Source organism: Ambystoma mexicanum, chromosome 11 (genome assembly GCF_040938575.1).
Source record: "Ambystoma mexicanum isolate Mex_15411 chromosome 11, UKY_AmexF1_1, whole genome shotgun sequence".
In the NCBI taxonomy this organism is placed as follows: domain Eukaryota; kingdom Metazoa; phylum Chordata; class Amphibia; order Caudata; family Ambystomatidae; genus Ambystoma; species Ambystoma mexicanum.
Window position 1 is genome coordinate 1,237,204,831 of NC_090934.1, and position 72,089 is coordinate 1,237,276,919.

The following is a 72,089-nucleotide window of genomic DNA, read 5'->3' on the forward strand; positions in this document are numbered from 1 at the left end:
TCCGTACAATGGCCCCCTTCCTCTCTAGATCCAATATCTCTTTGTCTAACAAAGCTTTGTCTTCCTTGCTGAACTTTATGGGTCTCTGGTATTCTGTTTGTACTGGTGCTTGCCAGAATTCTAGCAGGAAGCCCTATACCGTTTGTTCGACCCATGCATTCGCTGATAACTCTTGCCACATTTCTCAGAATAGTGTGGTCCTCCCCCCTATCTCTCGGGTCCCTGACTGTGTTGGTCGATTCAGCATTTCTGTGATCAGTCTCACCTGTGTTTGCCTGTTGGTCTCTGTTGCTGCCTCTTCAGCCTCTGCCTCTACCCCCTTCCTCTCGACTGAAAGAAGTGGTTGGGTTTGCACTCTTCCTAATTCCTCCAGTCATTTCTGCTATTATAGTTGGACCTGTATGAGGAATATCGGCTGGCCAAGCGGCCCCTTCCTCTGCCAGCCCTTCCAAAACCCTTGAGTTCAAACACCCTCTTTACTGATGCCTCTGCTTTGTCTATAGTGGCATAAGTAATAGCCAACTTTGCCATTTCTTTAATGAAAGCATCCCAGAACAGTTTGCCTTTACTACTAGACGTTGACTCTGAGGTGGCCAGCTCGCTCATTTTGGGGTCTATTTTGCCGAGGATAGACCTCTGTCTTTCTGTTTTCAGAGCATTGTTGGCATTGCCGAGTAGACATATTTCCCTCTGGGCACATCCAGCTAGGATCTCAGGGTCCACTTTTTTTCTGGCTGTTTTGTCTCTTCCGCTATCTCCCAGATCTTAGTCAGGGGACCTAAGACATCAAGTATCTTATCCTGACATGACCGCCAGGATCTATCTCTGCCCTCCTTGATGTCCCTGCCTTAGCACCCTATGAAGGACAACATTTTCTCATTGATTTCAGGCGTTTCCTCCATACCCTTGTACTTGGGGCCTAGGGCATTCCACCCTGAGTTTGCTTCTGGCCTCCTTCGATAGAGGATTTCAAATCCTCTTCTTCATATAATTGGCAATCTTGGCGGAAGCTCCCACTCCGCCGGCCTGGGATGGATGCGAGAATCCAGGTGGAACACCTCGTCCATATCTACCTCCTCTGTTTGCCTTTTTCTTTTCTTGGCAGCTGTGTGCTTATTATGAGGGCTCAGGGATGATAAATCTGGCTCCTCAGAGCTTTCAGACGTCTCGTCCTCATCCACTTCTTCCAAACTGGACTCCTCATCTGTATATCCTTTGACTCTCCTTACCCAGGACCTCACTCTTTCGCGCCACCTCTCTTTATATGTGGTGTGCCGGGGGGGGGACGGTCTGGCTGCTGTGGGCCTTTCGGGATTTCTTTCTTCCCCCTGCCCCTCATGATATCTCTCTGGGGCTCCTCCCCTCAGGGCTTCTATCCCTTGAGAGAAAGTGAGTAGGTCCTCCAACAAGCTCCTTCCCTGGGACAATGCTCCCATTCCTGTGCCCAGTGCTTTCTGTACTGCTTGCCCTTTGCTGGATGCTGTCCATTTTCTGCTAGTATGGGGCTCTTCAATGTCTTCGCTGGAGCTGTGCATTTTAAATATTGGTGGGTCTTTACAGGGTTCTTGGGCCTGTACCCGTCAAGAGAAGCTTCTGTGCGTCTGGGTGTGCTTACTGCTTTGCAGGTTTACTTGGGTCTGTGCCTGTCTACAGTGTGCAGCACTTGCCTCTAATATTACTGCTGCCTTTCCCTGCCTGTATTGCAGGTTAATGTTCAGGTTTGACAGAATAGGTGGCAAATATTTCAAAGCCAGTAGGTAGCGCTGTGCTGCTTCTCAGTGAGAGAGAAGCTCACCTCACAGTGTTAGTAATGGCCCCTCACCATGCCTCACAGTAGCTTGTGCATGTCGGGTTGGTTTTATCAGTTTTTCTGACTACCAAATGTGTTTCTCTGCTTTTAACTTCTACGAATTTGCCGGGTGGCTGTGATGCAGAAAATGGCATGGAGCGGGCGCTGAATGAACATTGCCGCGCCTTGTGTCTCTGTGAGAGCACCCCCTCAAGGCTTGATTAATATGTCGCCAGTCCCCTGCCGAGGTCTGTCGCAACTGATACCTCCAGGCACACGTATATGGTCTGTCAATGGTTTGCGCTGCACACTGTTTGCTCCTATGCGTCCGCATTCTAAACTCATAAATCCATTGTCATCACATTCACACGCCTGATAACACAAAGTAAATTTAAGGTACTTAACTGCTGCCTCAGCTCTGTTTATTTGATTATTTAGCAGGAACGGAATCAAAGGCGGCAGGGTCTTGAGATAAACAGGTGGAAGATCTGATATGTTTCAGCGTCGACCGGTTGGGGCGCACACCTTAACTTTTCGAGACAGACCAAGAAAGAGGAAGGACAAGAGAAGGGGGTGAAGGTTATACACTAGCAGAGAGAGGATTGGCCAGAGATGTCACACGTTCAAGTTTTCATATCAAAAACTGGGCTACAAAAAAAGACTATTTATTGGGAGATGTAGTTTTATTGTATTCATTTTTTGTAGATACTGTAATGTTTATAATGCTGCTCGAGTTTGAAGTAAAGGAAGAAAGCATAATTCGAGCCTCCTGTCTTGACATAGAATCGAAATACAGCACAGGCTAGTCCATGTTTGAGGAAAATATATCAGTGGTATCAGGAAAAAAATGAAATGATGGGCTGCCTCTATGTAGGCATTCCAAGATGTGTAAAAAAGAAGAAACCCTGTTCAGAGACAGAATTAAAAGATGGAACAAAAAGTTTCATCACAGTATTAGATAAAGGGATGTCCGTTAAATGAAGAAAACCCGGGTCTGATGCTTGATCGTAAGTGTTAAACATAGAAGTACGGTGGCCTGCACTCCGAGTAAATAAGTGAGCATCATTGTATTGTGAAAACAGTAATAGACAGTTGTAATTAAAATGTAAATATTAGTAATGCTAATGCGCATAGATGTTAAAATGTAATGTTGGCAATAAGTACACAATGTTGGATTATTTGGTATTCATATATAGATATTACACGGCCTGCAGTAGCAGGCGTGTAGTTATGGTTAAGTTGCTAAATCCATAGGACGACCACTTTTTCGGCAGCTTATAACTTCGCTCCCCTGGGAGAATCATCACCAAACATTGCCAAAAAAGTATATGGGAGGCTCTGAATCTGTGTGAGGTTTCGTGCATGGGGGGCAAAGTTATAGGGAGGATCCCAAAAGTTATTTTGTTCCATAGACTGAATGGGGGAAAATTTTGCGCACAGCTACAGGTAGAACGGCTGGATGAATTTTCACCAAATTTGCGGCAGGAGCTTGGGTCAGAAAGCGTGCTTTTGTGTGTTTGGTGGAAATCCGAACAGTACTTTTGTTGGAAAGAACTGAAATGTACGTCTCAAAAAATGAGTGATATCCGGGTCCGCTCAGCGGACCCATTTTCCTGTTCGCTCCGCGTACCGAAGTCTCATTGACTTCCAGTATGCTGTGATGTCGGCGAACATTGGACGCGGCCAGTGGTTGGCTGGAGGGAAGCGTGCTGTGCATACACGTTTTTGGGAAATGCCGCCATGGTGTATCGGAGGATAGTGTTGTGGTGTGTGTGCCAAGGCTCTAAGCCATTGTGTGCATGGCTGGGCCTCTTATACATAGCAGTGTGCCCACTAAATAAAATGAGTCATATCTGGCTCCACTCCGTCGTCCCATTTCCCTGTTTGCTGCGCGGTCAAAATGTTGATTGCCACGCAGTGTGCAGTGACATGATGTGTGTCAAAAGTTTTCCATTTCGGTGGCATGTTGTATTGGAGGACAATGCAGTGGCGAAAGGGCCTGAAAAACAAAGTTTACAGCATCTGGTGTTGGGAAGAAGGGATGGAAAGGGTGGGGGAGTGAGAAGTGGTTCATGTGATATAGGTCATTAGAAGAAGACGGTGGTGTGTCAGCGATATCTGTGCATACTACGGCAATTCGCGGTTACCTCTGCAGGCAACAATCCTGTGTGGTCATTGCAGGCAGCCTTCGTTATGGCATTCCAGCTGCAGTGGCGATGTCTTTCTGTGATGAGTGGTGGCAGGCAAATTTATAGAAGGGGAGTGCATTCCACAAGACATGAACATTTAAACATAGCAGGCCTCATTACGAGTTTGGTGATAGCCATGGACCTATTAGCTCCATGGCTGCCGCCAAACCGGGCTCCTTTACCGGGTTCCCAGAATGGGGAATTACCGGGCCATTCCAAGTTCGGAGGGGCCGGTAATTCCTCCCTCTGGGAACCCGGGCCCGGACCTTCCCCATTCCCATCTGAGCCCCCATAGGGCTCAATGGGAATGGGAGACGGAGCTAACAATGGGCCGATTACGACCGGCCCATTGTTAGCTCCCTCTTCCCCTCACGGGACCCGGTAACGACGCCTGGTTTTACCAGGCGTCCTTACCGGGTCCCGCGGGGGGACCTCGTAATGAGGTGGAATGGTGTTAACGGGCCAGCCACCATTAGCGGAGCCCGTTAACCCATTCCGCCTCACTTGTAATGAGGCCCAGCATGTACTATGGTGTGCTGTGTATGGTAAGTCCGTAGCCACTTCAATGCATAGCTGCAGCCCTTGCACAGAAAAGTATGTCCACTGGTTGAAAAGGTATGTCCACTGGTTGAAAGCGTGTGCCACATTGTCGCTTTGTGTGTGTGGTTTGGCTGCATTGCACACAATGTTGGTTGCATGGGTGTGGTTATTGGTAGAATATCCTACAGTTGTCGGTGTATGGGTGGAAATGCTGCAGTGACCAGTCGTGTAGTGTGTCCACTGGGTGCACTAATGGAATAGTTTACATACGGAAGAGGTTACGGTACAACTGGTTCTTATATGTGCTTGAGTAGTGTGCATTGCGCAGATTAGTAAGTGTTGCAGTGCACGACGCACCATTGCTTCTATGCACGTACTAGAGTGTTGGGAGCAGGACCAATGTTCTCATCGCAAGAGATTAAAAAAAATATATGCAAGCACGTGCATAACAAAAACAGGACTAAAAAACATGCTTTCTGAGACAGCCTACAGACCCAAACCCCTACCCTGTTTTACTCTGCCCCCCTCTCTCCCGAGCACGAAAACTAAGGGGATTACGCTGTACTTTCACGATTACACGTGCCACATCCAGCCATTTTCAGGATCGGAGCCATGGAAACGAAACTGTGGAGCGAAAGACACTGCTCTATAAGGTTTGTGGTTCTGGTGTGTACTCAAACACTATGGCAGAAAGTGTCTTTGTACAAAGACGTGCAGAAGGCTATGGTGGAAGTGTGGAAGGTAAGGGGCAGGCATCCTGGGTGTATGCATGAACTGTATGTATTTGTTTGAAGTTTGTAACATGCATGCAGTGCTGCTTTTGAGCAATATTTTTTGATAAGTGTGAAGTAAGTCGGGTACTGCGGAAAACAAAAAAAAACTTTGCAGTGTACACGGTAAGTGGCAGGCATCCTACTGTTATGAATGCATTGTCTGTATGATGTGCAATTGTATGCTATGGCATTCGTAATGCACCTACACACACTTTTAGCAAAGCGCAAGGAGGCAAGGGAGGGGGAAAAGAGGGGAGACAGAGACAACGACCCTACTAGGCCAGGTGTGACTTAGATCACCAAAGTGCATGGGTGGAGGGAGGGGAAGGTACAGTACATGGGGAGATGAACAAATGACAATAAGTAAAAATACGGGCCGATTGTGGCAAGTGCACGGATAAGTGCACACATCAGGTGGTGGAGGAACTGTTGGGGACACAGAAAACAGTCCCCAAGTGCGGGGTTTGCTAGAAAGGCAGTGCAGGGGTTCACCTGGCGGGGGGAGGTGACATGGGCCCGACTTCACAGAGTCGCCAAGTAACTAGTGCAGATTCAGTTTATGCCAGGCAGTCAGCCGGGGAGAGGAGCAGAAACTGCAGACGCTAAGAGAAAGGCTTTGAGGTGCTTCCGGAACTGGCAATGGTTCTCCTAACATTTCAGGGAGGCAGGGAGGCTGTTGCAGAGGGAGGTTCCAGAAGCGACTGACCCTAAGGGAGTTGGAGGCGGATGAGGGAAGAGCTCGTGCACAGAGATATATAGGAAGTCAGAGTTGAAGGTATTGAGGCCCCAGGGCCCAGAAGGCATTCTGCATAATGCAGAGTCTTTTCACTTTATTCCTCGCAGCCACTGGGAGCTATTGGAGGCATTTCAGTGCAGGAGAGATAGCATCCCAAGTCATGCACTCCTCTTCTGGATGCGTTCCAGAGGGCGGAGAGTAGAAGCGGGCAGATTTTATAAAAAACCTTTTGCAATAGTGCAGCCTAGACAGAAGTACAGCTGTGCAGACAGTGATCTTTAGGACCGTTGCTTTCGGTTGGTACGATACATGCAATGCTGCTTTTGGTAGCATATTTTAATGATTTATGTAGGAGGGGGGTTAGTGGGGAAATCATTTTGTAGCATTGTTGGGAGGAAAGCAGAGAGTTCCTGTTTCAATATTACGATGTATGATATGGGTAAATGAAAACGTTGCAAGCACTTACCACTGAAGTGGCACTTGATGGTAGGGGATGGGAAAAAAAAACAGTATGCCTTTAAAGAACGTAATGGCCGCTCAGTGCAGATACCATGCGCAGAGGCACTTGTAACACAGTTCTAAACATACTGCAGAAAAGGGTTTCGTACCTCCATTTTGTGCTAATGGGTGCTCATGTGGATGAATGTGGATGCACAAATCTTGCAATCTTTTTCTGAAATTTCTACTGGACAGGCTGATTTTCTAATGGTACCTACCAAGTGTTGTGCAGAACTCACAGTGTTAGATGCCAACGTCTTGGATGGCATTGGTGGAATCGTGTGTGCTTATTTACCCGTACCCAATGAGGTAGTGGTGGACAAAAAGTAGTGGAAAGGGAAGAAGGAATGCTCCTGCTTTACTGGGGTGCGGCCTTCGCGGTACTTTGGGAAACACACGTGCCACAATGTGCGCTTCTCACCATGCTGCCCAATGGACATGGCACTGTGGGGATTATCCAATCAAGTACTGTCGGTGTGGTTCACAGGAAGGGGCAGTCCAACTGTTGTACATTATACGTAGTGAGTATGGCTGACATGGCGAAATGCGTTGTGTTGACTGTAGGTGGTCCCTTTGTCATATACCAGCACAAGTATGCCCTGGAAAAACACTTTGACAGCAATTTCGGTTTGGAAGGAGTGGACGCATTGTGGAACGCTGTCTATGAGTGCAGTTGCGGCCATATACATGCACTTTGCCTAGGCCTGGCCTCTTTTGCTACTGTCGATGTTATCGTCATCCACTACGGCGGCATGCATATGGGTTACATGGCTTGCTTAGATTTGTTCCATCGACTGAGGAGATTGCTGAATGAAGTGAAGAGGCTTTTTCCCACTGCCAAGGTGCTTTTCTCATCCATAACACCACAAAGAGTATGGGGCAATGCTCATGGATGTTGTTCCGAGCCAGATGTAGGAAGGTGTCTGGATCAACAGCAGCATTTATACTTTTTTGTCCGCTCGTGGAATGTTCTTCTGCAACAATTACCTCATTAGTTGTAGAAATGCAGAGTTTTTCCAAGAAAATTGGTACTTTGTTGTCGCCCATTGGCAATGGAGTTTTGTTTGCCTGTCTACAGGATGCTGTGAAGAGTTTACCGTAATAATGTGCACACAAGAACACACAAAATCAAATAAAACCAAAAAAAATGTGTTTCTCTAGAAGCAACTAAAAATAAAAACTCTTTTCAGAGCCGCCCCTTACAACAAGCTCCCCCTAATCTGTTTGCAAGTTATTCCCCCATGTCCGCACGCAGCACGAAAGCCACATCTGGGAAGTTTCAGGATGGCGGCTATGGAAATGGGACTGTGGAGCCAGAGGGATTGCGCAACAATGTTTCTGGCCGTGGTGTGTACGCAGAGGACTGTTGTACAGACCTGATGCTGTTACATGGAGAGCTCTTCAATTACATTGGTGGAAGCGTCTGCACATTATTAACCGTACGCAATGACGGCGTGCTGCAAAGAATATACAGGAAAGGGAAGAAGGAATGTTTGTGCTTCATTGGGACACGGCCCTCGCTGTCCTTTGGGAAACGCACGTGCGCATACTCCCGTTTTCAGCATGCTACCCATGACATTGGGACAATGGGGACCTGCACGTGTGGGTCACAGCAAGGGCTTTTCATAATTTTCTCCATTACTGTGCGTACTCAGCCGGACTGATATATGGTTGCTATTAGTTGCAGACACACTGTAGCACAGCAGATTTGGCGCACCATCACTTACATGGCAAACCTATGTGGCCTGCTACTCTGTTCTGAAAAGCTGCAAACAGATTGCAGAACAGCTCTGGGGTGTGCCCTTTTATAGGGTTGCTGTCGAGAATTTCACCCAGAAAACAGGCCTACATTGTTCAAAAACATACATACATGTGCAACGGCACATTGTGGTGCGTTTGTAAGCATGCATTTCTGAAAAACACTCCGTACATTGCTCATCCCTGTACTTTGCCAGTGTTCAAAGGTCCGGCTCGTGTTCCCGCAATAGGGGCCCACGCATAGCGTGGGTGCGGTCGCATGGTGACGTTGCCACTGTCCTCCTTTGGGACGCCTGTCTGCTGGATAAGTTTTGGACAGAATACGTTGTGCACATGTGCATGGGTGTCCTATGCACACCGTTGCCACTGCTCTACTATTAGTGTGCCACACGGGCGCCGACCATTTTGGGAGACGCTGGGCCTCATTACAACTCTGGCAGTAGCCGTTCCCTTATTAAGGGCACAGCTGCCATCGGAGTTGCATTTTTTCCAGCACCCGCGAATGGGCAAGAACCCGAGTCATGCCGAGCTCGTGGACCCGGTAATTGCCCATTTGCGGGTGCCGGAATCAAGGGCCTCCCGATCCCCATTCTGCTCCATAGGGCTGAATGGGGATGGGGAGGTTGGATGCACCGGCACATATAGAGTTGTGCCGGTGCATCCGACGTGCTCTGCTCGCGGGTGCCGTTACACCCGCCAGGAAAAACCTGGCGGGTTTAAGGGCACTCGCGAGCAGAGCACATAGTATGGCGGTCCGGGAACTACGGTACCGGTATGCTTACCGGTACTGTAGTTCCCGGACCGCCATGCTTATAATGAGGCCCGCTAGCTATTTATAGGGTACAGCAGGTGGTATGTTTATTTGTATAGCTACCTGTAGGACGTGGGTGGCCGCCTCAACTTAATTAACATTCCTTTGCATATGCTGCACAGTGCCGATTTTACCAGGACACAGAGGAACACATACACATGCGTGTACTTGCACAACGAACAAACGTCCGCTCCCCCACGCATTGATAGGTGGTGGACAACATGCATACATGCCGAGCCTGCTGGTGTCATACAGATGCTTCCATTGTCATTGTGGATAGGCCGGGCAACTGCGGTGTCCGTAGGACACTTACCTTTTTCTTAATGACGGTCATTGCAACGAGGACTGTGTGCCACTGAGTCAGAACGGCATTTTAGGAAAAAAAACAATACCTGACAAATACTCAGCAACATTTTCATTATCAACGTTTACTTGTGCACATTCATACACACCATTAGGAAAGGGAAGAGGTAGCAGAAGTGGATACTTATTGTGTGGAAATGGGGATTTGCACAACTTGGTTGTGATGGGAGGAAGAGATTGATGTAACACCGTAACGTCTCCCATCACACGAAATTTGAGGGGATGGCAGGCTCTGACTTGGGGATGGAGTACTTGTGAAGGTGTGCCAGTGCTGTTTCATTTTGTCCAAAATATATCGTTGTACGCAATCTTTAAGGCGTCACATTTGTTCATTAATTTGTCCACTTTGGCTTCCAGCCTGTCCATTTTCCTATGCACCGAGTTTCTTTCCTTTCCTATGCCGGTATGCTGTTGTGGAAGGGTTGCCGATTGTACTGCCTTGCTGTCCTTTCCAATATGTTGTCTTACCGAAATTCGCTTAAACATTCTTCACACTAAGGAAATCCTGACTAGAAGGAAACAGAGATGACCGAAACAATTAAACATCTTCTGTTAAACTATACAAGGTTGACAACACCATGGTCCATCCACTTAGACCATCTGTTCAGAAACTCGCACTGTTACGATGAAGAAGAATGGTGGAGTCAGCTGATGAGTGGGGACAAGACGACGTGGATTATTGCGGTGGTGGGGTTCTTCAAAAGCATCAGCTTACTTAATGGATGACTAAAGTCCACGGATGTAGAGACACAAGCTTACTTGGGAAACTTTTTTTAAAAAGGAGTGAAGGACTTGATTTGATCAACTAACAACTTGACTCACTCCAGGAACAAGTCTTGAATCAATTGAATCAAGTAATAACATTTTTTTTTTAAAAGAATGTGTTTGGTGTACATGCAGCAATATATATTACATAATTTATGGTTCACACTACTGTGAGTACCAATGGGGTTACCATATTAAGTCATTGTGCCATGAGGGAAATGTTCTTCCTACCACTCTAAGGTGCTTGCCATTGCTGCGTTACGACAAAGACACGTTATGCTTCTGTAATATTGTTTCTCCAGCATGGGGTCTGGCATGGATTCACATGCTCATGAATATTCCCCGTCGTCAGGCCGGGAATCCTCGGTATAGAAATAAATCAGTATCAGTTTAGTTTCTGATCTGTCTTTCTTAGTAGTAACCAATCACTGGTCTCTGGGTCATACTGCCACCAGCCAATGACTGCCCTCTCCCTAATCCCCGCCTCTGGCAGCCATCCTCACATTTTTACCGCATGTTCAAGTGTTGGGAGTCCTCGTGCTGTAGCTCTCGAGCTTTTGCTGCGTTTTCGCGCTTTTTCAGGACATTTTTCTCATTTTTCGGTTAAATAGCGCCTCAAGCTCCACCGTTTCTACATCCGATCAACGGGGATCCGTTTCGGAGTTTTCTACGCCCCTCAAGGGTGAAGATTTCGTCGAGTTACGCTTTTGGAGGATTCCAGAAGTTCCGAGGCCTACCCCGGACATGGCCCAGGAGAAAGGAAGCTCGACGCCCGGGAAGCTGTTCAGGACCTGCCCTGGATGCCAGCTTCAGAATGTTTTCAAGGAGGACGAGCATTCGTTATGCCTCTACTGTCTCCATGAGGACAAGACGCACACGTAGATGGACTGTGCGTTTTGTGTGAACATGTCTGAGCGTACCATGAAGGATCGCCACCTCCGTCTCGCCAACTGGCTGGAAGGGAAGAGCCCGTCAGGTGAGAAGAAGAAAAAGAAGTCCGAGCGGTCTTCTAAGTCCTGTGAGGGCGCCCCCGGCGACGGGGGCCCAACAAAAGGCCAAGTACCGCGAGTACGCGGGCACCGGGAGCGCCGAACGGTCGGGCTCCTTGGCTGCCAGACAGGGCACATCCTCCCCGGCGCCATCAACCACGAGCCAACGCTCTGGCTCGGGTAAGAGGAAGTCCGAGAACCCGGCGAAGCTTCTGGAGAGGCCCCGGTCGATCTCGAAGATTCCGGCAGAGGGGGAGGGAGGCTCGGACCCTCCCCCCAAGGTGAAGGCCCCAGGCGTACAGAAGGTGACGATGGCCTTAATTCACCCTGCTAAGACCTCGATTGAGGATGTCGCAGCGGCCCAGGCTCAGCCTGTGGAGGCTACGCCAGTGGATGAGACCTCAGGACCCAGAGTCTCTCTGCCACCGCGGAGGGAGTCATCTTTCAGGCCCATTGAGAAGACCCCCACGAAGTCCTCATTGGAAAAGGTGGGGGAGGGGCAGGTGGCCATCGTGGATAAGGACACAACCTCTGAAGAAGAGCTCATCGAGGTCGTGGAAGAGGCCCAGCCCATCGGGAGGGATCCCAACGAGGGCGACGACGAGAGCGACGGTGTCGCTGACGAGGTTCCTCAAGAGCCCTCGCGCCGCAGGACGCTTCGGCGGCCATTTTGTCAGCGATTCAGTCCTTATGCTCGGAGATAAGGACAAGGTTGCCCCTCCCCCCGACGGAGGTACCTGAGCCAGACCCGACGGGGGAACCGGAGCCAGGACCTTCGGAAAGTCCACCGCATAAGAGGAGGAGGACGCATCCTACGCCACCTCTCCCACCTCTGCGGCCTGCTCTGCCTTGCCCCCGGTCTACTACCCACGGGGATGATACAGGCATCCCCGCCCGACAAGTTTGGATCCTTTCATGCCATGATTTCCAGGGCATCCGAGCTCTTCCAGCTCTGCCCAGAAGAGAAGAAGAAGGAAGGGTTCCTTTACCAACGGCGCAAGGCTAAAAGGAAGACGGTCCTCGCCGTACCACTTCTTGATGACATCTGGGATGAGGGGCTCACCCTCCTCAAGAACCCTGCCACGGCGCCGGCAAAGAGGGACAGGTACGAGAAGAAGTACCGGGTCCCCGACGCTGCCCCCTTATGCCTTCGGGGGCAACCTACCCCGGATTTGGTCGTTTCGGCGGCGGCAAAGAAGAAAGCTGGGGGGTCATCGGCCTCGACATCAACTTCCCCGCCGGACGGCGAGGGCAGGAAGCTGGACACGATGGGACGACGGGTCATCTCATCCGCAGCGACGACTATCAAGGCGGCCAACGCCCTGGCTATCGTAGCCTGCTACGACAGGGAGTTGTGGTTCAAAATCGCCCCGCTGTTGGACTTCCTTCCGGACGCCAAAAGGGCTGCCATCACGGTGGCAACGGACATCGCCGACACCGATTTCCGTCAGTTGGGCAACGGCGTTTGCCTGAGACGACGAGGATGGCTCAAGGTGACGGATTTCCGTCAGGACATATAAACCAAGGTTTTGGACATGCCCTTCAACGGGAACAACCTGTTTGGGAAGGCGGTTGATGAGTCCCTTCAGGCCATCAAGACAGACACGGAGACTGCCCGGGCACTGGGAGTGCTCCAACAACGACGGCCGTCCTTTCGGAGCTCCGGAGGCAGACAAGGTGCCTCCAAGGGATCCGGCAGTGGCTCCTCCACGTACCGCCAAGCGGCAAGATCTTCGTCCCAGGAAGCCTACAGGGGACGCGGCAAGTCAGGTGGTGTCTGCCGTCGTCGACAGGGAGGTCAAGGAGGTAAGGCGGCCTCCAAACAAGATTGAACCGACCGTGGGGTCGGGCCCCCGCCGAAGCACCCCGGTGGGAGGCCGGCTGGCGAGGTTCTTACGAACCACCGGATCGCCTGATGGAACGTCTCATTGAGCGGGATTCATGTCATGAATGACATTTGTGATGTCATCTTTGATGTCATGGGTGTTAGTCCTTGCAGTGCACTGTGGTAGCGTGAGTTATGGTTGATTAGCTTACCATAACTGCCGAATTTCAGGGTATTTTCTGTTTTACCTGTAACCATAACGTCCCTGTAACAACATTTATCCATTGAATTGCATAGGTTTTTACTAGTGCAACTTAGCCATAACGTCCCTTTAACGTTTTGTCATATATGTATATATATATATATATATAAATATACATATATGCCGTTGCAGTGTAAATCAAAAGTGACAAATTATGTTACTAACAAATTAATTCCAACTTCAACTAATTCCAAGCGATGAGGAGTATCTTGATTGAGAAGGTGAACATAGTATTTAACATGAAATCGAGAGACACCATGAACATGTTTAGATGTTTTGTGTAGTTCTAATGAATAGCCATCTATACACATAGAGAAGAAAGTGTTAATGTCATTAAACTGACATTATTTGCTTTTATATATGCTTTTCTGTATGTAAGCTGAACATGTTATACATGATCTCTATCTATGGATCATGGACAGTTATTATGCTTTAGGGTTCATGAGCCTACATAGAACCCAGCTAGATTAGACAGCCAAACGGTCTTATTCTTATGTGATGTATTCTTGTGGGACAATCAATGAATCAATTGTACTGAAAACATAAATATATGTCATTAAGAAGTCAGATATGGTTGTTACAAATACAGACCATTCTAAGGATAATTATTGAAGTATGTTATCTGGGGTCTGAGGTCACACGTCATGCAAGTGATAAAGCACATTCTGTTATTCACAAGAAACAATGTAGATGGAATTCTTCGTTCATCCCTTTCGGGTGTACTGTGTCTGAAAGGTGGATCCAATACATATCTATTTGCAACAGCCTTTTATTTTTGTCTCCTCGTGCAGAAGTATCTACAACTTCTACAATTATAAACCTGATTTGGCTACGTTCTTTGAAGTGCCTAGCAACTGGGAATTTCAAGTTGTTGGTAGGAATATTGAACATGTGTTCAAGCCACCTTTCTCTAGCAGATCTGCTTGTTTGGGCCACATATAGGAGACCACAAGGACATTTGATTGCATATATCACTCCAGTGCTATTTGTAAGAAACTCATGGTGGCAGGAGTAAAGACAGACACAAGCGATGACAGTTCCAGGGTGTTTATTAAACTGTATAATTGGGTGAGAAACTGCATAATTGGGTGAGAAAAACACTTAATCTAAACCTAAATCTAAGATGGAAGCAAGCTATGACTATCAAATAATAATAAGGCAGTCCTAGTGGCGTCTTGTCAAATAAAAAGGGCCTATACTAAAATATTACTATTGCCAGTCCTTACCACTAAGTTACAAAATAGTGTGGGATAATGTTCACAAGAAAAGAAAGAAGTGTTTGCCAAATGATAAGTCAGGATGTTATGGCCGGGGTCTCCATTCCCCACTCTTTGTAGCACGGGACAAGGCAGGACTCTTGAGCACAGCACACTTCTGGGCTTCTCCAGCACAAGGTTACAGTTTCTTTCAGTGATATCAGGGCCTTCTGTGGCCAAGTCTCTTTCACATACAAAGTCTCTTGCTTTAGAGGGCCTGATATATCATAAACAACAAAGCAAAAGTTCCTTTCAGTAACCTACAATTCAGGTTCTTTCTCTTCACTGTTGGATCTCCCCTCAACCGGGCACCGATCCTTCTTGCAAAGTTGGCCTCCCTCAGTCAGGGTGGCTATGGCCTCTCATTCAGAATATTTTCTTCTGTAGTATTCATGAGTCTCAATGTCTTTTTAAACAACCTTTCACTGTGGACATCCCTCAGCCGGGTTCACTTTTGTCAAAATAATGTTCACATGGTTATCATACTTTACCCCAACTTGCAGGCATCTCTGAATCAGGTTCACATTTGCGAGCTAAACAGTTCATTTTGTATTATCACAATGCATGGTTTACTTCCCTAAACTTTCTTCTTGGTTACAATAGCATCCCACGGTCGGGCTCAGATGATCAATTCACTGTAGACATCCTTCAGTTGGGTTCATGCTCGTCATTCTAACACAGTTCATGATTCTAATATCTCCTCAGAAAAGCAGGGCTCCCTTCCCATAGCTTTCTTTTGGCATCCCTCCATCGGGTTCACACTTGCCACAGTTCACTTGAGCCCACAGTTTCTTTCCTTACCTAACTCCAGGTCCCAGCCCTCAGTCAGGCTTCACATACTTCTATTCACACAATGTTCACAGGGGTATTACTGATCATCCTAATTCGTAGGCTTCCCTCAGTCGTGTTCACATTTTTCCCCCAGTAACACAAATCACTTTGGCCCTCATTACGACCCTGGCGGAAAGTAACTGACCTGACCGCCATAGCGTAAATAGCGTTTCTGCCATTGCACGACGGAGTAAAGTGCGGCTAATTCTGACCCATCGGGCACGAGCACTACGCCATGGCGGAAGTGCAAAGTCCGCGATGGCGGAAATGTCCCCAAAACGCCCCTCACCGCCGTCGTACGGCGCCCTAGGTGCAATTCCGCCACCCATCATAGCGGTCACCGTAATGAGCGGTAATCGCAAAATACGGTGACCGTAAATATACGGAAACGGAAGTAAAAACATGGGCCCGGAAGGGGAAACAGCACGCCGTACACCTATAAAATCAGAATCCTAACACAACCATTAAAAATCCTACCCTGAGACACATCCCAACCCGTTAGCCACCCTAGTGAAAACAATAAAAATGGGAAAAGTTGCAAAAAAAGCGTGCGACCGCAAGCGGCAGGTCCACTTCTCCCATGAGGAACTCACCGTGCTCACAGAGACCCTCCAGGAGAATGCTGCCGTCGTCTTCTCGACGCAAATGACCAGGACGGCACTTGCGAACAAGAAGGCCATATGGGCCCTGGTGGCACAGCGGGTAAGTGCGGTGGGGACCGCACCCCGCAACCCACAGCAATGCAGAAAGCGATGGGACGACTTGCGGATACGCGTACGGAGCATACCATCAGCCAACCGTAACATTGCCACAGCTACCGGGGGAGGATCGGAATCACCCATCAAGTTGACCCCCTGGGAAGAAATCTGTGCCTCCACCATTGGAATGGAGAGTATAGAGGGAGTCGGAGGGATGGAGAAAGGAGTGCAGACATCCGAAGAATCAGGTAGGTGGGCCAAATAAAACAATGCTAAATCCACAATGTCCAATCATGTGAAGTACCATGTGTCCACATAGTGCAACAGAAACACATGTCCAGGAGAACGTCCACATACATTGGCCTGATAGCGCACTTTAAAAGTCACATTAAATACATAAATAATTAAAAATCCTAAAAACACCCTCTACACGTGCAGCATGCACACCCTGACTGCAGGCTGCAAAACAACTGCATCCTCAATCCACACAAAAATCACCTCCAAGGCCCTGACCCAAATCACCCTCAGGTACCACCCCAATGCATGTGATACATTGCCATTCCAATTTCCACAGACCCATAAATAACGCTCGCCCTCCTTTACTCCAACACAGGGTCCGATTCAAACGACGAGCTTCAGGACACCCCTACCAGCACACCTGCAAAGAGGGCCAAGACCAACGGCCAAAGACCCTCCACCTCAGCTGCACGGATCAAGACACGGCAGCAGCACAAATCAAGTGGCAGCACACAGGAGGGGACTTCAACAGGCACCCCAGCAGCCAGCATGCCCACAACAGCAGCACCACAGGTCCCCCCAATGGATGCCACAGAAGGCACTGCTTCTGGTGGCAGCAGCACCATAGGTGACACTGCATTAATGGCAGCATGCTCCGACACAGAAAACGGTGCTGTCGATGTAGGATCCATCCATGACCTGTCTCAATCCCCCTGTTTGTTTCATCCCGTACACCATGAGGACACCACGCAGGGGCACCCACAAGACGACGACTGGCCATCCCCCACAAGCCCTGTGGCAAGGCAACATGAGGTGATCAGCCCCTCTGGGACACCACCGCAAATGGGCATGGCCCAGCAGAGGCAACAGTCCCTCGACCAGGTGATCGTGCAACAGCAGCAACAGGCCACGCTCCTCAAGGAGCATGCTGATGAATGTGGGGGTACTAAGGCAGCCATAGAAACATCTACTGAGACACTTAGGGCAGAAATGGAGAGAAGTACAGAGACACTAAGGGCACAAATGGAGAGAAGCACCGAGAGCCTGAGGGTACAAATGGAGAGAAGCACCGAGAGCCTGAGGGGGGAACTGCATGCGACGTCCAAAGACATATGTGCTGAACTTGCCGCTGTGCGCCGTGTGCTCACTGAGCTCTCACAAACCCTTAGGGATATGCATGGACGTGAGCAGGCAGAGACATCATCCGTTGCAAGTTCCGTCCAGGGCAGCCCCCAACGTAGATCTGGGAGGAACCTCCGCTCCACAGGCAGGGGTGCACCTGATACCCGGAGAGGGGGCTTGCAATAGCGTCTGCCCACTGACAATGAGCATCTATGGACACTGGTGTTCGGGGGGGAGGTAGGAGGGTGGAGGGGGTGTGTTGGGCTTTCTTGGGTGGCGGGTCGATGGGGTGTGTAACATAATTTCACATATGCTATAAACATTTCACAATCATCCAATGAGATGTGTGGACATTGATCTTTGTGTACAAGGCCTTTATAGGCGTACAGTCCATATTGTGCATGTTCCAGACACACACAGTGCCACAAGTCCCGTGTCCATGTATCAGCCACCAGGCGTGAGTGCTAGAAGCATGAATCTATGATAATCTGACGGATTTCACGGCCCTCCTGTGCCTCGCTGACTCCTTGAGGTGCTGCCACATCCCCACCCTCATCATGACCATCTTCAGGTGCTTGCAGTTCTGCGTCAGGGGGCATGGGCACATTTCTACGTACGCACATGTTGTGTAGCATGACACATGCCATGACCATCTTTGCAACCTTCTCATGGCGGTACAGGAGTCCCCCGCCAGACCTGCTGAGGCAGCGGAAACGAGCCTTCAGTAGGCCGAATGCCTGTTCTATGACTACACGGGTACGTGAGTGGGCATGGTTGTAGTCCTCCTCATGCTGGTTCTGTGGGTTCCGGAGTGGTGTAAGGAGCCATCTCTTCAGTGGATACCCGGCATCACCTGTATGTGGACAATAAAGGATGTTTGTGGAATGACATTGCTACGTACGCATCCCCCCCCCCTTCCTGCCAGGTCATTGGCGCATCACATACCCCACATCATCATGCATGAAATGAGACTCACCGAGTAGCCAGGATCTGTTCCCTGTTCCACGCTCCATGTAGCGTGGAATTGTAGAGTTCCTCAAGACCATAGAATCATGGGTTGATCCAGGAAATCGGGCACAACAATGTGTAATGATCCTGTTGGAGTCACACACCATTTGTACATTAAGAGAATGATATTGTTTTCGGTTGCGGTACTGGACCTCCATGGCATGTGGGACAACCAATTCCACATGGGTGCAGTCGATGGCACCAATGCAACCCGGTATGCCGGCAAGTGCATGGAATTCCACTTTTGTTCGTAATTTCCTGCTCCGAGCGTGGTAGAGAGATGTAGTCGTCTGCGTGCTTCAGGAGGGCATCGAGCACTTGCAATAGTGTCCGTGACAACAGTGGCTGTGAAATGCCATGCAACTGTCCGACTGTGTGCTGGTAGGTGCCTGTGGCCAGGAAGTGTAGTACAGACACCACCTTCAGTAGGGGTGGGATGGCGGTTGGGCTATCTATCATGCTGACAAGGTCAGCGTGTGTCATGTCCACAATGGCGGTTATGGTGTCCCGGTCCAAACGGTAGAGGGTGTGGATCTGCTCATCAGTGAGGTTGAACGGATGAGCTCGGAGGCGTGGGATTGCGGGCTGCCTGCGTGGTGGTAGTGGCTGTGCTGGTGGGCCTTGCTGGCCCTGCCTTGCCCTCCTCCTCCTCCTGCGTCTCCTCTGTGTGGCCGGTTGTTGTAGTAGTTGGTGTTCGTCTTCTTCTTGAAGTTGGAGTACTTGCAGTGCTATCAGGTCCCCCAGGGCCAACATCGCTAGTCCTGCCGGTAGCATTTTGGAGTGGGTGTGGTTGTGGGAGGGGGTTGGGTGTGCAATTTATGTGTTTTCAGGCAGTATAGCCTCAACCTGTGGTGATTCATTCCACCTGTGCAAGCTACAATCCCCTTTGGGCGAGCACGTCCCGCACACAACGCTGCAATTTGACGCATGGCATCTTGCTATTACAATCATGTATTTAATCCCGATGGCAGTGAAATATTGGTTCATATGTTCATTCTGCTATGGTCCCATTGTTTGACATACTATCTTTACAGTCGCGAACAAACTTGTGAAGGGTCAGTGGAATGTAGTACTCGATTAACGGTGGACCCTCATGCAGCACTGTACCGAGGTTCACCGACGGGCGGGGCGTCCCATTTGTGAGTGAAGCCAGTTGCCATTTTCACACACTGCCGCACTACATGGATGAATTTGTGATTTCAAGCGGTCACAGATGCCTTTTCGACGTGATGTTGCAAATGAGGAATTCGAAGGACAGCGCTTTCGGTTTTCAGCTAGCGGCGAGGAGACGCCCACAGGTCTGACTGCAGATATAAAGTTCTATTGTTTAATGTCCTTCGGACAGGGGCCATGGCGAGAATGCAATGATTGATATGAATAGTATGGGATGCGCAATAGCGTAGTGGACGATAAGGCCGGACGTTCCCAAATACATGTTACTTCACGACACTGGAATTCCGGGCTGGAGCACAGTGGATTTTGCAGACTGCATTACGCACAGACTCAATGGAAATTTCACATGTTATGTGAGTAAATAATCAGGCGTTTTCATACCGGGATGAGGGAATGATGTATGGATGCATGGACAGATGATTTAATTGAGAGTTTACCATGTACATGGCTTTTTGGAATCTATCCCCTTCCCCTGCGCTATGTGATGCAGAGCTGCCATAGTGGGACCATCGTCTATCTGCCCTTGTTGAACCCTCCCTGTCTCGACACGCCTTCAAACACTTGTGTCTATGCACGTTACTAATCCCATCTAATGGATTCTGTTTTAACAGACGCATGCACACAAAGACTCGTTTGTAATAGTGTTTTCACCTCGATTTATATAGTTATGATTCGCAAGTGATTTTTGGGTGGGAATAATCCTTTTGAGTGGGCTAGCATGCATATGGCTGTAGATTTAGTGTGATCATTGAAGTTAGTGATTCAAATGAAGTTCTGATGCCCATACTATTCTTTTTCATTTCATTTGGGTGACAGGTATCTCCTCCCCTTTTGCCGCTGCCATCTGTATGCCACTCCTGCAGATGGCTTTTACTCCCGACACCTGCTGCTTCGTGTTAATTAGTGGAGCACCATTACGATCTTATGGGACGATCGCCAATGGGCCACATGCCCTTACGCAGTACTAGTGGCTAGGAGCAACATATCGACCTTTCAGCTGGACTAGTGCCTACCTAATGGGACGGCCCTGCGGTTCTAGGCGCTTCCATGTTGCCTTTTTGAACGTGAATGTAGCCCCTGTGTACCATGAAGGAACAGGGCGTCACACAAGAAGACGCTGGTCATTTATTGCGGATGCAGCCCACAATAATGAAATGTATTTTGGAGTTCATGACCTAATGGCTGTATGGGCTTGGTGATTTTGTTGTGCATTAAATTTCTATTATGATATTAACCGTGTAGCGTTATTCTTTGCAGGTAATGTAGCATATTCCTATTTGTGGAGCGATGTATTGTGAGAAGATCTGCATTGGGTTCCGGCTTCTGAGTATAGTTGCGTGGTACTGTACTGGGCGCGTTTGCCTACGGAGCCCAGTGAGGTCAGGGATAGGGGCTGCCATTATGACTGTTTTAATGATGTCATGCTCAGGGGCGAGGGATTAGCTTTTGTGTAACAGATGCCGGTCAGCCAGGTGGATTGGTGGAATGATGTGATTATCAGAATATGGCTGGTCACAGGTGCCTGTGTTTGCGTGCGTTTCTTGGAGGGAGACTGAGGTCATGTCCATTGGAATAGCTTCTGTATTCGTGCCATCTGTGCCCTGCAGCTCCCATTGGCCCCTCTTGAGATGGGCCTGGCTGCTCAGTCACTCTGCCAACTTGTGTGGTACATGCTTATGCTGATGGTTGGTTGGCAAGAGTACAGGGCTGGTGCAGTCTCCCTCAGGATACTGCTTTGATTGTTGCCTTACACTGGTGTCAAGCGATGGGGGCCTGTTGTTGTTTTGTCTCATATTTCAGTTCATATTGCTGTACTTGAACCTTCACATGCCTGTGCTGCATCAGTACGGCAATGGTGACATGGCAAATATGGATGGCCACTCACAAGGCACTTGGAGCCCCTACATTCATTTGTTCGTTGGCATGCATGGGTGACTTGTACATTTCACTGGTTGCATTGTGTGACTTCATTGCACCTACGAGGAGTTGTGCAATGTGGCCAGGGAGTGGTGTACAGGCACTCAGTAGGGCCATTTACGGTTGGTTCGCGTTGCCGTGCTTCTCACCATGGCGGAATGGTACTTTCCGCCATGCTTGATGGCGTAAGGTAAATGTCCGCTAAGGTCAGAATTCGCGTACCGTTGCGCCATGGTGGTAATTACGGTTTTGCATGGCGCGCGTGCGCGTACTTGGTGCAGTTAGCGTTGGCGTTCACTACGGTTTCGCTAATGGCATCGTACTTTACGGTGACGGGTCATAATCGCACCGAGCGCTATTCGATGGCGGTATTGCATTTCCGCCATCGTTTTTCGATTTCCGCCAGGGTCGTAATGAGGGCCTTTGTTTCTAGCGTGTCAAAGACTTTTGAGTGTACAAGGGGTTTTACTCGACCCTTGTATGACCACTTTGACCTCTTATGACGGGCTCTCCCAGGGCCTCCTGGTATCTGTAGTTTGAACAAACAGGGGACCAACCAGAGTCTTTTGATTAGGCATGTGGCGCCGGACCAATCTGAAGCTGGTCTTTCCTTGGGTTTTGAAAGTTCTGTAAAACACAAGGTCTTTCTTCTTCAATTCATATCGCTTCAATTCATATCATGTTGCCTTGCCATTTGCAACCTTTGCTCAACACAGCCCAGTCTTCTATCGGTTCTCCCTCAGACTCACCGGCTGTGCTGAACTCCTTGGTGCTTCTTGTGTCTGGACTGTACCACGGTAGCAAGTGCCTCTCTCCGCCCTGGTTATCAGCGTGGGAGGGTCCCGTGCACCATTGACATCTATTACACCACGCGCTAGCCGCACTTCCCGGTCTTGTAATCCCTTTCACGGAGGCTTTGTGGGTCTGGGTCGAAAAGGGCGAGGGCACTTCCCTTCTTGTCGTCCTTTCCAGTCTCACCACCTTTCTCCTCCTCTTAAACTACTGTCCTAGAACAGCCGCCTCCTTGTGCGTTTTGCCTTGCTCAAAGTGTGCTGTCCTGCTCCATGTTTTATCCCTGTGAAGAAGGCAAAGGGCTGTCAGGTGTGTGTAGTTGTTGTCAATTGCCTGACTCTGCCTGACCCTTGTGTTGGGATATATCAGGTAAACTGCCCTGGTTTTAGTCTGTTGTCTTTCATGGTGTAAGAAAGTGTTTGTGTCGAAAACGGAGGGGAGCGGGGGGGGAGAATTTCAGAATATCCTATGGGGTAGGATGGGGAAAAGATGTTATAAGGAAGGGGGTACCATTCCTAACCCCTAGGTGTCCTACTTTCACTCCCGAGCACCCCTCATCCAGGTGATCCTCCCTCACTAGTCCGCCCCCAGGAACTGGATCCAATAGCGATGGCTGTGTCCTGGACGTCAGATCCCCAGGTTCTGTTCAGTGAGGCACCTTCAGATTTCTCACATATTGCAGACTGCAAAGTCCCTCAATGCAATTTTATGCCCTTGTGTGGGGGCTGGATGTTGTTTCCCTTGATTATATTGTTACAGTTACTACAACTTTAACAACCAAAATGAACGCCACGTTTCTGTGTTTGAGTTCTTTGTGAGTCAGGGCGTGTTCTTTCTGCTCTTACCAGTCTGGCTCTAATGTTCTTCCCTCTTCTGTAGGCCATAATGGGTGGTCTTGTAAAAATACTTGTGAGGGTTGGGTCATGGTGTAAGAATTTCCAGTTGTTGCATATAATTCTACAAAGGTGTATGCTTTGCCTCGAGAATTCGGAAATCTAGAGGAGCGGAATCCCCTTTTCCCTCAGTGTAGGGTGCAGTAAGGTTCTCCTGTCTATTGTGTCTGCCTTATTTTTAGCTGCATCTGTGACTTCTGGGGAGTAGCCTCTAGAGATGGATTTTTGTTTTTGGTCTGCAAGTTCTTTCTCTAGACATTCTGCATCAGTGACTATTCTCTTGATGCGTAAGAATTCACTATACGGAAGGTTCTGCATAATCTGTCCTGGGTGGAAACTGGCGTAATGTAGGACATTATTAACATCTATGGGTTTGTGTTAAACGTTAGTTTCTAGACCTGCATCAGTTATTCTCAGTTGTACATCAAGGAAATGTAAATAGGGATCTCCAATCTCTATTGTGAATTTAATTTGCGTATGGACCTCATTGAGATAGTTATAAAATTCGAGCAAATGGGATTTGGTGCCTGAGCATATGCCAAAAATATTGTCAATGTACCTTTTCCAGCACACTAAGTTGTTTGACCAGTCCCTAATACCCAGTATGTATCTTTTTTCAAAGTAGTACATACAAATATTTGTGTAGGCTGGTGCCATCGCTGAACCCATTGCCTTTTTGGATACTCTTTTCTGTTCATGTTATAATTCCAACCTCGTGTCAAGGTTGTGCCACCTCCTCTGTGCCCAAAATTCTATTCAATTAGTGAGAATTGCTGGATTAATGAGATACAGAATTGTAGGTGTGCACTTACACTTAGTTTTCGCCATGATAATATGACCAGGCACCATTACCAGAATACAGTTGAGCCATTTCCAGGACTGGGTGCCTGCACATCTGCTTGTTATGCTCCCACAATGTATGGACATTAGCGAAACAGTCTAAGATGAAGTAAGATCATATCATTTCAAGTGATATGCAACACCTAGGTTGCAATATGTGTTACCTGTTATATGGATCTAAAGCAATATTCCATACAAAAACAGCCTACTGTGACTAAACCTATGGAAAGTGTTCTATATTTTCAATGGTTTCCTTGTGATAATTTCATAGTTTTGCACATTAGTACCTGGGGTAGTGGTCCCATTCAATGAGGAGGCTAGAAAGGCAAGCTATATCTGGAAGTGTAAACCCATGCTTCATCCATGCTTCCTGCTCCAAACCCATTTGAGCTGCCATGGTTTACAGTCCTTTCCCCAAGCCGTGTATCTTGCCATCCCCACTTGTTCCTTCCTCCACCCCTCAAGATTCCTACACCCCTATCCCCCTGATCCTCCCACAGACCAATGAATCAATTGCCTGTCCGCCTGTATGTCGCTTCAAAGTAGCTCATTTTTCATGATCACCTAATGTAAATGGGTGGCGTAAAAGCCTTGCGTAAAGCTTTTACACCATGCATTCACGGCTCATTCATTTGTATGGCAGAGAGGAGGGGTGTATTCGCGTTCCCTTCCTCTCCGCCAAACAAATACTCCCACATTTGCGCCAGCATTCATATTCATGCCAGTGTTAACAATGGGGATCCCTATGGAGTCCACCAGTTTTTTGCACCAGCAAAAAACATTTGGACTCCAAAGGGCTCCATTGTAAACACTGCCTGCCATGGATGCATAGCATGCCCCAATCTGTCTCCTTCCTTTCACACCCTGATATTCCTCCCCCTTTGTCTATTTTTCTAACCTTCTCCTGCTACTCTCTTCCCTCCAACTCCACCCACTCTCTCTTTCTCTCTCGCTCTCTCTCGCTCTCTCTCTCCTCTTGCATCTTTCTCCTCTATGCCTCCGTCTCTACAACCTACCACCACCCTCTGATGTTATTCATTCCTACTTTGTCACCTGCTACTCTTCCCTCTCCAATCCACAAATACTCTTTCCACTCCTACTCCACACCACCTTCTACTCAGTCACCCACCTTTCACTAACACGCTCACTCATCCACCTTAAATGCACACTCACAACACAGTACCACTTGCTCTCACCAACCAATATCACACCTTCTCTGCAAATCGCCTCCACACTCCTATCCACCATCCGGTTTCCTTCTGGTTTCTTGTTGTGCCACCTCCACCCCATCTGACCTCACCCGAACAACCCACACCTTTTTGGACCCTGTCACCAGCTTTATCCTTCCTTACCTTCGCCCATTGGTCCTCTTTTCTGTGCCAATCGCACCCTGTCTTCCACGCACAGAAAGTGTTCCAGATATCGGAATACATAAAAGTGAGGTCAACTCTGTCCCTTTTTCCAGCACAGATCTGCAGTGCCAGGCTAATGGTGGCCCACATTGGAAAATATTCCCGTTTCAGGGAGCTCCTCCGGGGCTGAGTCCAAGATAAGTGTTGGAGTGCCGCTTGATTTCCTGCCATGGAGCCGCTCTGCATCAGCTTTGTAATAGTCTGTGTTTAGTGAGTCCTGCGGCAGCAATTACTGACATTTTCATTTTCCTGAACGTGCGGCTCACACAGTTAATTGAACAATTGCCCATCTAAGCAGAATTTCACGATGGAAGTAATTTAGAAGATCAAGAAATCTCACCAGAGTTCAGCAACTTTTAAAAAGATACAGAGGGCAAGTCAAAACAGAAGATGTGTCGAGCTTTAGTTATCATTTCAGTTATGATTCCAAAGGTTATCTGCGAACACCTCATTCAGAAGACATTTGTTATTTTGTAAAAGACTTTGAAAGAAGGCATAACAAGAAGTCTTACGTGAAGTAATCCCTCAAGCTGTTTAGAGGGAGTTTCAGGCACAGTGAGTTTTAACAGGGAAAACCAGGAAGAAAGGGGGTAGGAAAGTAAAGTGTGTATTCTAACATGTACATCTTTTTATTTCCTATGCAGTGCTCTAGATAAAATTTGGAAGTGGGAGTATTTTCATACATGCCAACCCTCCCGATTAAGGCGGGAGACTCCTGATTTTTCGGTGAAAAATATTGCTATTTTTCACAGTCTCCTGCCTAAAATAACTGTAGCTCCAATGCATTTCAATGGGAAAATGTACATCTCCCGATTTCCATGTGGAAATCTCCCTCCCAGGTGTGTCTCAATGTTGGCATGCATGCATTTTACTCCCTAGTTTTTAAAGTTCGGAGTAAAATGACTTTTTAGAGAGTCATATAAGTCCAATTCGCAATGAGAGTATTTCATAAGCGAGTAAAAATATGATTGAACTGAAAAATGGAAATGTTTTTGTAATATTTATTTGCACCTAGTTATTCATTCACATTAAAAGATACATGTTTACATCTTCCAATCAGGCAGTTAAAATAGTTTCTTCCTGTAGTACTATGTGCATTACTGTTCCAAACATATCCACAATGCTGTGATGGTGAAAGCAGGGGAGCAAGATTCTACATGTCTTTTTCCTGTTTTTTGTTGGTAGTATTTTTACTCTCTATTTTTATTTTTTGGGAGCATTTGCCAATTTTCTGGGAGTAAAAGTGGCAGATACACACCTTATCTGTAGGGCTACCTATGCAGATTGCCTCCAAAGTCAAGGCCAGGAATCTGAACGGTTTGTTATTTTATCCACTTGCCCTTTTTCCCTTGTGGGTGTTTCGGTCTCAGCCGTAATTAGATCTGGTTGAGGGCGTGTAACACCTTAGAGGGATTGTGGAGTTTAGCAGCGCCTGAGGACATCTGTTGAAACACAGACCAGACACTGTTTGTGGTGCAATGTATTTGTAATGTGTTGCAGTGTTTTTAAAGAATAGGGAAACTGTGGCCTAGTGATTGCAATTGGAGCAGTGTTTGGTGTCTTATAGTAGTGGTTGGAAAAGAACAGTAATTTATTTGTAAGGTCAAGTGTTGTATATGGGTACTTTGGAAGTATACACATGTGAGAAGGTGGAAAATTGTGTCATGTAAGGGATGTAATGAGAAAGGTTGGAAAGTGACATTTACATGGAATTAAAAATTTAAAATTCAGTGCGTTTAAAAATGTTTCTTTTTCGGAGCATTTTGTTGAAAATTAAGAAAATGCATATGTGCATTTGAAGCAGCACTATGTGTAACTTTTGTCTAAAAGAAAGGAAAAGCAGATGCAAAAGGTGTGTAGAACATTTTTAAGTGGCACTTGGTGTTTGGAAGTTTAATATGTTGGCAGTGCATGTAAGTAACTGCCACTTGAATTGACCAGGTGCAGAATGCTGCAACACATGGCATTTGATAGAGTGGTTAAAAAAGAGAATATATTTATTGAGAAGCTTATTACAGGGGTGGGGGTGAGAGAGTGAGAGTGAGTGAGTGTGTGTGTGTGTGTGTGTGTGTGTGTGTGTGTGTGTGTGTGTGTGAGAGAGAGAGAGAGAGAGAGAGACTATTTGTAAGTGTTAAAAAAATTACTTAAAAAATAAGCATACCTGTACTGTGTCTTGTTAGATGAAGATGTTGTTGAATCTGCAAATAGAAATCTTGGGAGCGTTTCACAGTAGTTTTAATGCAGCTGGCTGCGAGTAACAGGAGATATGTACTCATAGAGTTCAAGATTACATCTGCGGACACACGCGTGCCATCCGAGTCTTGTAAGGATGCGTGGCATGGAAAGGGGACTGTAGAGACCGCGGACATCGGGGGATTTGCCAATCAGATTTTGAGGTTGTGGTATACAGGAAGACAGGGTAGCAAGAGTTATCTTTGTTGTCTGCAGCGGCAATGGCTATGGCTTTGAGGAAGCAGAGTGTCTGGCTGGTGGGCCATTCTTGACTCGATTGGTTAAAGATGTACTGGGAGCAGTGGGGATTATCTGTGAATCTTGGATTTGAAGAATTTGAAGTTTCCTGGTATGGAGTTTGAATGAAGTTGGTGGAATTTCTCACATTTTGCAAGAGTATGGTTACTTTGAAGCATCCAGACATCATTGTAGTTCACTGTGGAGACAACAGTTTGGGCTATGTCACCGGAATCTCCTTACGGTTTGCTATGAAGGATACATTTGCAAAATTAATGAAACTGTTTCCACGTTCGAAGATTGTTTTTTTTCTTGGATAGCTCGAAGACAAATGTGGAAATCTTTCAGTTTATTTTGTCCACAAATCAAGAAAGCAATGCACAATGTAAACAAAGCTGTATTTGCTTTTTTGCAGGATGTTTGAATGACATCTTTTCACAATGAAAATATCAAGTGTAATTGAATTTTTTTATTCATTTTTCCATTTATTTCAGTGCACAAAACCCTAAGGCATCTAGGCACTTGTTACAGAAAGTGCATAGTACTTATAGCGAATTGCTAGAATATATTGGTTTTAATTCCCCCAAACCCCCCGCTTCCCCACGCCTGTAATTTTCAAGGTGCCCGCGGACTATTAGTGTCCGCTGACTGTGCAGGCTGCAAAAGGTGCATTGTTGTTTTTAGTTCTATTTTTTTTTACTGTGAAAGGTGGCTCCAATAGGAACTTTTTTTTGGCATTTCTGGCATATATATTTTTTTAGATTTTCTTTTCTAGGAGAAGTAAAGTGGGGGAGGGAAGGGGCACCAACCACGGATATAGAGGGGTAGGTGGATAGGGGAAGATGTTGTGGGGCCTTAAATCTAAGGTAGGGGGCAGTGTTTCTCATGCTCCTTGCTCATTGACCGAAGCCTTAAAAGAACTTCGAAATGGCTCCCCCCTGCAGAGCAGTGTGTCGCAGTACATACAGACGACTGTGACCCTCAAAAGGTAAGGATCAACTGTCTTCTGTATGGCCTGTGAGGAGGCCGATGGGCTGGTGGAATCCTCTGCCCCACAGGAGTAGCCTGTGCGGTGGCAGGAGCAGTTGAGGAACATGAGGTAGATGAGGTAGACAAAGTTAGGAACATCTTTCTCAGAGCACCCGGGTTGTTGGATCAAGTGTGGCGGCGCATGGAAGTGGTCCCAAAGGAGTACTGCCCATGTTGTTCGCAATGAGTATGACCCCACACTCAATGCATTCAACACAGGCAGCCTGAGCCTTTGGGACCCCACTACGGTGTTAAAGAACTACCACACCCATGACTCTCTCTGGGTGCTGGAGGTAGGAACCTCCTGTACCTCATCTTCCTGGTCCTCCTCACTCTCCTTTGCTTCATTGCGCTTGTTCCCCTGTCCAGGCCCTCCATCTGGTGGTGGTGACCGATGGAAAGGAGTTGTAGAAAAAGGCATATTTGGGTGTAGTAAATATAAGTAATGTTTTATGTATATGTTTTTGTTAGTTGAAGGGTACAACATTTTCTGTTGTCCCCTGTGCTCCTGGGTTTTGTTGATGCTACCTGCTGTCCGGACTTTCGTACTGTCCGCGGACTCTACAGATGCTACATTGGGGGTTAGTATGATATAAGGAACTTGTAGCAAATTAAGGGGGGGGTCTGGTAAAAACCTATGAAATTCAGTGAAAAAAACATTGTTAAAAGGGTCGTTATGATTCAAGTAGCATTTAAAAAAAAATGAAATTCACCAGTTATCGCAAGCTAAGCGACCATAACGCATCATATATGAAATTCATTTTGGTGAAAAGTCCCTACAAGGGGTTGTGTTTACACTGTTGGTAGCAAGATGTCAGGGGTGATCAGGTGACCTCTCATGAACTACTTAATGTATTACAAAATGTACTCATCTAAAGAAAACAGAATATTGGAGTGTTGTTGTTACTACAAGAACCTAATAAAACACGCATAGGCATGAGTGTAGTATGCACCATAGAAGTACAGTATTTTGAATCTGATAATATTGGCCAGTAAAAAAATAAATGCAAACCTATCACAATCTTGACTAATGTTCAACGTGGAATTAATAGCTAGCAATACAAGACTTACTACACACTTGTGTTAGTACAAACAATACATATGCAGAGCCACAATGCATAGAAATCTGAGGCAGATATGGGAATCTCCATTAAGGAAGAAAGAAACAACATCATTAAATAATGACATTAGAGTTGGTCATCATGTACACAAATGCAGTGTGTTTGAGGACTGCTTATTGCTCCATGTATGTGCCCATGAGCTGAAGCCAAACCGCAAGAAAAGTACTTTAAGAACATAGAACATATGTCTAGATATATAGCACCTTTTGAATTTTTGAAATTCTCACTGTCAGTGAACAAAAACAACTGGCCTAGATATGTGATGTCATCAGTGATGTCAACATTTGTGATGTCATCTTTGATGTGCTGGGTGTTAGTCTTAGCACTGCATGGTGGTGGCAAGAGTTATGGTTGCTTAGCTTAGCAGGCAAATTTCTAGGGTTTTTTCAATTTTACTTGTAACCATAACGTCCCTTTAACAACGTTTTTTCACTGAATATATATATTTGTTTTTTAATGAAATTGTTTTATGGTTAAACCTTTTAACACTGATAATTCTAAGTCATACAAAAGCACTCATTATGCTAAGAAAGATGGTATAGAAAATTACTACATTTATGTTTGAAAATTCCTTCCTCTAAGGCATAAAAAAAATCAATAGAGAGAATAATCTACATATAAAATCAATAAAAACATTTCATTAAAGCGGGAGCCTTTCACATGCCCAGTCTTTTCTCAATCTTCAACCACATATAATAATAATAGTGCATTTATATAGCGCTACGAATGCTCGAGCATCTGAGTGCTGCTTATTATTACCACGTAGTGCTCATTTATCGACCGCAGAAGGATGAAAGGCTGAATTTGGCCCTGCCGGGATTCGAACCTGCATCAGCAAAGCCTGATGTCAAAGCGAGCGCTCTACTCGCTGTGCTATCTGACCGGCATCTGACATATCATAGAGGGTAAAGTCTAATATTGTGCTGTTATCTGAATACAGCATACCCCAAGATTCAAAATGTTCCCGATTATATCATAGGTTATGATAGCCTTTTCTATAGAGATTGTGTAGCCCAGCACAATCAGTAAATAGATGTCTCTGGGTTTCCACTTGGGTTTTGCAGATGCAGCATAATCGATCCTGTTAGAGAATATCTTTCCACGCACCGATTTTTGCTAACGTAGGAAGAAGTTCCAATCTTAGTTGGATTATGAATCTTCTCACCTTGCCTTTATACAAGTTCTTAAAGTAGGTGCACAGTGTCTCAACTGGAAAACTCTGCATAAAAGAGTCACAATTTCGTTTTTTGGACAGGATAGATACATTTTATTTCTGTCCCATATTTTTCCCAGTGTCTTTATGTTTTGCTCCACTAAAGTCATATTTATATCCTTGGCACTATCAAAACCAATCTCTTCGAAGAATGTGTTTTTTGCATTCTTCCATTTTTCCAATGCTTTAGGACCCAGAGATTGTGTTAATAATTCAACAAAATTGGCCAACATTGTTTGTTTGTGAGATTGTATGAATGTTTTCATAAAGAATATTCCGGTGGAGGTTGTGTGTGTCATTAACAATGTAAGCCCCAATTTGCAGCAAAGTATAGCTTCTATGGGTGCAGAGTTCTCCAGGCCGATTGTTGTATGCCACAGTCTGCACTCTAGTTTTCTTACCCATTTGGTTTCACGATTAGAGAACATTTCTAAACCGTACAATATGCTTAGGACCAAGCTTCTATTATATAATTTCAAGAAGCCTTCTATTGATAAACCACCTTTGTGTTTAATAAATTCTGTATGGCTTTAAACTTTTTTTCAGTTTTTTAGAGAAATACAATTCCCCAAGTCGCTGGTCCTTAATGAGTCAGTTACCAACACCCCCAAATAAGTGTAGGACTTAACTAGGTTTATGGTCTAATTTTCAATCTTCCATACATAATTATGGCATGTTGGCCCTCATTAGGAGTGAGCCGGTCCGGAAATAAGGTGCCAGTAACCTTTTCTGGATGGACTCACTCCGAGTCTGCTGGTAGGGGCTCTGAAATACCAGCAGGCCTGACCCGCCGGTAGTTCATGCCCCTACTGGCAGATAATTCACTGAAGCACCGGCAGCATTACTAACTGTGCTGGTGCTTCACTGTTCCCATTCCAATGGGACTCCACGGGAATTGGAACTTACCGTTCCGCTGCCAGCCGTAATATCCTGGCATTACTGGGATATCGGATTGTGGAACTGTAAGCCGAGGTTACCGGTAGCCAGCTGGTACTACCGACGGCCTACCAGCAAACTCGTGATGAGTGCCTTTTTCTTTTTAGAGCCAATTTCAGGATTTTAGTTTTTGATAATTGATAAGACCATTATTTTTTGGAATATTTACAAAGGGCTTTTCCCTCTCTTCTAGTAAGGTTGAATCTGGGTGTTCTTGCATTGCTGCTGTGTCCATAAACTAGGCGTTTTCCCTCTATGTTCTTCTCTCTGTCCTGATAACTCGCTTCTAGGTGTCATGCTTTCTGTTATATCATGTAACTTAGGCCTTTTCTCTTCCTAGACACTTGGCTCTAGAATGTTTCACTGCTATTAGTTGTAGTTGGTGTCGTGCTCTCAAGTTCCTCCCTCTCTCCCTCCTTCCTTCTGTCCGCACTGTCCCTAAATGGTGCTCTCAATCTCCCCTATTTTCTTTAATTGCCATTTTATCACCTATCCTATCCCTCTGATGAACTCTGGAAGGAAAAAGCTCCAAGAAGGATCTCCTGGTCTCCAATCCAGACCTGTCCATCTTTGACACCTATGTCACAACGCTTCCTTCCAGATAGACTTTCTCCGACATCCTCTTTCCTTTGTCGTTCCTTACCGAGACCTCTGGATTCCCCTTATGGTCTCTGCGCTCTCCCCTTTCTCTTCCTCTCCCATTAATGGTGGCACCCATTGGGAGGTACTCTTGGCATCCTTCCTGCCCTCTAGGATCATCATTAATGTTCACCTAAATTGCACTGTCATGGTCTAGGGCGCTCAGCCCATCCTCCTCCTTCCATCTCTAATCAACTTCCCCTCTCCTGCCACTCCTCTTTCTGCCACCCCTCTGACACCTCTGACAGGTGTACCATATTCCTGTATCCCTCCTTGGAATACCTTCAAAAGTGGCAACCTGCTCCTCTTAGCTACCCTCAACTCTCGCTCTGCCTTCAAACACTCCTTTGACATCTGCCACCTCATTGAAGACCTCAACCTTGATGTCCTCGCACTCACCGAGACATGGTTCGCTGCCAGCTCTGTCATGAGTGTTGACACTCTCCTCCCTGAGTTGTACAAGATCCTCTAAGTCCAAGCCTAACAGGCCCTGAGGTGGGGGTGGGGGGGTTGCCCTGATATATTCCCCGAGTGGGTCCCTGCTACTATCATACCCACTCAGGTCTAATCCTCTTTTGAATGCCTTGTCTTCAGGCTTGGTATCTCCCCTGGCCTCTCTCACACTCTGGCCACCAGGCCAGGCCAGGTCTCCCACTTCCTCTCGGAATGGGCTAACCTCACCTCTTCTCGCCTTCTCCTCCAAGCCCCTCCTTCTCAGAGACTTCAATATTCACCTAGACTCCTCTGATGCTGCCTCTGGGCTCTTCCACAACCTATGTGACTATTTCCTCCTCACCATTCTTCCCTCCAATCCAACGCACTCTGCCGGACACACCTTGGATGCTCTCATCTCTTCAAACATCCCCATCTCCAACCCTCTCACTACTCCCCTCTCCTGGTCTGATCATGCTCTCCTGTCCTCTCACCTGGACCTCCTGGGTCCCCTGGCTAAATCCCCCTCTCCGCATTGCCGGTCTCCTCCGTCATTCGACCTATAAAGGAAGCATTGCCGGTCTCCTCCGTCATTCGACCTATAAAGGAAGTGTCAGTTGCCACTTTTGCCACTACCGTCACTCCCCCTACTTCTCCTGCTACTGACTCTCACTCTGCCCTTACTAACCGTCAACTCTCCATCTCAACACTCTGGACATCCTTGCCCATGTCATGATTATCCACATGAAACTGCCTCCAACTACAACTCCTGGTATGACTCTGACCTGGCCACTCTGAAATGCAAGTGCATAGCAGCTGAGCGGAAGTGGCAGGCTTCGAGTGCATTCTCTGGCAAACTGGCATGCCGCCTGCTCCAAAGGCAATACAGACTCTCCATCTGCTTGAAGAAGAGGGCCTATATTCAAGCCTGCATCTCTGCAGCCACTTACACGGCTGAACTTTCCAAAATCTGCAAGGAACTCGCCACCCCAACTGCAGTCTCCACTTCTCTGCTTTCCCTTCCCCTCTCTACTTCTCTGGCCTCACTTCATTTCTAAAACTCAGGCCATCTTGTCCTCACTCTCCTCTGCTCCTCACCCTTCTCCCTCACCCACTCTCAGGCTTCCCATAGCTCCCGTCTTCGCTCCCCTCTTTTTCTCCCATAACACCTGATGAGGTTTCTAGACAAGTCCACTCTATGAAAGTCTCATCCAAAAAGGTGCTCCCCTGCTCTTGCACAACTATCAAGGACAAGATGGTCTCCCTTGCTCCAGATTTGGCCAATTTATGCAATCACTCCTTTGCCACTGAATCCTTCCCACTCACTCCTCAAGCATTCCCTTGTGCACCCTCTCTTCAAAAAGCCTTCTGCTGTCCCTTCCTGTCTGGCAAACTACCACCCTATCTCCATAATCCCCCTCCTGGGCAAGCTCTTGGAGAAGCTGGCCATCTCCCAGCTTATCCACCACACTGAATCTGTTGCTTGTCTCCACAACCACCAGTCTGGCTTCAGAGCTGCCAGGGACATGGAAACTGCTCTCCTGAACACTTGAGAAGACTTGCTCTCTAATCTTGATTCCAGCTCTCCTTCTGTTCTCATCCTTCTTGACCTTTCCTCTGCCTTTGATACAGTCAATCATGCCACCCTGATAAATTGGCTCTGTGATACCCTTGGCATTGCGGACCCGGCTCTTGACTAGTTGACCACCTTCCTCTCGGATTGACCTTCCCAGGTTCAACTGGGCCCTTTTCTCTCCACCAGCTCACTATCCCTCAGCAGTGTCTCTCAGGGCTCCATCCTCTCACCTTGGCTTTGGAACATCGACATGGTCCCTCTAGCCACTTGATCTCCACCTTCTCTCCTAAGATCCAGTGTTATGCGGATGACACTCCGCTCTCCTTCAATCTTGCTCCATTGCCGCCTCCTCTCTCATTCCTGACTGCATGTCTGCTATTCAGACATGGTGCACTACTAACGATCTATGCCTTAATGACAGTAATACTGAGATCCTTCTCATTGGGACCCCTGCTCCTTCTTTCCCTCCCACACTCTGGCCCCCTCCATGGGCCCTCTCCCCTCACCCATTTGTGAGGCAAAGAACCTTGGTGTTAACTTCGATTCCTCGCTACTGACATCTCGGACCTTGCCAAGAAGGCCCATTTTCAGCTGCACCTCTTCAGAGGCATTCTCCTTTTCCTCAACTTCCCCCAGCAATTCAATGTCTCCGGAACTATGGTCCTCTCCAGGCTGGATTACTGCAACAGCCTCTTCCTCAATCTGCCCAATTCCTCCTTTTGCCCCTTTCAACTAATCCAGAAAAGGACTGCAAGACTTACCCTTGGTCTCAAACCCAGGGAACACATCTCTCCAGCCTTAAAATCTCTCCACTGACTCGCGCTGCTGCGAGGATCAAGATCAAGACCCTCTGCATCATCCAAAACGCTTTCCAACTCTCTAGCCCTAAAAACCTCCCTGATACAGCCCTTCAGTCATCTAGCTCTAACTCTCTGCAGATCAGATGCCTTTCCAAGCAGAGTACGGGGGTAGATCTCTCTCCTCTGCAGATGCCTCCCTCTGGAAGGGCCACCCTGCACTTCTCAGACTTGAGCTGGATCTCCTTAAGTTCCAGAAGCTTCTCAAGACCTTCCTTTTCTCTTCTTCCTTCCCTCTCCCCCTCGCCCTTCCCCTCTCCTGCTAATGTCCCCCTCTGCCTTTTGACTGTCTAGCTGGTTCCTTCAGAGGCTTATCCCTAATTCCAGTCTACCCCTGCACTTGGCCTACACTGCCTCCCCCCTGCCCTTCACTTGCCCTTCCCCCACACTAGCCTGGTTGGTCTGCACCCTTGTAGCCCTTCCAACCACTTACCTTGCACTTAGCTCATGGACCTCCCTTCCCCTGAACTCCCTGCATTCCCCTGGCACTCGCTGTTCCCACTGGCCCTTCCACCCGGGCCTGCACTCCTCCCTCACCAACCCTCTCCCCTGCAGTTCTCTTTACTGCACTTGCATGAGCCAAATGTCACAAGGCCTAGTAAGATAATTTGTGTCCTCCCTGTCCCCCTCCCTCTTTTCTTGTTCACCTTGAAACATTGTGTATATGCGCATTATAAATACCCAATAAAAAATAGTTAGGGTACAGAGTCCTTTTCTAAACCCAAATTGTTGCTTCCCCAGCAATTTTTGTTTGTTATCCAATTATTAATTTCTAATAATAATAGTTGGGCAAACTATTTGGAAGTAGCATTTACTACAGCCAATGATTCTGGGGATTTTCTCTGGATCCCTTTTTAAAAATGGGGATCAATATAGAGGACTTCCAGCTCTTAGTAATAATGCAGTCACTCTAATCGTCAAAAATAATATAGCAAGTAGAGGGGCCCAATTCTGTATGTCTTTCTTTTATTTTATTGTTTTAATTATCAGGTTAGGAATGCCACCAGGACCAGGTGCTCAGGAAGGTTTTATTTTCTCTATCATCAATATCAGGTTTTCCTTTCTACCAAGTTTTTATCCTTTTCCAGGAAATAAGTAGGACGGTCGACATCCTTAATTACACATTGTTCCTTACTATAAAGTTTGGATACATGTTAAAACCACTATTATTCCGAGATGGCATTAACTTTTCCCCCTAAATTCACTTGCGAATGAGTTTTATATAAAATTCCAGAAAAGTCGAGAATCTGAATTTCTAAGTGCATTATGCAATATAAACCATTGTCGTGCATTATCCAAAGCCTTATATCGTTTTACATAATTTGTATAATACTTCTTTATCTTAGTTATTGCTGTCTGTTGGATGAAGGGGTCACTGTGGTCCATTCTGATTTTCTTTCAATCCTTTGTTAGTAGCTTTTTCTTATTCGCTTTAATGGGATTATATTGCATATTGGTCTTATTTTGAGGAATTATTTTTTTTGTGCAAGGTATCAATTTGATATTTAACAGTAGCCAGCATCTTTTCATATGTATATATTTCCAAGCCATAGAGTCCTTCCATAGATCTTTGTGAAAAAAATAGTACATTTGTCCAGGTTATACTCCGACCACCTAATTTAATTACTTGTATTATTAAAAACAAATATTAGCACTTCATTCTTGTTTTTGTCGTTGGCTCTTCTTCAATGTGAATTGCAATACGGCATGGTCCCTCACGGTTGAAGGTAAAAGCAATAGTTTGCCAATCAATTCAAACATAGAGTCTGGAAAGAGAACGTAATCCAGCCACAAAGAAACCGATCCATTTGACCAAGTGAAGGGAGCAGAGCTATAGTCTCCACTAGCCACAAAGTTGCAACAGACAATGGGAATGTTTAAACACTGTCCATGGGTCAAGCGTAACAAGATCCTCACCAAGATGGTCAACTGCTCTTGCTCCAAACGTATTGTTCACTGCACAGATCTTTGTTAGATTTTCGAAACCTTTATAGTTAAGGTCTCCCAATATTATAAATAGTGCTTTAGGGTTACTTTTAGTCCACTCACAGGGAACTCTCGTTACCTCTTTAATATTCACTCCAATTCATTTATCTTGCAGGGGATTATAAATATTCATCAATAGGATCTGCTTCTCCATTCACTATTAGCTTGATCGTGGCTGGCAACAGATAACAATTTGAGTTAGCCATGTCTCTTGCAGAGCCAAAAAAGCCTCAGTCTCTAGCAGGAAAGATAAACCAATGGGGTTAATAGAAAAATTATAAGTTACTCACCGTAATGACTAACGTACTCTTAGTCGTTCGCCCCTTTCCTCCATACTGCACAGGCGTCCCTTCCAAGGGACGGGAGACAGAACCTTTTTCACCAGAAAAAATACTTCCCTTTTAAATTTAGAGGCGCGCAGGGTTGCAGCCCTGGAAGCATGCGCTGTCCTGACACCGCCCTTTGGCGCCACACCTCAGTCCCCATAGACGCGTCAACAATAGATTAACATTGCCTAATGACAAGTTTTATTAGGGGGGCAGGATGGTGGGACGTATGGAGGAAAGGGGACTAAGAGTACATTAGTCACTACGGTGAGTAACTTAAAATTACTCTTACATTCCATCCCCTTTCCTCCATACTGCATGGGTGATTACAACTGAATGTAGCCCCAGGGTGGAGAGGAGAACCTCCTTAAGCAAATAGGTTCCTGAGAACTGCCTGTCCGAAAGCTGCATCAGATCAAGAGCCAGCATCCAAACAGTAATGTTTGCGGAGAGCCTAGGGAGTGGTCCAAGTGGCCGCCCTGCTTATGACTTGCCAAGGGACATGGCGCTGGAATGCAATGGCCCTTTCCTTGGTCCTGACTGCATGGGCATGCATGTTTTCCGGGAGAGGCTTGTGCTGACCCTTGTATGATTCTTTGATGGCCAAGACCATCCAGTGGCATATGGAGGCCTGATAGCCTGGTCTTGCACCTCCAAAAGTGACATATAGTGCACTTGGTCCTGTCCAGGTAGAATTTCAGGGCATGCCTGACATCCAGGCAATGCAGAACTCTCAGTGCCTCATCCTTAGAATCAGCAAAAAACATAGGAAGGATTATTTCCTCATTTAAATGGAAAGCAGACGGCACCTTAGGCAGAAAGGCTGGGTGTGTCCGCATAAAGGTAGTATATGGTTCTGAGGCGACCAGCGGCTGGATTTCGCTGACTTTGCGAGCCGAGGTGAAGCCGACTAGTAAGGCCGTCTTAATGGTGACCAGCCTGATGTCCGCGGACGCCATTGGCTCGAATGGTTTGTGCACCAGGGCACCCAAGATGATGTTCAGATCCCACACGGGGTGTGGCCTCTTGATGGGCGGGTAGTGTCTTGCGAGCCCCGTCAAATGTTTCTGGACAATCGGATTAGGGGAGGAGAAGACCCCTTCTTCCGAGTTCCTGTACACCATGATGGCTGTGAGGTAAGTGTGGCAGGTGTCCACCTGCACGCCTGAGAGGGGCAAGGTGCGCCGAGGAGGAGAGCACGTCATCCAGAGTACATGCCAGGGGGTCGATTTCATTGGAGGCTGCCCAGTGGCAGAACCTGGTCCATTTATTTTAATACTGGGACCTGGTAGCCTTGCTCCTTGCGCCCTGTATGATCTCCAGATTAGCCTGCGAGAGGCTGAGGTGCCTTAGAATCACCTGTTCAGGAACCACACTGCGAGGGCTAGCTTCTGTGGTGCGGGATGGATGACCCTGCCCCCCCTGCCGCACCAGAAGATGTGCTAGACCCGTCGGAAGGTGAATCAGTGGCCTCTCTGAGAGGCTGAGCAGCTCCGAGAACCATGCCCTGGCTGGCACCCATGGAGCCATTAGAATGATGTTGAGCTGGCGAGACTCCTTGATCTTGCAGTGGGCGGGTGTTACGCTCACCTGGCTCCCACAGGGGCGTCGATCTGAACTGGACAGCTGCGGTCTCCACCAATGTGACGCATAGTGCCGAGATGACGGACTGGACTGGCCCACCTAGCTTCGTTTGCTTGGCCCATAGAAATATTCTTCTGCAAATGGAGAAAGGGAATTAACCACCCGTGGAGTTGAGCATTAACCCCCCCCCCCCACTCCTGCTGATCTCCCCACTGATCACCTTTGATGTCCCCTTTTATAGTCTCACCTGATGGTTTGAAAAGATGAGCTCTCCATCCTGCATTGAGCGCAGGGGCGTGTAGATAACCAGTTGCTTCACTGGCTCGAAGGAATTGGTGAGTTCCAGAACAATATTGACTCTGAGATTCCCGGCAAGACGCCGTAAGTATGTAGTTCGTAAGAGTTCAAATGTCTGACTTTCACTCTGTCCGCTTCCTTGCAGGTTGCAGCTTGACCCTAGCGAAGAGTTCCTCGTGGCAACCGGTAATATTCAGGTAAGGATTTGTATTATCCAACACAGTTCGATAAAATAATGTCAATATGTAACCTGTTGCTTTCTCCCTTATTCAGGCGCTGAGAGAAAGTATGAAGTCTCGGGGAATAATGCCTCCGACGGTAAAATCAGGTAAGTCTATTGTGGTGATGAGGTTTCCCCTTGTTTGTCCCTTTGTTTCACCTTGCTGTCCTTTTGTTTCCCCTTAGGGGCCGGGGTTCGGCGAGAATGCAGTGGAAGCTGCACCGACCCGTGAAGAGGCATAGTACCCCCGGTGGTAAAATCAGGTAAGTCTATGGGGGGTAATTAATATTGCCTCTGTGTATTCCCTTGGCTCACCTTGCTGTTCTTGTCTTCCCCTTAGGTGCCGGAGTGCGGCGGGAACATGCAGAAGGATGCGGTGGAATGTGAAGATGCTGCGAAGGCCGGTGAGTTCAGCGCGGCACTGCAGCAGGCGAGGCAACGCGCATAAAATAACTTCTTTCTTCCAGCTCGAAGGCGCGATGGATCGGGAATTCAGGTAAGGATCAAAGGTATTTCTCTTGTTCTAACCTTTTCTCCTTCTTTCTCCCTTTTTCTAGGAGCTCCGGACTCGAGGCGGGCGTGGCAGAAGACTGGATGCAGACTTGCAGGCAAGGTGAGTGTTACGCTGCTGGATGCAGAATAACGTGAAGCGTGTGCTGCTCTTCGGGCGTGGTTTAAATAGCCCCCAAATTAGTCCCAGGTAAGTATTCCTCCCCAGCCCCACCCCGAGTACAAAAATAGTCCCCAAGCCTCTTTTGGCTTGGAGCTCTTGCAGCATGGTCTGCATCAGGTAAGTTTGCAGCATGGTCTGCATCAGGTAAGTTTTAATCTATGAGCCTGGCACCTATGGTGCCAGGACTGACTCTCCATATGAGCCTGGCGCCATAGACGCCAGGACTGCACCCAAATAGCCCCTAGCAGGGGTTGTTGGGCTTGCTTGGAATGACTTGATGCCTGCTTCCGGGGTTGCTGGACTTGGTCTGGGTCCCCGGGGGTAGGCATCATGACAGCACTCCCCCCAAGGCCCCTCCTAAAGTCGCTCTTCCCTGGGGTTTCGGTTTGTCTGGGAAATTTCGGTGGAATGTTTTCACAAATCGGGGTGCATGAACATGGTCACTAGGTTCCCATGACCTTTCCTGTGGTCCGTAACCTTTCCAGTCGATCAAATAAAAGTTTTGACTTTATCAGCTTGGAGTCCAGGATGTTCTTAACTTCAAATTCGGGTTCCGCGTCTACAAGGATGGGGTCTGGTGGCTTGGTTAGTCTTGTCCCTGGTTGCACTGGCTTCAAAAGTGACACATGAAAGACAGGGTGAATTTGCATATTAGCAGGTAAGTCCAACTTGACAGCCACCGGGTTGATAATGGCCTTAATAGAGTAAGGTCCCAAATATCTGGGGTTAAAGGTCCGTGTTCCCTTTAGAGGTATATGTTTTGTGGCTAACCATACTTGGTCCCCTATCTGGTATTGTGGAGTATCACTTTCTTTCTTGTATTTTTCTTTCGCCTGTTTTAAATGTGCAGTTGCTTCCTTAAAGGCTTGTGTAATCGTAGCGTGCAGATGGTCCACTGCGGGCATTTCTAAGTGTTGGGGTGAGTCAAGGTCTGAGGTTCGAGGATGGTGCCCATATAAGGTATAAAAGGGGCTTTGTCCAGTTCCAGAATGTACTGAATTATTGTATGCATATTCGGCGATCCAAAGAATGTCTTTCGAATTACTCTGTCTGATGTAACATACAACGCAGGTATTGTTCAAGAGTCTGGTTGGTCCTCTCCGTTTGACCATCGGTTCGGGGGTGGTGACTGGTCGATAACCTCAAATCGATTTGTGCCAATTGACAACATCTTTTCCAAAAATGTGAAATGAATGGACTGCCCCGGTCAGAGACCAATACGGACGGAAATCCGTGTATGCGAACAATGTTTTCGAGGAACTCCTTGGCCAGGATTGAAGCTGAATGTAATCCCTTTAAAGGAATAAAGTGGGCCATCTTGGAAAAAAGATCCACAATAACTGGAATGGTGTTAAATCCTTTGCATGGGGGTAGATCAGTAATAAAGTCTAACGATAAGGTGTGCTATGGTGTAGGCGGAATGTCTAAAGGTTGTAAGAGTCCAGCTGGTTTTTTCTTTTGACTTTTGTTTTGGGTGCAAATGCCACAAGACATCACAAATGATTTAATATCCTTTCGCCAGGTGGGCCACCAGAATTGTCTCTTAATTTTAGCTTCAGTTTTTGCAATACCTAGGTGCCCCTCCATTAGGGTATCATGATAACGGGAAATGACTAGCTCTTGTAGTTCCTTGTGTGGCAGAAATAGCCACCCTTGGTAATAAGGCAGGTTATTGGTGACAGAGTAGTCCGGGCCTTTCTTTACCAAGTCCTGCAGGGCTGTAGGATCAAAGAGTTGCTGGATCTTTACCTGAATGTCCTCTAGTGTATGTAGAGTAGTCATGCCAAGGATCCTTTGTTCGGAAATTATAGGTACTGGTTCTGGGTCCTATTCGGGATAAGGCGTCTGCTTTACCATTCTTACAACCTGGTCGATAGGTTATCACGAAATCAAACTCGGCAAAGAACAATGCCCATTGGAGTTGATGTGACGATTGGGCCTTGGCTGTCTTTAAATACTGTAAGCTCCGGTGATCGGTGATCATAGTAATGGTATGCCTGGCACCGAGAAGATAGTGCCGCCAAGCCTTGAAGGTGGATTTAATGGCTAATAACTCCTTGTCGGTAACCGCATAGTTTAACTCAGGTGCCGAGAACTTTCTGGACCAAAACCCTACTGGGTGAAGCTGGCCAGTTTCAGGGTCCTTTTGAGACAGGACAGCTCCCATGGCTAGACTGGATGCATCAGTTTCCACTATGTATGGAAGTTCAGGGCGCGGGTGCTTTAATACAGGTGCAGACGTGAATTTCGCTTTCAGCTCTTGGAAGGCATTTTCAGCTTCTTCAGTCCACATAAAGCGTTTATTTTTTCGCAAGAGAGCTGTGATGGGATGTAGAACATGTGAAAAATCCAGGATGAATCTGCGGTAGAAATTGGCAAAGCCGAGCATGCTTTGTACTCCTTTAACTGAACTTGGTGATGGCCACTTAAGGATTGCGTACACCTTTCGTGAGTCCATTCAGACTCCTCTTGGGGTCAGGATAAACCCAAGGAATTCAACTTCTGTGGCATGAAAAACGCATTTTTCCAGTTTTGCATATAGTTTGTGCTGGCGCAAATTCTCAAGGACTGCTCGGCGTGCTTCACATGGTCAGATTCTGAAGAGGAGTATACTGGAATACCATCGATATATACGAGAACACAAACGTCAATGAGTTCACGAAGGACATCGTTCATGAAGTATTGGAAGGCTGCTGGTTCATTGCACAACCCAAAAGGCATCACCTGGTATTCTAATAACCCATACTTAGTGCGAAAAGCAGTCTTCCATTTGTCGCCCTCTTTTACACGTACCAGATGGTATGCCCCCCTGGAGATCTAACTTAGTGTATATGCAAGCGTCCTTCACTTGGTATAGTAGTTCAGGGATCAGAGGCAATGGGTATCGGTTCTTAACAGTTATCTGGTTCAATGCGCGGTAGTCTATGCACGTTCTGAGGTCACCTTCCTTTTTGGGCACGAAGAACAAAGCTGACGATGCAGGGGATTTGGATGGGCGAATGAAGCCATTAGCAAGGTACTGGTCTAAGTATTGTCGTAGGTGAAGGTTCTCAGGTTCCGTAAGGGCGTAGATCCTTCTACAAGGGGGTTGTGCACCGGGTATGAGATTGATTTGCCAATCGTACGACCTGTGAGGTGGTAAGGTGTTTGCCTGTTCTTTTTGGAAGACATCCTGGAATTCTTGGTATTCTGGAGGTAGTTGCATGACTGCTGTGGTTACTGTGGCCAGGCCTGCGTTCAGATTTTTCTTTGGGTAACAGGTTTGTGCACAATCCGGGAAGGTTATTCTCTTCTCTCGCCAATCAATACAAGGATTATGTGTTTCCAACCAAGGTATCCCCAGTATTATTTGGAACTGTGGGGCTTTGATTAGATCAAACACAATAGTCTCTCGATGCCCATCCTGACCCAATAGTGTCATCTCTGCGGTGGAATGAGTTACAGGCCCAGAGGCTATTTCAGTTCCATCGACTGTGGTGATGACATCTGAGGTGGTTTTTCGGCAGAGAGGTAGATTCATCCTGGAAGCCAATTCGTAGTCCACAGTTTCCTATGGCCCCGCTATCAATGTATGCCCTTACTGCGTGCATACGCGATGGCTGCCTTGGATCTACGAGGACCATTGGTATGATGAAATGCGAGGTCTGAGTATCCTTCTTCAAGCTCGGCAAGCAGACCTCTACGCTTGTCAGGCGTGGTTGTTTCCCGAGTCTGACTCCATATGGCTTTTATCAGCAGCTCCTACCACCTTCTTGGGTGGTTTTACAGGGCAATCCCGTAGAAAATGCCCAGAAGTTCCACAATATAGACACAATTGCATTTGCCATCTCCTTTCTCTTTCCTTCTGGGTTAAGGGTCCTTTAACCCCTCCGATTTGCATGGGTTCTGAAGCATCTGCTCCTTTGGGGTTAGCGTGGGTTTTGACCAACACCCGATTCTCAAACTTGGCTCGATCAGCCTTTCGGTTCTGAAGTCTGTGATCTAACTGGACCACTAAGTCTATATATTCAGCGCATTCTTGAGGTGGGTTCACATCCTTGAGTTCTCCTCGAAGCCCTCGATGAAATAACGTGATTCGTTTTACCTCAGGCCATCCAGTTTCCACTATCAACCTATTAAAGGTTGCGATGTAGGATAGAAGGTCCTGGTTACCCTGTCGTAGGGACAAAAGTTCGTTATCCAGGGCCTGTCCTTGGGAGTGCCGGGCAAATAGTCTTTCTATGCTCATTTGAAAGCCCTGAAAATCCAGAAGAATTGGGTCATCATGAGTAACTAGTGGAATTGACCAATCAGCTGCACTGCCGCTGAGATATGACAATACGAAGGCTACCTTGGCTTGATCGTTTGGGAAGGCTCCAGGTCTGCATAAAAAGTGCAAGCGGCATTGGTTCATAAACACGGCGAACCTTTTGGGATCTCCGGCAAAGCATTCAGGCGGAGCTAATGGAATATTTCCTGGTAGGTTTATTTGCACAGGGTTACTCGATGACACTGGAGCTGGATTTCCCCCGGGACCTGGTAGGGGTGCTTGTCCAGCCTGGCTTTGCAGTAGTTGCCTAGCAAGGTCATCAGTTCGCTCCTTTGACAAAATCAGTTCTCTCCTAAGGGCATTGGTTTCTTGACTGGCGGAATGCACTTCAGCCCTCAGTTCCCCTAGTAATTGGGCCAATTGGTCAGTTTCTGAGGTATCCATAACGCCCGGGTGGGAATTTGTGGGTAGGCTTCGCGTTCTGTTACGTTCACCTAGCTCCCACAGGGGCGTCGATCTGAACTGGACAGCTGCGGTCTCCACCATGTGACGCGTAGTGCCGAGATGACGGACTGGACTGGCCCACCTAGCTTCATTTGCTTGGCCCGTAGAAATATTCTTCTGCAAATGGAGAAAGGGAATTAACCACCCGTGGAGTTGAGCGTTAACACCCCCCCCCCACTCCCGCTGATCTCCCCACCGGTCACCTTTGATGTCCCCTCTTATAGACTCACCTGATGGTTTGAAAAGATGAGCTCTCCATCCTGCATTGAGCGCAGGGGTGCGTAGATAACCAGTTGCTTCACTGGCTCGAAGGAATTGGTGAGTTCCAGAACAATATTGACTCTGAGATTCCCGGCAAGACGCCGTAAGTATGTAGTTCGTAAGAGTTCAAATGTCTGACTTTCACTCTGTCCGATTCCTTGCAGGTTGTAGCTTGACCCTAGCGAAGAGTTCCTCGTGGCAACCGGTAATATTCAGGTAAGGATTTGTATTACCCAACACAGTTCGATAAAATAATGTCAATATGTAACCTGTTGCTTTCTCCCTTATTCAGGCGCTGAGATAAAGTATGAAGTCTCGGGGAATAATGCCTCCGGCGGTAAAATCAGGTAAGTCTATTGTGGTGATGAGGTTTCCCCTTGTTTGTCCCTTTGTTTCACCTTGCTGTCCTTTTGTTTCCCCTTATGGCCCGGGGTTCGGCGAGAATGCAGTGGAAGCTGCGCCGACCTGTGAAGAGGAATAGTACCCCCGGTGGTAAAATCAGGTAAGTCTAGGGGGGGGTAACTAATATTGCCTCTGTGTATTCCCTTGGCTCACCTTGCTGTCCTTGTCTTCCCCTTAGGTGCCCAAGTGCGGCGGGAACATGCAGAAGGATGCGGTGGAATGTGAAGATGCGGTGGAATGTGAAGATGCTGCGAAGGCCGGTGAGATCAGCGCGGCGCTGCAGCAGGCGAGGCGACGCGCATAAAATAACTTCTTTCTTCCAGCTCGAAGGCACGATGGATCGGGAATTCAGGTAAGGATCAAAGGTATTTCTCTTGTTCTAACCTTTTCTCCTTCTTTCTCTCTTTTTCTAGGAGCTCCGGACTCGAGGCGGGCGTGGCAGAAGACTGGATGCAGACTTGCAGGCACAGTGAGCGTTACGCTGCTGGATGCAGAATAACGCGAAGCGTGTGCTGCTCTTTGGACGTGGTTTAAATAGCCTCCAAAGTAGTCCCAGGTAAGTATTCCTCCCCAGCCCCACCCGAGTAAAAAAATTGTCCCTAAGTAAAGTAGTCCCTTCCAAGCCTCTTTTGGCTTGGAGCTCTTGCAGCATGGTCTGCATCAGGTAAGTTTTAATCTATGAGCCTGGCGCCTATGGCGCCAGGACTGACTCTCCATATGAGCCTGGTGCCATAGACGCCAGGACTGTACCCAAATAGCCCCTAGCAGGGGTTGTTGGCCTTGCTTGGAATGACTTGATGCCTGCTTCCGGGGTTGCTGGACTTGGTCTGGGTCCCTGGGGGTAGGCATCATGACAGCGGGAAGGCGTAAGCGGGCATAATGTTCCACTGAATCCAAAATGCCTCGCCCAGGGAGCCGGGGCTCTGTCCCTGCCAGGAGGTGAACTGGGGGCACTTCTTGTTTAGTTTAGTGTATTATTTATATAGCGCACCATACCCTGGGGCATCAGGGCGCAAACAGACAAGAATATGCTCAACTTAGTTACAAGTACATGATAAGTAGGAAAATACAGGCATCAACAATGTTACAATAGGCAGGTTTGTACAAGGTAGGGTCAGGGAACAATGAGGTAACAGGGTGCATGTTTCCTGCATAGTCATAGGGTTATAATTACATTTTATAATACAGTTATGTACAGTGTGACATATCAGGTCAAGTGGCACCAGTGTCATAGTGATGTGATGCACACGGAACTTCAATCACATAGTAAGTAAGCTCAGGAGCAGAGAGGGGGGTGTCAAGGGAGGTGCATCTAAAGGGTCATGCAGTTTAGAGTAGTTAGATGTCATTAGCTCTCAGCCACCTGGTCAGGTTCTGTCTGAAATTGGCGAAGGGCTGAGGTTCTCTGATGCCATGGGGGAGGGAGTTCCACAACTGCGCAGACTTGACTGGGAAGCTATGTCCTCCTATAGTGGAGAGTTTGAAGCACGGAACTTGGAGGCAGTTCGCGTTGGCTGTTCTTGTTGGTCTGGATGAGGTTCTTTTACATAACCTGTCCATGAGGTAGGGTGGTACTTTATTGTTGAGGCACTTGTGGGTGAAGGAGGCGATCTTAAGTTGAATTTTATCAAAAGTGGATAGCCATTTGTGTTAATCTTGAGTGCTGCTCTCAAGGCATTGTTCTGGAGGAATTGAATTTTGTGAATGGTCTGTTTATTTGCCCCAATGTAGAGTCTGTTACAATAATCCAATTTGGATAGTATAAGTGCTCTGGCAAGTGTAATGCAGCTGTCTGTGGAGAGGAATTGTTTACTAGCTCTGATAAGTTTGCATGTGTATGCCGTAGCAGAGGCAAGAGAGTTAACTTGTTTAGCAAAGTTCATGGTGGCGTCTAGGTAAAATCCTAGGGTTTTCACTTCGTTAGCTACTTTTATGTTGTTCCCATCAATAATGAAGTTGGCATAGTCAGGGCTGAGTTTGGATATATAGGTTGGGGTGCCTAGGATGATAAGCTCAGTTTTATCATCGTTCAGGCATAGGCCGTGGGTGGCCATCCATGCCTGAACGATGCTATAGATTCTGTTCACTAGAGCCAGATCCTTGGCGTAAATTCCTGAAAGCGGGAGGAGGATCTGGCTATCGTCTGCGTAGTTAGTGTAGGCGATACCTAGATGATCCATTTCGTCAAAGAGGGGCTTCGTGAAAACATTGTAGAGGGTAGGTGACACACAAGATCCTTGTGGTACACCGTGGTTATAGGCATCGGATCTGCTGAGGCTGATGAAGAGAAGACTCTCATAGTCCGGTTACTCAGAAAAGACTTGATCCACGTTATAGCCTCTTTTGAGAAATGGGCTGCAGAGTGTAGGGGAGGACTGGCCGCGAGGCCCTCCTCACCTGCAGCCTTCTCCCCAGGTGAGGACCATGACTCGGTGGCCGTCCCCTCATGCCACCCGGGCCCAGGTGGAGGAGGGGTCACCCGCCGACGACATTGCCCACACATATCCGTTCCCTGAATATACCCAAATTCAGTTAGGCCTAGAAGCCATCTTGTTTAGCAAACATGGCGTGAGTTCAGCACACTGTAACGAGGCCCCCACCTTTGGAGGACCTTTCATGCATCTCTGCCGCCGCAGTAGCCCTGGTAGATCCGCTGCGAGCGCGTTCCCATGAGAAAGTCGGATATGAGCTAACCCGAGATGCTAACACTGTAACAGTATTCTCGTCCACAATGTAATATCGCACCCTGCATGACCTGGTCCGCGAGGCCGGGGGGACGGGAAAAAAAGCTGAAGCATCACTATCTGAAGAAAGTAGAAAATAATTCAAGTATTGGTATTAACAAACTACCTCGGTTTAAACAGATCCTGTACACTGTGAATAAACCATAAAGATGTAACGTTACATGATACCACCCCAGGTCTGGACTAGTGCTGCTACAACCACAGAAAAAGATGTCGACCAAATGTATAGCCTTTACTTACTCATATATGTTTTCTTAATCACCTAAAGCAGCGAGCATCAATTTCTGTAGGCCATAACCTAGAACGACCTCGTGTAACGTTTAATGTACATAAAATAATCACATCATGTAGTAAATATAATGTTAGGTAACGAAAAGGTACTCAGACCGACTGTATTAAAGAAATGTGTAACGAAATGGAAATATATATGTGTGTTTAAATAACATCAAAATAAGGCGGAACGTTATAAAAGGTCTGCATTTAAAAGTCAGCAACGCACGAGGAAAAAACCTTTGTGAGTATATGCAAGGCCATTCTCCCTCCCACCCTGCCAAGCCTGCCAGATAAGGAAGCTAAGGCCTGTGCTGCGCTCCCTCACCTCCCCCAACCAAGCTGGAGCCGCTTCAGAGAGTCAGAGGCCCCGGTACCGCACCCAAGGCCACAGCCCACCACCTGTGTTATTTACAGCACGGTAATAAACCCACGTTTTGAATCCTCTGATCTACCAGCACCCTCTCGTAAAGTCCACAACCCTCCCCCCAGACCACCCCAAGAACGACCCCCATCACGGGGACAAGACGCAGAGACCCATTTTATATAATAACTTCTAGCGCAGCAGACAGGCATGTACCAGTCGGCTCAGGCCCCAGAACTCAGCCCCTCGACCTAGAATACCGGTCAATAGGACACAGGTAAATCTCACCCCAACCGACAATCACCGGACCTCTCAAGAGGTGCATTCCTCATGTGTTGCGTTTATTGTATAAGACAAACTGCCGAGCGATTTATTGATGAACTTAGATGTCGTGTCTTGAATAACTGCAGTGTGCATGGCCTAGGGCAAACGAGTCAGGAGAGGTATTCATCTTTGTCACAGGCTGCCCCAGCATACCAACACCGCTCGGATGACCTCAAGCTGGCCTGCCAGGCCCAACCCAACCCACGAGGCTGACCAGTGACGTCCTCACGCCAAGACCAACCACGCTGCAGCAACACCTATAGTTAGTCGACGCCACCCAATCCCAATTAACTTGTGCCCCCTATAGTGTGTAGGTTCTGATGACGTTTTTTGTATTAGAAATACGCCTGTCTTTGCTATTGTCAGACAGAGCGCTCTCGGAGGTTGCAGAGTTCTTTGCATGCCCTATTCTGTGGATAAACTCCCACTTACGCTCACCCGCACTCTGTCTTGGTCTTATTCCCACTACGGGAGAGTCCCTTATTGTCTCTCATTGCGGGGAGGATCGTGCTGAAATTGGGGGCGCTTCCTTTCAGTGGTGACCCCGATAGCGTGATATCTCCAAACTATTTTTCCTAACTCCTTTCTAACGACCCCCTTGTGGCACGAGAATCTCCGGTCGAGAAGGGATACGCACGGTGAGCCGGCTCCGGGAGGCTGCCCGCCAACGGCGACCGGCACAATAAGAAGTGCGCACTCAATGAGAAAGGGTACGGGATCCCGATTGGAAAAAAATCCCCTTTGAGTGCCGCTCGCCGGAGCCAGGGGCTGACCGTCGAGTTACCGGTCACACCGCCTGGACGGACCCAGTTTCGGAGACTATCGGTTCAAGACGGGCACGTGAGTACTGAGTGCGAGCGATCGTAAAGGGGAAGGGAGGGGAAACTATGAACAGGAGAACGGGGACAGGTAGAGGAGAAGAATAACGAGGGTCTACTAAAGAGGGGTCTTGAAACTTTCTTTATCTTTTCTTTGCATATGGCCATTAGGAGTAAGAAATAAGTGAAGTGGTAGAAGTGACGGAAACCTAGCTCCGAAAGGGGGTGGAAGGCGGCGCCGCATAGTGCTATCTAAACTAGTACTGGGAATATATGAAGAAGTGAGAAATAAGTTATTGGTGTCTGGCAAAAGGAGACACCGGGAATATTTTTTAGTGATTGCTACTCTCTCTATTTCTTTTTTCCATTCCACGGGGCAGGGGAAGAAAGCGAAAATGGTATAAGATAAATATACTTGTAGAAGAACTATAAACTAGGGAGCACATTTTGAGGAGTGGGGACTAAGTAGTGGCACGTACAGACGTGAACATAGCAACCTTAGCAGAAAAACAGGGAGGAAAGGGAGGAAATAAGACGAGGTGTGAGTGGAAAGACATTGTGGTGGGTGCGCGCACCGTGTGAGTGTTGGAGACGATCGGTTGACCGCGAGGTGGCGCCAGAGAGTGTTGACCATAACTAGTACTTGATCAGTTGCAAACGGAATCACATGAGAGTGTATGGGAAGGGGAAGGAGATGAGCTATGGTGAGTGCGAAAGGATTTGCGCAGTGAATAAACTTGGGTGATAATATTTGAGACGTCCGCTCTTGTCTGTGCCATAAAGGTATACATACACATATCTACACCTAACTAAAAGTAAAGAAGGTGGACACGGCTGTGTGAGTGATTTAGAGGATGGGGGCCGAAACTCCCTTGTCACATATTTGTAAGAGCTTACCGGGATACGCTGAACGAATAAATAAATATCACGATCAATGGGTAACAGAATTGAAGGGGGAGGGTCTGCCCCAGATTTGGCCCGAGGGAGGGTCTTTTGACAAAAGCGTTCTTGATATGGTACAAACATGTATTCACCTCAAGTATAAGGGGAAACAATGGCAAAATAGGAAGGAGATATTAGACCTCTGGAGATTGTTTGAGGAGGTACCCCCACCCAAAGCCCCGGCACCAAATATTGATCTACCTTCCACCACAGATAATCCATTGATGATTCCAAGAGAGGAAAAGGAACAGCTAGGTACAGCACAACCTGCGGAGGTGATTAGTTTGTACCCGATATTACCTAAACCAGCCCCCGCAGCAGGATACAGTGACCCTATGTATGTGCCTCCCCCCACAACTGGTACACCACAAAGACCAACAGCCCCCCCGCCATACGAAAGCACCAGGGAGCGCGCCCAGGGAAGCACACAGAGGGTGGATATAGAGAAGCTAACGAGTGACTTAGAGTCGAGGCTTACTGTGGCAAGGGATGAACTCTCAAGAATAAAAGACATATGTGAGCGCACAGCATGTGCCCCCACACAATCAGGACGCACGTCTAGAGCGTCGAGCGAAGGTAGACAGATTGAGGAAGGATGGAAGAAGGGGGAAATACTGTTCAGGATTGAGGAAGAGCCGACACGAATAATAGAGGTAGGAGCAGTAGAAGGGAGCATTGGTGATGTATCACGAGAGAGAGGGATCAGAGAGGACTTGTTATGTGATGTCAGAGGAGGGTTGGACGACAGTGATAGGTTGAGTATGGCAGTGGGAGGGGAAAGCGAGGAAATGGACGGTGCATGTTCACTAGGGACTATAGACGACGAATGGATGGGACGACTAAGAAATAGGGTGGGGAAGATGGCGTCATTGGAGTCAGTAGCGACTAAGGAAAGGGAGGGTGCAACTGCAAAAGGGAAGTTACAACTTCCATTGATACACAGAGGGGGGGGGGAGACCAAACTATATACCATGGGCTCAGATGGATAAGGCTAATTTAATGAAATTATTGCCCCAGCTGTCAGGAGGGGCGAGCAAGTGGATATATGCATTTGAGAAACATACCGCCGGCATACCGCTGGCAGTAGGCGATGTGAAAAGCCTACTAGTAACCGCAGTAGGAGATCAAGCGGACAGAGTATGGGCTAAGGCTGGTTTCCCGGCCGTGACGTTAGATTGTGATCGTCATGATGGGGCTTCCTTTAATACAGTACGAGCAAGGGTGTGGGACGCGCTGCGGGAGACCTTCCCAGATACCCCTGATTTACAGTCAGTAATGCAATGTACAATGAATGACGGGGAGGATGCTATGGATTACATTCTCCGGGTGCAGGAGATGTGGAGAGCGGAAACGGGCACGCCCTGGCACCAATCCACATCTCTATTCTATTTTATCATCAAGAGAGGGCTCCCAAAAGAGGTGCAGAAGGCACTAGATAAGATAGCGGGCGTTGAGGCGAAGGGGTGGCCAGAGATCCAAAGTATAATAGTGCACCATTGCAAAAGGATCAAAGAGAGAGAGAGGGAAGTAGCACAGAAAAGGTTGGCAGACGAGGCAAAGTTAGTACAATCAAAACTAGTGAAGGTTGCAGCAGCGGTATCAGGACTCCCACTCATGAGGGAGGGAGACGAAGGAGAGGAGGGGCAAATAGCAATACAAGGAAGAATAGCAGCAAATTGGGCAGGACAAGGACAACGACAGTGGACTGAGCAGGAGCAGAACGGAGGTCCAATGTGGCAAGAGTGGGCCCCAAGAGGGGGAAGAGGTGGGTACCGGGGCCGAAGAGGAGGACAAGGGTATGGAGGAATGGGAGGTAATGGGTGGCAGGGTCCCAGAGGTCCACAGGGGAGCTGCTGGAATTGTGGGAGATGGGGGCACTACTCAAGAGAGTGCAGGAGCAGACAAAACAACGGGTTCCAGGAGACAGAACAGTACGGTCACCCCCACCCAGGAAGCCCCTACGGCCTCCCCATGGGACAATACCAACAACCAGAAAATGTAGGGCAAAGAAGTAACGCACAACTACACGGACATCAGTACAGGACACAAAACCACCCACAGAATAATGACAATATGCAATACACGCCAGGTAACACTTTCGCCACAGTAGCTAACGGAGCACCTGCTCCCGCACCTTACAGCGGGGTGTCAGTAGTTTCGGGGAACATTTTTGATCAAGGGGGGGCAATGAGACACCCCGCATAGGACAGCCCACAGAGAGCACTTGCATGTCCAGTACTATCTACGACCCACAATGCATCAGAGGAACCATTGATAGGAGCGCAGATAGGAGACAAGCAGTTCATATTCATGGTGGATTCGGGAGCGGAGAAATCATGCATTAGAGAGGGCCGGTTCCCGTTATCTAATAGAACGTTAGAGACGCAGGGGTTCTCTGGGGCTGTAATTGAAGTTCCTTACACAGAAGCATTGGATGTGACAGTGGGGGGTAAAACAGTGAAAGCACCCTTACTGTACTATGAACACTCTCCCATTAATTTGCTGGGGAGAGATCTCTTAAGCAAACTAAATATGACAATATCATTCACAGGGAGAGGTATCGTATGTTCGACGCCAGGCATATGCCCCCTCCGCATATTAGCAGTAATACACGGCCACACAATTATGGAAGAGATCAGAGGGTTACCAAGAAACGAGGAGATGTTTGTTGAGGGCATGAGAACATTGGCTCTCATAGTACCAGAACTGAAAAGGATGGACTGGAGGATTCCAGCCGAATTCCTCTTCCGCCCCATAGCAAGCCCCGACACTGCTCTCGGGTCAGTGGTATCGTTGGATTTACACGCAGTACACGTGTCAGCAAACAGAATATGTGTGATTGGCGTTGACATGGAAGGATGTGAGTGGCGGACAGTACTGTGTACAAATGCAAATATCCCACTGAGGGAGCTCTCGGACGAGGAGCTATTTTCAGACACTGAGACAGATGGCGAAATAGTGATGGAACTAGCAATGCCGTGTGACATTGTAGTTACAGCCAGAAAAACTCAAGTTGAATTAATGGCAGTAGTAGGGGCACCACATGCATTTTTTGATGACGACATGAGGTTAGTACCCACTAACCTATGGACAAATGGCCCCCATGACGTGGGGTTATTACATGAGGTTCAGCCTGTGGTAATAAAACTGAAACCGGGAGCAATTATACCCCGGGTAAAACAATATCCATTGTCACGCGAAGCAGAAGAAGGGATCAGAGAGACACTAGATGCACTGCTAGCACAAGGAATAATAGTGCCCTCAAACTCCCCATGCAACACATGCATTTACCCGATTAAAAAGGCGAAGGGAGGTTCATGGAGGATGATACAGGATTTACGCCCACTCAATGATGTGATTCAGAAGGAGTTCCCTTTAGTCCCGAACCCATCAACAATACTGTGCAACATTCCGAAAACGGCATCCCACTTCACAGTCATTGACTTAAAAAATGCATTTTTCTCGATTCCCTTAGCAGAGGAGAGCAGGTACTTAACAGCGTTTACACTAGGGGGGAGGAGGTTCGAACACTGCAGACTACCACAAGGGTATTGCGAGAGCCCAAGCATATTCAACAGGGTACTACATGAAGATCTGGGGAATTTGTGTGTAGAAAGCACAGTGATTCAGTACGTTGATGATTTATTGATCTGTGCACAAACTGAGGAAGAGTGTAGAAAGGACTCAATAACACTCCTGACATTATTGGCCAATAAAGGGTACAAAGTGGACAAGGGGAAGTTACAATACGGTCTGACTGAGGTCCTATACTTGGGACAGCTGATATCAAAGGACGGCAAGCGGATCATACCAGACAGGGCACAGGCAATTAGAGCAGTTGGGGAGCCCAAAACAGTAAAAGAGATGCAGAAATTTCTGGGTATGTGCAACTATTGCCGAGCATGGATATTGGATTATGCAGCATACACGAGGCCCTTGTTACAGGCACTAAAAGAGGCACAGCAGGAGAACAAACACATAGAATGGACAGAAGAGATGAACACAGCATTTGACTCGCTAAAAGAGCTGATATCAAGCGCTCCAGTACTGGCAAATCCAGATTATAGGCGCGAATTCTTCTTATTCTCACACTGCAAAGGAACACTGATGACAGCAGTATTGACACAAAAGACATCATTAGGGCACAAACCACTGGCTTACTATAGTGGCACCCTAGACGTAGTAATGCAAGGTCATTTCGCGTGCGAGCAATCTCTAGCTGCAGCCGCGTTCGCGATTGAGAAAAGTGCCACGATAGTGATGGGCTGTCCTGTGACACTGTTTGTGGAACACTCACTCTTTGCAATATTAGAGCGATCAAAGAGCACATTGACAACACAACGCGCCACAGCATATGAAATAATACTGTCCAGCGCAAACATCCACATAGTAAGATGTAAAATAGTGAACCCAGCCACATTCATCACAGAGGCGTGCACCGTAGAGGACATGCAAAACCACAACTGCGCTACGTTCACAGGTGACGAAGGTCAGGATCAAGTGATTTTTGAGAATGCCCTGAGCGAGGGAGAGGTGTATTTCGTGGACGGGTCAGCATCAATAGATATGGAGACAGGAGAGAAACATGTAGGTATGGCAGTTGTACGATTAGAGGAAGGTGAATACGAGACACTAGTGCAACACCGCCTCCCATCCCACTATTCAGCCCAAGCAGCAGAACTAATTGCGTTAATAGAAGCATTGCATGCCGCCAAGGGGTGCGCAGTGACAATATATACCGACTCAGCATACATGACAACGACAGTACACGGCGGGTTGGCACGGTGGGGGCGGAGAGGGTTCCGACGAGCAGATGGAACACCAGTTCAGCATGCAGAACTATTGAAAGAACTGATTGAGGCTCTGCAAGACCCCACGGCAGTGGCCATTGTAAAATGCCAAGCCCACACCACAAATACAGATTTTGTATCTTTGGGGAACGCGGCAGCAGACGCCGCTGCCAAAGAAGCTTCGTATTTACAGAAAGGTGTAGGAGGAGAATACATGTTGCACCACACAGCAAGCCAAGAGGTCCCCACAGGATACAACATGATGCCCACACAGGAAATAATAGAGCTGCAAGAGGGAGCTAGTGCAGAAGAAAAATTGCTGTGGACTAAAAGGGGATGCAGCAAATCGCCGACTGACTTGTTATGGCGACAAAAAAGTTCAGGAAAAGCAGTAATGCCAGTCACATTGTTAGAAATAGCATTTCAACAACTACACTTTCCCGCACATAACGCAAAGCAACACATAATGGCAGAGATACAGGAAGATTGGTTTGCACCTTGCCTCCATGAACACGTCACAAGGCTGGCTTTAGAATGCACAACATGTCAGATTTACAACTCAGGTATGACATTGCGCACACTGAGAGGAACGATACCCAAACCAAATGGCCCATTCAGAGAGCTCCACATTGATTATGTAGATATGGGAGAAAGATGTAACGGGGCTCGCTACATGATTGTGGTTGTATGTCCATTCTCGAGATGGGTGGAGGCAGGCCCCTGTGCGCGCCCTGATGCGAAGGGCGCCGCGAAGTTCCTAGTGCGGGAAGTGTTCCCGCGCTGGGGGATTTGCGAGGTTATTCGCTCAGATAACGGCACGCATTTTGTTAATGAACTATTCAAGGAAGTGACTACCCTATTGGGAATAAAGCACAAATTATGTTCAATTTATCATCCTCAAAGTAATGGCGTAGTGGAAAAAATGAACGGTCTGTTAAAAAGCAGATTGTCAAAACTGTGTTTTTCCCTTAAAAAGACCTGGATGTACTGCCTGCCTTTGGCCTTGTTCGAGTTACGAAATCAGCCAAGTAAAGACCACCACTTGTCCCCGCATGAGATCGTCACGGGAAGGAGAATGCACACAGCGCATTCACCTCTCCGTGAACGTTCTGATGCACACAGAAGCGCAGCGATATTAGGAGAGGAGTTCACAGAGTACTTGAGAAAACTAACACGGGCAGCGCGCGTAATTGCAAAGCAACTAGCCCCCCCCTCTACAAGAGAGGAGGGGAACACAACAGAAACAGAGACAATGCCTGAAAAACCATTACAACTAATGCCTGGTGACCTTATATATGTCCGAAGTTTTGTGCGAAGGTGGAATGCACCACGTTTCCATGGCCCTTATGAGGTAGTGTTTTGCACACCCACAGCAGTAAAGGTAAAGGGCCTACGATACTGGGTGCATTTGACAGACGTACGCAGAGCTTATAGCGCCGCGGAAGGTGAGGTACAGGACGAGGCACAGACAACTGCGGACAATGAAGTTGTGCAGAGTGGATGATGGGAATTTTGTGTGCATTAAGTGTTGAACACTGAACACGAATGGCGCACAACATGCGTACTGAAATGAGCTTTTGCATATACATATATATATATAATTTTTTACAACTGTTGAAGGTTTTTGTGGTCCTTTTTGGGTTTTGAAGAAGTTTTCTTTTTTCTCTCTCTCTCTCTCTCTCTCGACTTTTCTCTTTATGTATGAAATAATGTACTGATAGTAATATGTGTAAAGTTACCTTATCTGTGGACATACCCCCTCCTTCACCCACTCCCATACTTTGCCGAAAACATTTCACAACGTTCTAAATGTTTACATGCTTGTACTTAATGCACTTTTATGTCTCAAACAGGATTTACTATGGCATCGGATGGGCAGCCTGCAACTAATAGATTTGTTAGATTTAGAGAAATGTTAGTAGATAGATTGACATATTCATACGAATGCGGTTTATCAATGTGTGTTATTGTATTCTTCATCTCAATATTCTGCCTAATGACACATTGGGTCATAGCGTTCATCTCTACTGAGATGAACGAGGGGGGAGGGGGGAGTAACACCACCCTTGCCCCTGGCACGAATTCAATTACAAATATGAATATTAAAGAAGGTGATTTTTTGATCTGGGATGGATCCCGCCTTGTATGGGGTTACTACACCGCACCACCCACTGCTGCCCCGTCACGATCAAAAGATGAAGATATGGAAAATGACACAATATCCCTACCTGAAATATATAACAGCCCCACTACCCTTCCCGCCCCGATACAAAACAGCGACTTGTTGTTTATTGAGGAAAATGGAAAAGCAATTACAATGACAGAACACAAGTCCCTATACGAAGAATTGGAAAAGGGGGGAGGGAATGAGAAAGGGGGGCCTATTGTTTCACCTATCGAAACTATAAGATATAGGAGGGGGGAGAGAAGTAGGCGAAGAAGAGAGACAAGCAGGAGGGGGTATGATGAGTATTATGGGTTAGGATTAGACAAGATGGAAGACCCACGACACCCCCACCAAGCAAATAAATGGTATGCAGATATGAGTACAACAGCTAAACAGACAACTAATGAAAGCTGCTATGTCTGTTCGCTTATCCCCCATGCATCAGGTACACCCAAAGTGTTGTTGCCAAGAGAATTGCCCATTGTGGATGCCCAATGTCTCCTTCATCTCACACTGTGTAGAATAAAGAACACCTTTCAAGCACACGATGTCTCTTTCAAAATAATACAGGACAACAAAACGTGCTATTCAAAAGCGTCTGGGGTGGTCTGTCCTAAAGAACCTTTCTTTGCAATACAAGGGACGCTGTTTTCAGAAAACAAATGGAAAGATGAAGAAGTACTGTGCAAAGCGGAAGCACTGAGAGGTGTCCAACCAGACAAGCTGCGATGGATGGAAAAAACGTGCTTACCAATATGGAAAGAACACATCTCTAAACTAACATGGGTAACAGCGATGGAGAAACCCTTCAAGCTACAAAGTGAAATACAAAACGAACTATGTTTCAAGGGAGAAGGAAAAGTGGCAATGGGAACGAACAAAAACTGTAACAAAACTCTCACCATCCCAGACATGAAAAAAGGAACAGCAGCACTAATGGACACATACTGGGTGTGCGGGAATCAGGCTTACTTGCACCTTCCCCAGGCATGGAGTGGCAGCTGCTCAATGGCCACTTTGCATTCGGCCCTAATGGTGATTCCAGAAAGCCACGTCAACAAAAATAAAAAGACGCAAGGAAACATGAACAAGGACGAGACGTCCCCCACTGCAGAAGCACACCTCTATGTCCTGTCCTCCGGAGGGAAAGAAGAGGAGCTATCACGGAACAAGCGAGCATCAAACTACATATCACAAGCTTCATCCGATTTATTGGCACAGATCCCAGACAGGTATCGCCTGTTCAGCTCCGTGGAAACATTTTTTGCCTCACTGGTTTCAAGTGTCCAAGCAAGAGCAAATGCAAAATGGCTTCAGATCACACGGTGGGAACTGATTCAGCTGGCCAATGACACTGAAGAAGGGTTCAACATAATAAAGGTGGAACTACGAGCTCTGCGACTAATGACCATGCAGAACAGGTATGTTCTGGACCTGCTAACAGCAATCGATGGAGGTGTTTGCCGAAAAATAGGAAGTGCGTGCTGCACGTTCGTACCTTCTGAAGACGCAGAAAATGGGTCCCTGTCCCACGTCATTGAAGCAGTCCATAACCTGGGAGAGAAAATGAAGCTGGAAGGTGGGGCTGAAGACAGCTCATGGTTCGACAATATCTTCTCCTGGGTTCCCTCCTGGCTTGGAATGACGATGAAATTATTGATACCAGTTGCGGTGGTCCTCCTCGTGGTGTTCTGCCTGTGCCAGGTGGGCCTTCGATGTTGTGCTAACGCAGTCCCTAACGGTGCGATGATGATGGTGACAATGGGCAACTCTGGTGGTACAATTAAGGCGACACAAGAAGTACATGTACAGACAGGACCAGATAACACTCCCAGATACCAGTTAGTGCCTATGTGCCGTGATAAGTACATAGTAGATAAATTATGGCACACCACTATCAAAGAACCCCGAGATGTGGAACTGGAATGGTATGAGGAGGTCTGGGTAGATTTGGAAGGGACGGGTGACTGTATATATTTAACATGTACCCCAGATGAGTATGCTAGAAGAGGTGAGAACTTGAGGGGGGTATGCAGAGCCTGGATGCCTAGAAAAGGAACACCTGCATGGGATGACGCAGTGATAGAGGAGCAAGAATGTAGAAGATTAGAAGAGCTAAAGAATTCGTTACTTTAGTAACGAAAGGGGGGAAATGTAGGGGAGGACTGGCCGCGAGGCCCTCCTCACCTGCAGCCTTCTCCCCAGGTGAGGACCATGACTCGGTGGCCGTCCCCTCATGCCACCCGGGCCCAGGTGGAGGAGGGGTCACCCGCCGACGACATTGCCCACACATATCCGTTCCCTGAATATACCCAAATTCAGTTAGGCCTAGAAGCCATCTTGTTTAGCAAACATGGCGTGAGTTCAGCACACTGTAACGAGGCCCCCACCTTTGGAGGACCTTTCATGCATCTCTGCCGCCGCAGTAGCCCTGGTAGATCCGCTGCGAGCGCGTTCCCATGAGAAAGTCGGATATGAGCTAACCCGAGATGCTAACACTGTAACAGTATTCTCGTCCACAATGTAATATCGCACCCTGCATGACCTGGTCCGCGAGGCCGGGGGGACGGGAAAAAAAGCTGAAGCATCACTATCTGAAGAAAGTAGAAAATAATTCAAGTATTGGTATTAACAAACTACCTCGGTTTAAACAGATCCTGTACACTGTGAATAAACCATAAAGATGTAACGTTACATGATACCACCCCAGGTCTGGACTAGTGCTGCTACAACCACAGAAAAAGATGTCGACCAAATGTATAGCCTTTACTTACTCATATATGTTTTCTTAATCACCTAAAGCAGCGAGCATCAATTTCTGTAGGCCATAACCTAGAACGACCTCGTGTAACGTTTAATGTACATAAAATAATCACATCATGTAGTAAATATAATGTTAGGTAACGAAAAGGTACTCAGACCGACTGTATTAAAGAAATGTGTAACGAAATGGAAATATATATGTGTGTTTAAATAACATCAAAATAAGGCGGAACGTTATAAAAGGTCTGCATTTAAAAGTCAGCAACGCACGAGGAAAAAACCTTTGTGAGTATATGCAAGGCCATTCTCCCTCCCACCCTGCCAAGCCTGCCAGATAAGGAAGCTAAGGCCTGTGCCGCGCTCCCTCACCTCCCCCAACCAAGCTGGAGCCGCTTCAGAGAGTCAGAGGCCCCGGTACCGCACCCAAGGCCACAGCCCACCACCTGTGTTATTTACAGCACGGTAATAAACCCACGTTTTGAATCCTCTGATCTACCAGCACCCTCTCGTAAAGTCCACAACCCTCCCCCCAGACCACCCCAAGAACGACCCCCATCACGGGGACAAGACGCAGAGACCCATTTTATATAATAACTTCTAGCGCAGCAGACAGGCATGTACCAGTCGGCTCAGGCCCCAGAACTCAGCCCCTCGACCTAGAATACCGGTCAATAGGACACAGGTAAATCTCACCCCAACCGACAATCACCGGACCTCTCAAGAGGTGCATTCCTCATGTGTTGCGTTTATTGTATAAGACAAACTGCCGAGCGATTTATTGATGAACTTAGATGTCGTGTCTTGAATAACTGCAGTGTGCATGGCCTAGGGCAAACGAGTCAGGAGAGGTATTCATCTTTGTCACAGGCTGCCCCAGCATACCAACACCGCTCGGATGACCTCAAGCTGGCCTGCCAGGCCCAACCCAACCCACGAGGCTGACCAGTGACGTCCCCACGCCAAGACCAACCACGCTGCAGCAACACCTATAGTTAGTCGACGCCACCCAATCCCAATTAACTTGTGCCCCCTATAGTGTGTAGGTTCTGATGACGTTTTTTGTATTAGAAATACGCCTGTCTTTGCTATTGTCAGACAGAGCGCTCTCGGAGGTTGCAGAGTTCTTTGCATGCCCTATTCTGTGGATAAACTCCCACTTACGCTCACCCGCACTCTGTCTTGGTCTTATTCCCACTACGGGAGAGTCCCTTATTGTCTCTCATTGCGGGGAGGATCGTGCTGAAATTGGGGGCGCTTCCTTTCAAGAGTCTAGGTGGCTACATAAGACTGTATGGTCAACTAAGTCGAATGCAGCTGATAGGTCCAGAAGGAGGAGTAGGGCTGCTTGGCCATTGTCTCTGCATTCGTCTATTTGGGCCTTAACATCTATTAGAGCTGTCTCAGTCCCATGTTGCGGGCAGAATCCTGATTGGCGGGTTCCGAGTAGGTGGTTGGATTCTAGGAAGTTTTATATTTGCATGTAAGCCACTTTGTCTAGAATTTTTTAGAAGAAAGGACAGTCGTGATGGGCCTGAAGTTTGTGGGAATGGCAGGGTCGAGGGTTTGTTTCTTTAATAGTGGCAGTACCCATGACTCTTAAGTTATTCAGTACCGTGCCTGTGGTGAAGGAGGAGTTGATGAGTTTGGTTATAAATGGCGATAGTTCTCTCGCAGCATCCTTGATAAGTTGTGCTGGGCATTGATCGCCTTTACAGTTGGACGGTTTAAGTCCCAGAATGACATTTTCTACCTTAATGGTCGATACCTTAGAGAAGCAGAATCGGACTTCTTGATTAGGCTGTGGTGGTGGCGCTAGGCTCTTAGGAATGTGAGGCGTGAGAGATGTCATCTTGAGAGCAATTTTAGTTTGTAAATTAGCTACTTTATTTAAGGCAAGTTGTATACTAGAGCACCATGTTTTGTCCTTGGTGTAGTTTTCTTGAGGTACAATAGGAGTTTCCAATTCTTTCAGAATGCTGAACAATTCTCTGACACTAGATTTCGATTGAGATATTCTGGTATAATAAGTTTCCTGTTTGGCTAATAGTATTTCTTTCTTGTATTGGGAGGAGGCTTTGGAAAGGTTAAGCTTATTTTAGACTGATGGGGAGAGTCTCCATATGGTTTCAAGTTTTCTTTTAGTCAGCCTAAGATTTTTTAGATGAGGAGTGAACCATGAGTTGAGATGCTTTTTCGGTTTGCTGTTCCTTAATTTGAGCAGAGCTATGTGGTCGAGGGCTGAGTTCATAGCTTCATTATACTGTTCAACTAACACATTAAGATCCATAATGTCTGGGAATGAGTTCAGTTTAGGTATTATGACGGGCATCAAATTTTCCGCTGTCATGAGTTTTTTGTTCCTCGTGGGCAAGGGTGGGGCAAGTGAGGACTGGGCAGTAGCAGGGATAGTCATCACTGTGAATAATAGCAGGTGGTGGTCAGTCCAAATCTGAGGTACAGAATCCGTGATATTTACTTCGCAGTTGTGTTCTGCTATCCAATCAAGGATACGACCTTTATTGTGGGTGGGTAAGTTAACTTTCTGGGAGAATCCCAGCTCTTTCAGAGTCAGGGAAATCACTGTAGATTGGATATCCTTAGTGTCATTAGAGCCTAAATTAAAGTCACCTAGCACTATTGTTTGGGATGTATTTTTTAGGTTATTGGACAGGGATGTAGAAATGTCCTCAGCGAAGGTTCCAATAGGACCTGGTGGTCTGTAGATAAGGATGATGTTTAGTGTTTGGGAGTTAGCGATGGCTATTTTGACCGTGAGGCATTCACAGGATTTCATAGTGGTGGTTGTGATAATTCTCATGTCTAGGTTGATCTTAGCTATGATTGCTAGTCCTCCACCTCGGGAGGTGTGTCTGTCAGCTCGTAGAATTGTGTAGTTGCCCAGGACTGCTAATGATAGGGCAGGGCCTGCCGCGTCATGTAGCCAGGATTCGGAGATGACCAGGAAGTCTAGGTTGTCTGTAAGAATGATATCTGATATCTCTGTTGCGTGTCCGACTAGAGACCTAGCGTTTATAAGCGCTCCTTTGAGATAAGGTTTGTGGATTTCTGAGTTAGGGCAGGTAGTATTAGGTCTATCTTTAGCGGTCTGTTTGGTGCCATTTAGCATGGGTCTTTTGGGATTGGAATATTTCCTGGTGGGTTCTACAGTTACCTTCAAGGGTAACTGTTTTTTTGGGAGATTTAGTAGTTCAATTTTCTTAGCTGGTAGCTCATGCAGTTTGGACAGGCGAGCGCGTAATCTTAGGTTTCTGTCTACAGTATTACATGGCCTTTGTATGGTAGTACTATCTTGATATTGGTTCATTTTAGGTCCTGTATTAGGTTGTTGTGTGTCGAGCATGATGGGGTAGGTGAGATGGGTGGGAGAGGACGTGGCGCAGAGGCTCAAAGTATTAGCTTTGGTGGCCAAGCTAAGTGTTTGTACTACTAGTATGATGGAAAAGGTAATGTACAGTGGTAGCCAAGGTGACCTGTAAAGGGCGGCTGTAGTACGTTTACCTAGACCAAGGGTGTACACGCTAAGTGGCTAAGTAGAGGCAGGCTAAGTGTGACTATCAGGCTAGGTGCAATTTCAGTTGTCGGAATACAATTTAAAATGGCTAAGTACAGGCAGGCTAAATGCGACTATCAGGCTAGGTGCAATTTCAGTTGTCGGAATACAGTTTAAAATGGCTAAGTACAGGCAGGCTAAATGCAACCATCAGACTGGGTGCAATTTCAGTTGTCGGAATACAATTTAAAATGGCTAAATACAGGCTATTGCTACTATCAGGCTAAGAGCAGTTTCAGATAGCAAGACATATATAGGTTAGGTCCAGTTAATGGGCTAGGTGCAATTTCGTAAATCAGAGTGCAGATAGGCTGTAATTATGCTATTAGCGGGCTGAATGCAGTAACATCTGGCAGAATGTAGCAAAACTAGGTGCAGCTATCTGGCTATAAGCAGTTTCAGATGTCACCGTACAGACAGGCTAGATAAAGTAAGCAGTTTCAATTAGCAGGCTCGCATAAGCAGGAGTCAAGTTTAAAACCTTTTCTCTCTTAGGAGTGACCATAGTACAATATTCAACAATCAGACAATGTAAGGTATGAGTTAGACATGTGCATTTTGCTGAATACATCCAAACATTTGCGGCCATAGGCACCTAAGTTACTGGGGAAGGGCAGTGAGTTAGTAGGCAGGCTGTCAGAGGCTGGTTGGCATAGAGCAGGTGGGAGAAATTAAGCGTAGAACAAACATTTGTGCAGATCGCTCATTGAGTGAACAGGCAGAGCGGTGGGTGCAGTATACAAGCTAGCAATCGGAGGCGTAGTGTCATGTGGCGGTATACATTAGTGATAGTCCATATGTTTGTGTCAGCAGCGATACATACGCAAGAATAGCAGCCGGGAAATAAGGTCACTGAGAGTGGCTGTATTAAGAGGTAGTGATATGGCGCGTAATAAGACAGTACCTTGGGTCTGTGCCCTGGATTCAGATCCGGCGATGCAGGTTTTCTGCAAGAGGCAAGATCCTGCAAGGACAGGCTAAGACAGGAAGTAGCCTTTGTTCCTCCTTGCCTTCGTTCCGGATGCCGGCTCACGCCTCTGGATTGGATACTTATGTTCAGTATGGGCCAATCAGGGGATTCGTGGCCAGGCAAGCTGCTAGTGGAAATCAGGAAGTGGGGACCAGGGGGCTAGGTGGCCATCTTGGAGTGGTCACTGTGTGCATTCGTCAGGGTGCACGAGATAGAATTGGCTTGATTGCCAATTTCAGCAGCTTTACACGGCTGGATGGGGGTAAGCACGGTGTCGGTGTGCTAAACCCACGCTTGTAGGGAACAGCGCAGATGATGATGCGGTCAGCGGTCTTGGGCGGAAATAAGCCCAAGGCTTACCTTGCTGAAAGGAAGCTCCTGCTTCACCTTCACAGGGTGGTGCACTGCTCCAGCAGTGAGGATGGGAGCTCCTGCTCCGTACGAGGGTCGATGTGAATGGAACAGGCTAAGACAGGAAGTAGCCTTTGATCCTCCTTGCCTTCGTTCCGGATGCCGGCTCACACCTCCCGGCTCCTGATTGGATACTTATGTTCAGTATGGGCCAATCAGGGGATTCGTGGCCAGGCAAGCTGGTAGTGGAAATCAGGAAGTGGGGACCAGGGGGCTAGGTGGCCATATTTGAGTGGTCACTGTGTGCATTCGTCAGGGTGCACAAGATAGAATTGGCTTGATTGCCAATTTCAGCAGCTTTACACGGCTGGATGGGGGTAAGCACGGCGTCGTTGTGCTAAACCCACGCTTGTAGGGAATAGTAGCGCAGATGATGATGTGGTCGGTGGTCTTGGGCGGAAACAAGCCCAAGGCTTACCTTTCTGAAGGGAAGCTCCTGCTTCACCTTCACAAGGCGGTGCACTGCTCCAGCAGTGAGGATGGGAGCTCCTGCTCCGTACGAGGGTTGATGTGAATGTTGTTGTGCCAGGTGGCAAAGAGATCCACCTGGGGACTACCCCATCTGATGAAGACCTCCTGAGTAACTAGGTTGTTTAGCTGCCACTCGTAGTTGTCCGCTCCCAACCTGCTGAGCCTGTTCGCCTCCAGGTTGGATTCCCCCGGAAGGTGGACTGCCGTGAGGTAGATGTCGTTTTCCAGGGCCCACTCCCACATGCCGATTACCAGTCTGCACAGTGGAGGGGGATCTGGTGCCTCCCCGCTTGTTGACATAGTACATGCTGGTCGAGTTGTCTGTCTGGATGAGGACAACTTTGCCCCTAATAAGTGAGAGGAATGCTCTGAGCGCTAGCCAGATGGCGTTCAGCTCCAACCAATTGATGTGGTACTCCTGCTTGTGTCGGGTCCAGGTGCCGTGTACTGAGAGTTCATACAGCGTGTCTCCCCATTCCTCAACAGAGGAGTCCGTGGTGATGGTGACCTGTGGGGTGGGAGGCTGGAAGGGCTTGCCCGTGCATAGGTTGCAGTCCATAGACCACCATGTGAGGTCCTGGTGGAGAGATGGAGGAACGTTGATCATCTCGGATTGAGAACCCTGCTCCTGGTTCCATGATGCTGCAAAGTGCAGCTGTATCCTCCTCAGCTGTCACGTGGGGGGACGGCCAATAGGACTGCTGCGAAGAGACCCAGGAGGTGCTGGTACCACCAGGCCAAGGTCACCTCTCTGCTGAGGAAGTGATTAATGGCCCTCTTGATGGCTATGATTTTGTTCTCCGACGGAAACACCTTCTCGGAGCACGTGTCCCAAATGAGGCTCAAGAATGTCAGTCTGCGTGGGTTGCAGCTGCGACTTCTTTACATTGAGCGAAAAGCCCAGATCGTGCAGTGCGTTCATAAGAACCTGGGAAGTGTGGTGAACTGCTTCTGGTGATGTAGCCCTGACGAGCCAGTCGTCGAGGTATGGGTAGATGTGGAGGCCCTGAGCCCTAAGGGGGGCAGCCACAGTATTCATGAGTCTTGGAAAGACCCTGGGGGCTGAGTTGAGGCCAAACGGAAGGACTTTGTATTGGAAATGGTAGCCCATGATCCTCAGCCGTAGAAGAGAACAATGGGGCTGCCATATCGGGACGTGTCGATATGCATCCTTCAGATCCAGGGAGCACATCCAGTCTCCCTTGCACAAGGTCTCTGCTATAAAAGCTGGCAAAACCCATCTTGAATTTTTGTAGCGGTAAGGAGAGGTTGAGGGTGGAAAGGTCTAACACAAATCTCAGGCCCGCCTGGTTCTTTTTCTGAATGGCGAAAATCCTGGAGTAGAACACCAGGCCTCGCTGGGAGGCTGGCTCTCTACGGACGATTGGATCTCCGCCAGAAGAGTTGCTGTCCCAACTTGAGGGAGTGGAGGGAGGAGAGGCTGGGATGGGTAGGCGGTACCCCGTGGACACTAGGGAGAGGATCCAGGGGTCCACGAAATTCTGGCACCAGATATGTGCATGGAGAGCAAGCCTGCCCCCCCACTGGAGACATGTGGACACGGAGGGGCATGTCATGCCTTCTTTTCCTCAGAGGCCGTTGCGGAGTAGGGTGACTGGAAAAAGCCCTTACTCCCCCGCCACACTCCTTATTGTTGCTAGCACCGATGTGGAGTCGGCGAGCAGTCCGGCTGCCTGGACCTCCGTTCTTGGAAGCCGCGGAACCCCCCGTATGTACGCCCCTTGTTGGAGTGCTGCTGTGACTGGGTGTATGATTTGGACATGGTCTTTGTCAGGATGGATAAAGACTTGGCTGTGTGTGAGCTGTTTTTTGTTTTGTCCAGCTCCTCGTTCATGGTGGAGTGGAAGAGGTCACTCCCCTCAAACGGCAGGTCTAATATATGTGTTCCTGGATGTCCGGGTTAAATTTAGTTGCACTGAGTCAGGCTTTTTTTCTGATGTCCGTGGTGATGCAGATGGCCCGGCCAGAGGTGTCAATGTGGGACACGGTGGACTCCATGATGTCCTGCGCCATGAGCTTGGCCTCAGCCAGTGTCGCCTTGAAACGTGATTGGCTCTGCATAGGAAGCTCTGGGAGGAAATCCGCAATTTCCCGCCACAACCTCTGGTTGGCGGCCGCCAGCATAGCATCAGCGTTGTCCTGATGAAGATGCAGGGATGCATTGGAATAGAGTTTCTTCACATATGCCTCTAAGATCTTCTCCTCCTTGCCTAGCAGCGCCGCAGAGGAGGCTGAGGGCGACTGAGGCTTGGAGTATGGTGATGCTGCAACAATCGCCGAGGAGTGTGGCTTAGGATGGGCCGATAGCAAGAGTGTATCCCCCTCCATCTGCCTGTACTTGGCGTCCAGGTGTCGATTGCCCGGCTGGACCGAATGGGGCTTGAGCCAACCCTCCTTGGCATGGGGGACTACCTTGGTCTGCAGTGGAATTCCCATTTTAGCAGAGGGGCATAGCGTGAAGACTTCTGCGAGAACCCCCTCTGCTGGTTGCTCGACCTCAGGTTGAGGAAGGCCCAGGTACTCAGCCAGCCCTGCAAGACTTTCATGGAAGGCCTTGGCCAACAATGGCGTGTTGGGGTCCTCCTCATCCTCCGTGTCCGCTTGGGGTCCAGGAGGATCCTGCACTAGAGGAGTGGCGGGAGCCGGAGGCTGGGGTACTGGGACGGGAGCCGGAGGCTGTGGCAGAGGCTTGTATGGGACCGCCTGAGGAATCGGTTGTGGGGCCGTAACTTGTGGCAAATGCTGTGCCGGGGGCACCGGTGGAGGAGCCTGCGGTGCTGGAAGCATTGGAGGGTACACCTCCCTGATGGCATCCCCGAGGATCACCCCCATTCGAGGGGGCTTTTTGAGTCCGAGGAACCTCTCAAAGAACCTGTCCTCACAGGATGGAGAAGTGGTAGGGGATATAGATGGAGTAGCGGGCGGCTGCTGGCAGTGCTGCATACCCTGCCCATATGGACGTAGTGGGAACATGCCCTGTGCAAATGAAGGATAGGCTGCAGGCCTCATACCTGGATGACACCAGTCCCACCTTGACTTGACACTTGTTCTTCGCCGAATTCCCATTCCTGGTGCGGCATCGGACGGGTGCTGATCTCTGGCACGGCGGCCCTCTTGTCGAGCTGCCTTCCACGTGCCTGCGTCGTGTTGCTCAGCTCGCTGGGCCCAGCCTCCTCCAGGACTCTTGAGTGTGGATCATGAGGCCTACCCTGCTCCTCAGGCCGAGGCCAGGTAGGCATAACACATTCTGCCCGGGGGCCGGTAAAGCAGTATTTAGGCACCCCCTCAGCCATATTGCCAGTACTAGGGCATAGCACCTCAGACAAATTGCTGGTACAAGGGCGTAGCCCCTCGGATGAAGACCCAGTACAAGAACCTTCCAGTCCCTCAACACTGTCACCGGGAGGATCCGAGGATCCCTCGACCCGTAGGCCGGGGAGGTCTCGGTACACGTGGTGGTAGTAGAACCTGGGCGGTCCCTCCTGCGTGGGCAAGTCCTTGGGAGGAGTCTCCGTTGCGGGGTGCGATGGAGAACAGAGGCCCTACCTTGGGCCTGGAACAATGTTTGACAAAGTCCTTCAGGTCCTCTGGAGGCGATTTCTGGAAGAGCTCCCGCCACCTGGCTAGCCTGTTATTCAGAGACCTTGATGACACAGCGTTGCACGCCGTAGGCAGAGGTCATGGGGGTCTGAAGTTGGGAAGAGCCTGTCGCAGGATGGACACCTGCGGAACCCTGTGGAAGTCGACATGCGCCGGGGAGGAGTGCGACGCCTGAGGACAGAGTACCTATATGATAAAAAGACAGAAGAAGTAGCCGCGCGTGGAATTACATGGCCAAAGCCAAACCCATGAGCGCTGGTGAATTCAGTCCGTTCCCGTAGACGCGGAAAAGGGGACTGAGGTGTGGTACCAGAGGGCGGTGTCAAGGCAGCGCATGCTCTCAGGGCTGCACCCCCGCATGCCTCTAAATTTAAAGGGGAAGAAAGTTTTTTCTGGTGAAAAAGGTTCAGTCTCCCGTCCCTTGGAAGGGCCGCCCGTGCAGTAAGGAGGAAAGGGGACGGGACATAAGATTATATATGGCATACATTACACGCCACAATGGTATTTCTGATGCTTGTATCGTCTTAGATTCACATGCTTTGCATAGGCCAACATCTAGTGGTAATCGCAGAGTATTACATGATTTGTTTTTGAAACTCGAAAAGGGACGTCGACTGGGCGGGTTAGTAATACTATCCCTAGTGGGAAGTCTACTGTACCCATAGTCCTTCACACGTCCAGGTCCCCAAGATGGTTTTGTTTCCGACGTGAGGTTGCATGAAGTGTAGCACGAGTACAGAAATAGGTAAGCGGAAAGGTATGTAAACATCTATGCACTTTTGACTCCAGGAGGGGAGGAAGCATGGGCGCATGTGAATCTAAGCAGATACAAGTCTCAGAAATAAGATCACCGTGAGTGATGTATGCCTTCTGAGGCTTGTGGCTATGCTTAGAACACATGCTATGCATATATTAGTGAGCAGTACCTAGAGAAGGAGGTGGGTTGTGAGAAGGAACAGCAGCAAATAGATGTTTTAGCACTGCTGTTCCCACCAATAAATCTGTTTGAGAGTGTGTCTCAATGCAGTAATGCTGAGCAAATGTATGTATGGCGCTCCAAGTAGCTACCTTGCAAATTGTTACGCTCATTTGGTATCCACGGGGGCGCCAACCAGCCCTCGTTGGATGATTTGCACTCTCGAACCCTCTCCCGGTCCCTTGGTAAGGCCTCTGGATAAAGATGGGTCTTAATATTGTAAAAGGTTGATTCTCCGTCCTGCTCCTCGTGGCAGCGGCGCGTAGATGTGGGGGGCGAGCAGCGACCAAGTTACTTCACTGGTGCAAGCGCCCCTGTGGGAATCCAGGCCTGCTGCGACTCTGTAGGTTTGCTGCTTTACAGTCTTTATCTGCAGTTCTTATGTCCCTCTTAGTTCGAATAATAATGTCTTGCTTCTTTCCTTTTAGGTATAGAAAGGTATTTTGGTGTTGTCATGCAGTTTGAAGATGAGCATGGGCCGGTAGGCAAAAGTGCGGTGTGCGCGATGCTGTCTGGTGAGTAATGCGCGATGGGCGGCGCTGTTTCGCCTTTTATATTGCTAACTTGTGTCTTTTCTCTCCTTGCAGGTTGCGATGTTCCTCGCCAAGCGCCGTAATGTTCCAGCAATGATACTGA